The sequence below is a fragment of the Lycium barbarum genome, chromosome 4 (genome assembly GCF_019175385.1).
Source record: "Lycium barbarum isolate Lr01 chromosome 4, ASM1917538v2, whole genome shotgun sequence".
NCBI lineage: Eukaryota > Viridiplantae > Streptophyta > Magnoliopsida > Solanales > Solanaceae > Lycium > Lycium barbarum.
In genome coordinates, this window is record NC_083340.1 from 11,349,146 (window position 1) to 11,421,234 (window position 72,089).

General features: G+C 36.3%; 1 protein-coding gene and 1 long non-coding RNA gene across 2 annotated transcripts; both read right to left on the minus strand.

Moving 5' to 3' along the window:
* Nucleotides 1-13,767: 13,767 nt before the first annotated feature.
* On the minus strand, nucleotides 13,768-54,875 carry LOC132637149 (uncharacterized). The gene is made up of 7 exons (XM_060354286.1): nucleotides 54,594-54,875; nucleotides 51,513-51,596; nucleotides 51,306-51,425; nucleotides 24,254-24,508; nucleotides 20,614-21,849; nucleotides 17,091-20,565; nucleotides 13,768-13,910 (listed from the first exon to the last, which is right to left on the minus strand). The coding sequence occupies exons 1-7, from the start codon at nucleotides 54,873-54,875 to the stop codon at nucleotides 13,768-13,770; spliced, it is 5,595 nt and encodes a 1,864-aa protein (XP_060210269.1).
* A 13,043-nt stretch (nucleotides 54,876-67,918) lies between these two features.
* On the minus strand, nucleotides 67,919-69,657 carry LOC132638193 (uncharacterized). Its single transcript, XR_009581622.1, has 3 exons — nucleotides 69,536-69,657; nucleotides 69,125-69,187; nucleotides 67,919-68,314 (listed from the first exon to the last, which is right to left on the minus strand). It is a non-coding gene; the product is annotated as an uncharacterized LOC132638193 (long non-coding RNA).
* Nucleotides 69,658-72,089: the final 2,432 nt, after the last annotated feature.

Below are 72,089 nucleotides of genomic sequence, written 5' to 3' on the forward strand. Positions count from 1 at the left end.
GGTGGACAAACCCAAGTATCCTATTTTAGGGTGGACGAACCCAAGTATCCTATTTTAGGGTGGAAGAACCCGATATGTCCTATTTTAGGGTGGACGAACCCAAGCATGTCTCCGGTTGTTTTCGAGGACATGATGCATAAGCCGTGTGAGGCATTTAAAGAAAATGATATCCTATTAAAGGCGGACGAGCCTAAAATGTCCTATTAAAGGCGGACAATCCTAGAGTGTCCTATTAAAGGCGGACGAGCCTAAAGTGTCCTATTAAAGGCGGACGAGCCTAAAGTGTCCTATTAAAGGCGGACGAGCCTAAAGTGTGCGTTTGTGAATAATGATACTGTCCCTTTGCAGGGCATTTGAAAATAATAATGCAATGTGATGCGGTGCCTTTGCAGTACGGGCATTAGAAAGCAGTAGTGCATATGCAGTGCGGTGCCTTTGAAGAAATGACGTCCTATTAAAGGCGGACGAGCCTAAAATGTCCTATTAAAGGCGGACAAGCCTAAAGTGTGTAGTTATCCTCGGAGTGTGATATTGATGCCTCCAGCTGTCTTCGGAGACTTAACAATGATTCCTGCAAAGTTCAGAGCAAAATGGTTAAAGCTGGTAAAGTATATGATAAAGTAATTGATAAAGTGTGGAGTAAAGTGGTGGAATAGCCGTTTGGCTTATGATGTTGATGGCATCGTGACAGGCCAAATTCAGGACACGTAATCTTGATTTAATTCGCCTTCAATCTCGTCAACCTACAAAAACAGGTATATAAAGTCATAAAATTATTTTGATAAAAATAATTTAAAAGATAAGGTTGGAAGTAAAGCCGTATGGCTTTTTGAGGCGAGGCCACAATGGGCCAAAGGATGCTTTTCTGCCATGATTGATAGACTTGACTGTTGATCTCGCGCTTTTAGGTTCCTGCACTCAAAGAAAAATTCTTAATTTGGGAGGGGGAAGTTGATTCGTGTTGACTCGAAGCTTGACGTTGTTGGCTGCTCCATTCGTCTTGTTTGTTTGGATCTTGTGACCTCCGTTCAAATCTCGGTAGATGAACAATAGTGAAAATGATTGAAAGAAAGTGTTTCATTTAAAAAGTGTATATGTAAGTGTATATATAAGGAAAGATATATATGTAAGTATATGTATATAAGGAAATATATATGTGTAAATATATGTATGTAGTTGTTGGCTGCTCCATTCGTCTTGTTTGTTTGGATCTTGTGACCTCCGTTCAAATCTCGGTAGATGAACAATAGTGAAAATGATTGAAAGAAAGTGTTTCATTTAAAAAGTGTATATATAAGGAAAGATATATATGTAAGTATATGTATATAAGGAAATATATATGTGTAAATATATGTATGTAAGTTGTAAAATATTTCTGCCAACTTCAGATTGTGACACTTCTAAGGTAATTGGTCTATAATACTTCCTATCTGGTAGCCTCAATCTTGTCGATGTCCAACCGTTCTTTTGTCTATATATTTTCAAAATATGCCCCAGTTTTGGGTTCAGAAGGGTTTGTTAAATTTATGTTGTGGTGTGACCGAACCTTGTATAGGTTGCCTACGTATCCCTCCAAGGGAATCAGGTCGGAACGTAGTTCGTAAGGTATATAAAAAAATGGTTTGAAATTTTCTCATAAAGGGACCGAACCCGATGTGGATTGCCTACGTATCCCACCAAAGGAATCAGGTCAGCGTAGTTCTGTTATGTAAATGGCTAAAGGTTTGTAGGGATTCTATCTAAATATGATTGACCTGTATGTTGATAGTCTACGAATCCCGTCGAGGGAATCAGGCTAAGCATAGTTCTCCTTGTATAAGGATATTTTTTGGATTTTCTGTTATAATGCAACTGAACCCCGTAAATGGCTAAACGGTAAAAGGTTTGTTGGATCTGTATGTTGATAGTATACGAATCCCGCCGAGGGAATCAGGCCCTGTGTGGTTCTTTGTGTAATGATTTTTTTTAGATTTTCTGTTATAGCGCAACCGAACCCTATGTAGGCTGCCTACGTATCCCGCCCCGGGAATCAGGTCGGAACGTAGTTTGTAACGCATGCAAAATGGGAAAAATTCTAACCTAGTATGACCGAGTTCCTATGTGGGTTGCCTACGTATCCACCAAGGAATCAGGTCAAGCGTAGTTCGTAGGGTACATAAGAAATTTTTGAATTTTTTGTTGTAAAGCAACCGAACCCTATGTGGGCTGCCTACGTATCCCCCATGGGAATCAGGTCAGCGTAGTTCGCACTGTTGTTAAAGGAAGGGTTGCAAACTAGGCTGTCTAACCTAATATTGTCTTTCAATGTCTTCTTGACTTGCTAGCTTTCAGGCTTATGTCATCACCTATCAGCTATTTCAATTTCTTTCGAATGGAATCTTGTCTTGTCCCCTAGTTTTTTTTTGTTACTCTCTCAGGATGTATGTTGTCTTCATCTCATGTCATAATCCTAGAGTTGGCAGATTTGATAAATAAAGTACAAATAGCAATAGATGATTAAGGAAAATCATAAATGCATTTATAGATTTTGCAATTAAGTTTCAAAAGATGAGGCAAAGCAACAAAAGTCTTGAGCATGATTCAAACCTCAATTTTAAAATCGTGTTATTTCAAAAGTTTTCTATATGTTCAAACTACCAAGACTCCTGGAGTAAGAATCCAATTCTTCAAAGTCTCTCCTGGTTTGGCATCCCGGATGGTCAGTGTCTTGGTGTCGACACAAATCAACTCTTTTTGGGGATATAAGAACATAAAAATGCAAAATGATGTCAGTCCCATAACATAGAGTCAAGTAGGTAAAGTCATGATCACATAGAGTCAAGTAAGTCATGTAGCAAATAATTTGTCAAATAAAGTCAAACAAATTGTCAAACAAATGTAAACGATTATATAATAACGCGTCCTAATATGCATGTGACCTCTTTGTGCCAGAGGTAGGCCTAACGTTTGTTTGAAGGGTAAAGTGTGCCATAATACGTCATCCCATTGCTTTGATTGATTAAACAAATTCTATTTCCCCAAAATAAAGTACAAAAGTAGTGTAATATTTATTACATGTCAAATGAGTACAACATAAAGTGTTTCCTAATCTAAGTAAAGTAAATACAATTTCCTATGTCTAAATTTAAGCTCTGTTTTGTGATGTCATTGATCTTCGTCATTCATTGTACTCCAATGTAAATCCATACCTGTCATAGAAACGTTAGTCATTCCCTCCCTCCTAAAGTTTAATTAATTAGAGCAAATAGTCAATATTTAGGCACAGTTATCCTTCAAACGTGCATATAAAGTATGATTATTGTCGCTTGGGGTCGTGAACCCGCTTGGACGTTTGGGTAAAGTCATCTAATGTGCTTAATACACCAAGGGTATTAAACCTCCTAGGTCATGAAAAGTATGCTCCTAATAAAGGTGTTGGTATAGCTCTATCTTAGGCTGACTAAGAGTTGTTTTCCTATGACACAAGGTTCCCCCAAGCGGACAACTTGGGAGTGGAAAGTCTGTGGCCGTCGACTGCACCGCCGATCGACTAAATCCACAAGATCGATCCAACTAAAAGGTAATTTGATAGTGAACGGGCGCGAACCGCGAAACCGTTTTAAGTGTGTGAATATGTGTGAGTTTTCCAGAAGTGGAGGAAATATGAACGGAATGACAGTTTTATCAAAGCAATAACACATAAACAGTTTATATCAAACAAACAGTTTATATCAAGCAAACAATTAATAGCATGTAAAAACAGTTAACAAATGATACAGTAATTTCAAATAAGCACACAAAGCCTATTTAAACTAAGTCCGTTATGGTTAGAACCTAAGTAGTCCCCAGCGGAGTCGCCAAGCTGTCACACCCCATTTTAACCCGGAGGTTAAAATAGAAGTACGACATATTGGAGATTCCTGTTTTTGTTTGTTTCAAGGAGTCGCCACCTAATTATTTATGGTGAATTAGGACACCTAAAGTTTATTAAAGTTATTAGGTTTAAAGTTAACTGTGTTTAAGGTCTGCGAAACTTAAGATTCTAGGTAAGAGTTCAACTAATCTAGAGGGAAGGTATTAGGCATCCTCTAAATTCCATTAATAATGGTTAACCGACCGGACTCAAATTTTATTGGGCTAAGAATGTAGATGTAATATTTTATAATATTTTAAGAAAATATTTTTTTATAAGTATTGCCAAGGTTATAATAGAAATATAAACGTGCTATTTTAAATAAAACTTGTAGAATTAGTTCAAAAGGCTGAGTATGAGTGTAAAGATGCTTAAAATCAAAGTATCGAGAGAAAATGATTGCCTAAAATAAACTAGAAGAGAAGTGTTAATTTATACTGTTTAAATTAATTAAAGTAACTGATACTAAAAAACTTCTATTGATGGGTTGAAAAGTGGAAAAATTTCAGATTTGGGTGAATTAAAGAATTCAAATACATTTTCGTATGAAGAAACGGCTAGTGTTTAAAACAAGCTAAGCCACAATTTTTTATTTTTTTATTTTAAACAGAAGGACGGAGTCGTCAATTATTCTTGTAATCTTTGAAGGAAAATATTAACGATTCTTGGCTGGAAGTCAAGATACTATCTACAGTGGCATGAATTATAAGAATTCTTTATCCTAAAGAAAACTAATAAGAAGTGAGAGATTGCTGAGATAGCTCCTAAAATAGATGTCATAAAACAAAGACTCTACATGGCTAATTACGGATCTTAAATCATTAACTAGAGACGAACACCTATTAAATAACTGGTTTATCTTTACTAAACACCATGTTCGGGAATGCTAACTAAAATATCAAAGAGATAAAACAGGTAAGAGAATAAATTAAGATGCAAAGGATAAAGTGATGCAGCAACTTTTGCTACTCTCTTTTGCGCTACTGCCCGGATGATTTGAAAGAGAGGGCGAGAAAACATAAGAGCATATGACAGTCCGACGTTAATCCTCAAAATAAATTCTTCACAACTCTCGTAAGCGGTGTCGTTGAGTCTCGAAGCGAAACTCTTCGGCTCCGGTGTTCATGCAAAACAAAGAAAAGAAAATGAAGGAATTAGTAAAGGGACCAAGTCATTAGTAGGTATGGAGATAGGACTAAAGGTGAAAGTTGTTACAAATGATTCTGGATAACACATCGACTATAAATTTTAAGGCTAAAATATACTCACTACGAGTTAGAAACTTGGAGACATTGTTTATTAACAAACTAATCCAAATCTTAGCAGAAACATAATGACCACCGGAGAACAAAAGAGAGGGAAAGAAACCAGAGAACTAAATCGTGCTTCTTAATTAGCGTTTCGGGGCAGAAAACCAAAAGTCAGGTACACACGTGCTTTATAATTCCATTGCAACTTAAGCAGAAAATAGACACAAAAAAAAAAGCCACAAACAACCTAAGTCCTACGTAACTAAAGCAAGATAAGAATCTTCAGCATGAATCCATAAACTATCTAACATATGCAGAGTAAGCCAATTATTTAATTTCAAACAAGATTAAAACTAAACTCTATACTGATGACAGAACTAGAAAAATGGGTAGAATAAATCAAGACATGGATGAACATCATTCCCTGTGGACAGTAATTGAAGAAGAATTTCTAATGAAGTAGCAATCATGAAATGTCCACTCTTACTCACAACACCAAAGATCTGGAATAACATATCATGTATCTCTTTTCTTCACAATGCAAAATAAACGACATTCGAAAGAAACTAAGGGCAAGCCACAGAATCATAAATGTATCGGAAACTACAATGGAAGAAGAAGGGACGGTTGACTTACTTAATCAAACACATACTAAATCACAAATAAAAAAAAATGAACAGGTTCAGGATTGTGCAACACCTAATCAAACAAGTTCCGTTACACATAGCATAAACAACCTCAGTTAAAACAAATACAGCAGAATTTATTTTTTTAAGAGAATAACCCCTGTAAACAAAGTTGCAGGCAGGTTTTAGTAGCATACTCATTAATGCAAAACATCATTCTTTGGGCTAGATTTCATCCATTTTTAGACAGCATTCAAGTAGACACCTGTTTAATCTGTCAATTGTTCGAAATAGCAAAGCAACTAAAACAAGACCAAACCTCACGATTAACCAGGCACACTCCTCGGGTTAGGCCATTTAAGCTTATAGCATGTTCAAACATATGTCCGGATAATGGGCAGTAGCACATAAGTGATGACTAAGCTTACAGCGGAGGCATTACACAGCATAAGTTTAACTTTTAAAGGGCAACCCGTGAACTAGCCTTAACCAAATCAACATTGTGGGATTCCAGATTACCATGGGTATGTCTAGCAAACTGCTTCAGGAACAATTGAAGTAAATTCATAGAGACACCCCTCTAACTCAACTGAACCACTGATCGAGTTTAAATCAAAGAGTTCTACAGGTTTTCCAACTTTAAACTAGACAATGTTAACCTGAATAACTTATACGATAATCAAGTTTTAGATTTAAACTAACACTCATGTACATACTGATTCTGTTTAGCTACATAATTGTACAACATAGAGGTAGACAGCAGTAACATGACACAAGTTATATGGACACCAGCTATGTTAACTAGACAGCATGAACACATGAAAGTATCGACTGAAAATAGACACTATCAACATAGTCATCCAACATAAGCATACAGATACTCCAGGGCTAGCATTACTTTATACTAAGGCATGATCACTAAACTAAACAAAAGCCTAAATACTATGCACGGGACTGAACTAATCTACTAATAAAATGGCCATGATAAAACAAAGTCCAGCAAGCAGAGCCCAAGAGCACATAGAGGAAAGTGAGAAAAACAAATACAGAAAACATAAAAGGGAGTAGAGTATTAGGCGACACAAAGCATATGAACACTCCCAAACATTTGTCGAACACTCATACTTTAGACGATATACAGCCTGAAAAGATGGCCTTAAATTTAAACAAATAAATATGATTCTACAGCATTCGAGAATACAAATCCCATAAGCAGAATTTCCTCGTAACACTCCGACAACATGGTTCAAACATAATGAGAAACCAGATTCTGAATTAACCAAACTAAAACAAAATAGCAATCGTGTTTCAACTATTATTTATTTCATTTTGCCACAACTCAAACGGAAGACAGAATTAATTATCATTTCAAACTAAGGTTAACTAGACTAGACTCATACAAATTGGAATGAAAACTGGGAGAAGAACTTCACATTCAGAAACTCGACAAAACAGAGCTAGACATAATCTGGTTTATTAAAGCCTTCATAAAATATATCTAAATATTAACAAATGGTAAAAACTAAAACGCGAACCTTAATGTCTACTTATCATTCGTCAACTACAGCTACTACGCGAAAAGAAATGCAAACAAATTTCGAATCACAAATGGCAACAGAAAGATATTAAACATGATTTTTTCATACTAACACAATTTTAACAGAACGATGAGTCGAAATGGCATCAAATTTTACCTGTTGGTGGTGCAGTGAAATGGGGCGTCGGGTCTCCGATCTACACTCGATCTTAAAGTAACAAGCCGAAAGAGTAAAACGACTTAATTTTCAAATGGGTGTTCCCAAGTATAGTGATTGAAAAAATGTAAAATAATTAGGAATGGTTAAAGTGGCTGCCAAAGAACTGAAACAGAACAGAATTCGAACAAAGTCCAGATTTAGAGTAGGAAAAAAAGATATGAACATGTTGAGCCCCCCTTTCAAGATTCAATTCGCCCCAGATTTATAGGGCTTCGTTTGGTTTAAGAAAAGAGAGGGAGGAGCGTATGAGAGAGAGGAGCGTATGAGGTGAGGAGCGGTGTGGGGAACAAGGAGACAGGTGTGGGGGACAAGAGTAAGTGGAAGGCAGAGAACGTGGGGAGCAGAGGCGAGTGGGAGAGAGCATGAGGAGGCGAAGTGGGAGAGAAAGGAAGGGAAAGGGAAGGCGGCGGGTGAAGAGAAAGGGAGAAAAAGAGGGCGAAAGAGATGAAGGGAAAGGGAAAAGAAATAAGGGCAGGGGCGGCTGCTGAAGGGTTGTTTAGGTTTAGGAAAAAATTGGACCGGGTCGGGTAAATGGTTGGGCCGGACCGGGTAGTTTAGGATGTGGGCTGGTCTGTTGGATAGGGGATAAATGTGGGCTGATTATTTGTTTTGGGGTAGGGAAATAATGTGGGTTGGTTGAATTAATTAGAGTATGGGCTGATAATTTGGCTGAAAAATATTGGTCCTTCCTCCGTTATTTTAATTATTTTCGGGCTTCTAATTTAGTAACCAGTACAATATTTATTATGTGAAGATAAATAGTAATTAGTATATAGAAAGTAAGGATTTTACAAAGTGTTGTCTTGTAATTAATTTAACGATTCCAAACCCGAAAACGAAACGATGACTAACCGTTTAAAATCTCTGATAAAGTAATGCTCATAATGTTGAAAAATAAAAGTAGTGATATTAATAGTAGTGGCAATAAAATATTGTGAAAAATGAAGTATTTAGCTCGTCAGTAAATTTAGAAACCCGAGTAAATTAAATAAAAGAGGGACAAAATTGGGTGTCAACAAACTATTTTGCAGAGAATTATTTATTTAACACATGTTATTCTACAATTTTAAAACATCTGTTATTTTGCAGGGAATCAGTGTTCTCTAAAAAGGCCAATAAGATTGTGAATGCTTTTAATATGGGAGTTGATACAATCGACAAAATGGAGTGGTTCCACACTATACTGACTACTGGAAAGTGTTGGCAAGACTCGGTACGTTGTCTTGAACCTATAAATTGTCTGACTATGATTTTTGACTTCCACAGTGTATGAAATATGTATTGAAACTAGTCTGAATATATGATTTTTTGTCTGACTTTATGATTTTTAAGTGTCATTCTGCTTTAGGTCGTTTATGTGTATATTTTGTTGGTCCTACGAGCTTTGTATTGTGGTTCGTCTCTTATGTGTGGGCTGACACTGTTTGAATAATTTAAATGTGATTCAGGTCTCATAGTTGATTGCTGTTTGTTAAAGATTGGTTTCTTCTTATTATGTGTCTTGTGTATGGAATATGGTTTTTACTTTTATGTCATCTAAGACAATAGACAAACATATGTATGGGATATGTATGTAATATGTATGGAATGTGGTTTTTACTTTTATGTCATTTTAGATAGTAGACAAACATATGTATGGAATATGTATGTAATATGTATGGAATGTGATTTTTTCTTTTATGTCGTCTAAGATAGTAGACAGACATATGTATGGAATGTGTATGAAATGTGGTATCCTAAAATCTGATTCATAGTTTAATTGACATGTTTTCAGCAAGTTGATGTGATTATGTATTACCTGAGGAAAAAGGCCAAGTATGGGCCAAATAATCCAGTCAGATACGTAACGACTGATTTTTTTTCAAGTCGTGGGTTGAGTTAATTTACAATCAGTTCAAGGATAACCATAATGATCCTAGTCTGATCACTCCAGAACATGATGTCGCGCAAGTTATCCGTGGGTATAAGTTGCTTGCAAATATCGCTTAGGATAAAGTCGACTATGTGCTCATACCGATTAATGTAGGCCAAAAACATCATTGGGTGCTGGCTGTTTTATCTATACAAAGCAAGTGTCTTTTTGTCTATGATTCACTCCCGGGAGATGCAGCGCACACTCGTGCGGTTAGAGAAATTGTTCAAAAACTGGCAAAAATGATACCACTCTTCTTTAACAGTACTGGATTTTATGGCAAAAGGGATGACGTAGACTGGAAGAATAACATAGAATACATTGAGAAGGGTGTTTCTGATCCTTTGGATTATGTCTTCGTGGAGAATTTGCCAGAACAAGATCCGGAATCAAAGTACGTATATTTATTCTATGAAATATGGTCTTTTGCAATTTTTAACATCTGTTGATAGTTTTCATACATAAAAAATTCTTTTCTCATACATTTCATCATCATTTTCTTTTCAGTGATTGTGGAGTCTATGTATGTGCATTTGCTGAATATATCAGCCAAGACATCGTGGAAATCCCAAAGGACGAGTTCGATCATCATCTTCACCGTAGTAGGTATGGTGCCCTACTGTGGGATTATGCAAGGCAAAAGCAGGATGCTGGAGCTATTAGTGAGTGTGAAGCCACTGGATTGGTTACCGGTAAATTAGGTGGGCCAAGAATTCGCAAGGAACCTGTCCCCCAGTGAGAAAAATTACCGAGACCTAAACGAAAAGTGAAAAATTAGTTTTTAGGGTTACTAGTTTGTAGTGTTTGATGTAAAAACATAGTTTGTTGGTGACTGGGTATGATACATTTTGTCAGGATCTATCTTAAGTTTTTGCTTGTTTTGTTATGCAAATATTGTAACTCATCTTGCTATGAATCTTTGAGTGGTTATGATACACTTTGTTGGGATCCATCTTAAGTTTTTGCCTGTTTTGTTATGGAAATATTGTAACGCATCTTGCTATGAATCTTTGAGTTTATTAATCATATTTGATACGTCTTTCATACAATTTGGTTTGAGAGGCGTTTTGAATCGTGTAACTGCTCTTGCTTCAAGTTCTGCAGATTGTAAGAAATGCCAAATTGAAAATAATGTAATGTGAGCTCTGACATATTTAGGTGTCAAGCTTTGCGTGGGATCTCACAGCAAGACACCTTGTCTAAAAGTTATTTTACTTTAACTTATATAGACAGTAGTTTGACTAAAAGAAACCTGATGCATGACCACCCAACCAAAACAGATTATTTGGTTTAAATGATTAGAAGGAAAGAAAAGAAATTTAGAAAACCAGAGTGCAGTTTATCCTAAATCAGAACAACCCAAAACCTTCACCAGAACTGCCTGCATCTATTATAGATAAATGCGAAGGAACAACTTGAAATAAAAAAGAAGACATAAAACACCAACCTGACCCTACCCTCCCGTCCAACAGTATCCTAAAATGTAGAAGCAATTATGGGAACAGAGAAAGCATTCTGTATCTTGAAGCACAATTAGCATCAAATTTCATTTAACCCGTACAACAGAATTGAAATTAGCCCAATTCTATCCCAACATGAATACAAGGTAAAGCAACTGGCCTGTTGGTGCTTATTAGATACAAGTGAAAGCCAGTGAGTCCACCAACAAACCACAGGTAATGTGAGCTCTGACATATTTACCACAATACATTAGCTTGTTAAATACATTATTCATACAGTAACCATACATATTGCAGACAAACTATAAGATTTTATTATAGCCAACCAAAACCAAACACGTAATGTTGATAACCAAATTCATATCAACTTTTCAACATTATTATTATTAAAATTGTACTCAGTTTCTACTCTTACTAAAAAAAAAACAGAGTTTCTACTGTCATTAAAAAAAATATCACCGCCATAACATTGTCGACTATTTAATTTCCCTTTGGAATATTGCTACAGGTCTTCTTATTGTGGCCTTCTGTACCACATCTGCTGCATGTCATTGTTGATTTCTCAAATTTCCCCTCGTGGAATGGTTTCATTCGTTTGGTAGCTGGTCTTCCTGGTGGTCTTTTATCATCTGGTGGCAACACAATCTCTTCCTTTACATGCCTCGGTATATCCCATGTACTTTCACATGGAAGAGTCACAACTGGTATTGCATATGTATCGAGGAAATTCTTATTGCTATAGTAGGCAGAGGTATATTCCGCTCCATGTTGGTGCCTATACACTATAGCAGCCATAGCATGCCCGCAAGGTATCTCATCCAGTTGAAATCTTCCACAAGTACACGTCCTAGCTCGAAGACACACTGTGAACCTCCTAACACCATCAATCACTGTATGTAGAAATTTAGTGGAAGCTCGTACCTGCAATCAAAATTACATTTGTACAAGTAATTCAGAAATTATACACTAAACGTACAACATATATACACATATTATAGAGTTTTCATACATATGACAGTAAAAAAAAAAGGATATAAGTTAACAGAAGGATTATCTTACAGTCATACGGTGTGATAATACCCCATTCTTGTTGATAATTTCTTGATACTTTTTAGTAAGATCTGTGAATGTATTCTTTGCTTCTTCATTGTGCATCGCATTCCATCTTTCAACCAATTCCCTCATGAAATCCAATAATTTTGCCACCGGCAATTCCCTAGCATTCACTGTAGCATTGTTTATAGATTCAGCTATGTTTGAAGTCTGTGTCCTTGTTCTTTTTACTATTGCATGTATCCGTGTCCATTTATGATAACCAATCTCAAAAAAGTATCTCCTCAGCTTCCTATCTATTTTGGTCACCCTTCCCATGCATGTTCGTTAAACTCTTGGAGGGTGTATGCCTTAGCCATTGCATAGTATAATTTCCTCATCTGCTCTTTGTTTCCGTGGCATTGCTTAATTAAATTGTTCCACAAATGCTAAATACAGGCATAATGAGGCAGCCCAGGGTACACTGCTGCACTCACATTCCATATACTTTCATGCCTGTCCGACACAAAGCACATGTTCTCCCTCTCACCAAAAGCATCCCTGAACCGCTCAAAGAACCATGTCCAAGATGAATCATTTTCAGAATCAACTATACCATATGCAAGCGGCAGTATACTACCTGTTTCCATACACAAATAATACAATCAGTTATAAACTTTTTTTTTTTTTAAAAAAAAAAAGATAAAAAACAAACCTCCTGGATCCAATGTACAAGCAATTAGCATAGTCCCCTTGTAAGTTGATTTAAGATGGGTTCCGTCAACCACCACTATAGGTCTGCAATACTCCCATCCTCTAATACAAGCTTCCAGTGCTACAAAGGTATACAAGAAGCGGTCTTCCTCTGTTTTTTCCAATCTTACAACCGATCTCGGATATGTCTTCTATAAAATGTATAAGTAGGCTGGAATTTTACTGTACGAGTCGGTGGGATCACCTCGTAACATAATCATTGCCTTTTTCTTTGCTCTATAAGCTTGCATGTAGGTCAATGTTACACCATGTTGTTTCCTCATGTCCGTAGATATATCCTTGGGTGTGTATATTGTTTTTGGATCTTCATACTTATCCATTATAATAATGCTGACGACATTGGAAGTTGTTTGACGTTGTTCATAAATTCTATCCTTTAACAAGCATGTGTGCACATCACAGAAATTCCTAATCTTGAAAAGCCTTGACTCATTTAGACTTGAGGCCTTTAAACACCATGAACAATTGTCACCAGGGCATACGAGATGATAGCTATTGATGAAGAAGTACACATCAGAAACATTGAAAATATACATTTTTATACATACATCATACAATATTCATACACCCACCTATATTATATATGTGATTTACATACATACATGCTTCATACATTTTTTATTTATCTACAATAAACAATAATATTTGTTCGTACCTTTTTGTACCAGACCTTTTCACCTGAAATTGAAACTGCTTCATAAAGGCATATTGCCTCATAACTGCATTGAGTGTTTCTTTATCCTTGTAAATCTGTTTTTCCACAACAAATTCATGTCGAGGGTCGCTTATTATTTCAGTTTCACAACTATCCAACAACTCACTATGTTCACTTGAAGCCATATCAATCTGTTCAATAATATTTCTCATGTATGAAGATTGAATTTCTCGACCCCTATTTATTGAACTGGAACTACTTTCACCATCATGATGGAATTCAATTCCCTCCATTTCACTATCCTCCAATGTGATACATAAAGGAAACCTACTGAAGAAATCTTTGTACTTTTTTTTTAATCTAAATATACCCAAACACCCATGTTGTTGTGTGTGATCATTGGTGGGCATCAGTCACTAGCAATGTATTTAATCATTATGGTTTGGACTGTGGTATCTATCCCCAGTTGAGCAGCAATTGTAGAAATCAATCCATTATAGTTCGAATTTGAATCGTACTGGATTCCTTCAATTTTGAATTCTACATATCGACCTGTTACACAAAGTTCATACAACTTTAAACCAAAATTCATACATACTAAAATAGACAAATTTTGTCTGAACCAAATCAGTTCCACACTACAGACTCTACCTAGTATACAGAGTTCATACAACTTTCAACCAAAATCCATACATACTCCAATGGACAAATTTTTCCTGAACAAAATCAGTTCCACATACAGAATCTACCTAGTATACGGAGTTCATACAACTTTCAACCAAAATCCATACATACTCCAATAGACAAATTTTTCCTGAACAAAATCAGTTCCACACTACAGGATCTACCTATTATATGAAGTTCATACAACTTTCAACCAAAATTCATACATACTCCAATAGACAAATTTTTCCTGAACAAAATCAACTCCATACTACAGAATCTACTTATTCTATGAAGTTCATACAGCTTTTCATACAACTTCTTTCATGCACGAGATTACATGCTTTTAATTGACTTCAAAACATAATGTATTTGGAGTTCAAATATATTCACCTGATGCGTCCCATCTTCCACTGTGTTGTATCATTATTGACTGCATTGTGCTATCCGCCATTGTTACACTAATAAAGCTTTGATCTGTATGATTTTGATTATGACTTCTGAAATTTCAATCGCCTATAATTGATAATTTGTTTAGGTAATTGATGCATCAATCGACTTCTATTAAATCAGATTGTATTCTTCCACAAAATATCAACAACAAAAAAAAGGAAAATACCTGCTCCTTTTTTTTTTTGGAACTCGAATATGTATTACTTTTGATACTTCAATGGTTTTTGATTGAGGAATTGATTGTTTATCAACGTTGCAGTTGTTTCTTCAATCACATTCGAATCCTCAATGAAAACTGAAGAGATAGGGCGAAAACATTGAGCGAAATTGGGGGAGAAAAATCGCAGGGAGATATTATGGGAAGAGTAGAAATCAACGGTATTATGGGAAAATCGCAGGGAGATTCCGTGGGTTTGGCCTCTAATTGGGTTTTGTATAGGTTTGTAAGTATTCTACTGTTATATCTTGTAAACTGAATACTATCGTCGCGTTTTGTAAATATTTACTTTAAAGATGTATATATATGTATTTTGCCCAATAAGTGTCACGACCCAATTTGCAGTCGTGGTGGCACCTACACTATCCCTCCGAGTAGGCGAACCACATTACTAATAACAAGTTGAATAAGCGGAAAATTAAATAAAAAATAAATTATCAGGTCTTAAATACTTATCATAACTAGAGATGTCATGACGACCCCAAAATCTGGTCAAAAGGTACAAGAGCGCTAACATAGTACGTAATATAAGTCTGAAAATACCCGAAGGCTACATATTGTCTGTCGAATAGAAAAACAGAAATAAATAGAGGAGGTCCTTCAGGGGCCACGGATGACCAAGTAGCTCACCCTGAATGACTGAAAGATGTCACCCTCGCGTATCAGCCACGGGGTGTAGAACTGGAAACTGGATCGTACTCTGCACTCAACAAAAGTGCAGCAAGAGTAGTATCAGTACAACACTTGTACCGGTAAGCATCATAGGCCGACAATGATTAGATAACGCATGAAGAAGTTGAAACAACAAGTAGCACATAGAGCAAACAGGTATGGTCACGTATCATATACAAGTAAAGTGTAAAGGAATCATAAAATCAACCAAGACAGATATAATTCACCAAATGATCAGTCAAATATATGAGTGGATGAATGTGCAATGCAATAAGTTATCAAATATATAACTTACGTTAATTACGAATCTAAATCCTAACTTAGGATTTAATTCTCACTTTCCATAACTCAAATACCATGGATTTGAAGGTTTTCATATAATCCAATACACTCAATATTCCATTACATCTACACAATATATATAAATTAACAAAAAGAATAAAACTTCAAATTGCAAAGTCAACCACCTCTAATGCATTATATATATATATATATAATATTTCTCTAAACTTCGTGTTGGTACCTTTCAGCAACCCAAACATCTTTTTTTTTTTTTCAAACACAAATCTCAACCTTACTTAGTCCATGGATGAGATAACAATAAGTAAATTATAAATTTGGCAGAGGAATATGCATTTTTAAACTCAAAATTGTTCTCGCCTTGAAAGTAATCTACTTTCAATGTTTAATAATTATGGATAAACTACTACGAATTCCTATATTATAATACTAATAAACCACTAATAACTTATCAATTTAAGACAAACGTTAACATTCCATAGAACAATTATGACTTAAATAAAATAATATATATTTTATCATATTTTAATTTTCTTTCCAATCCCATGTCAAAAGAACATTTTTTTGTACCAATAATTCTCAAAGAGTTTGCGGTGATGGAAATCTGCAGCAGTTGTACGATAATTGTACACCATATCAAAAGAAAATATCAAAATGGTCCTTAATGAGAATAAAAAGACACACAAACAAAAAGAGCTGTTTGTGTGAACTTAAAGAGAAGAAATCATAGGAATGTTGGACCCACTGCTTTTCACCAAAGAAGAAACGTACAGTTTTCATTATCCAACAACCATTCTATAAACGTTTCTCATAACATATAATAATCAATAATATATTATAACCAAAACATAACTTATTTGTACACAACATTCGTAAAGTTATTTAACCCAATGAATTAAAGCCCTTACCTGTGTCAGGCAAGTTGCCCCCTCCTTTTTGCTGGAAACGCACGAAACTCTTTTTTTCTACTGTTATGATTTAAAAGTGCAAACCCTATTAACTTTAATCCATTTTATATGGCCAGGTAACATGGGTATTAAATAAATTATGGGCTTGGCCCATTAATCACCAATTAAAATAATTGTCCAAAGTAACCCTTTTTTACTCGATCAATATGTATAAGGTAAAAATTGACCCATTTAGTAAATTACATTACTCACCAACTTATACCTTATATAAGTGCAATTAAAATTCCTATGAATAAGCTATTCACACACATTAAATAAATATGTTCCAAAAATTACCCATCAATTATATAACCGTGCCCCTATCCCCACAAGTTAAGAATACCATTTAAGGTTACGGAAAGGTGTTTTAACGAAAAAGAGTTCAAATGTGCTAAACGACCAAACGGGTCGTTACATCAGATACCAATCAAATAATCGCTCGTCCTCGAGCGACACGGGAAAGATGTAGAAAAGGCGTACCTGAACTATTGAACAACTGCGGATATCTACTCCGCATATCCGCCTCGGTTTCCCAAGTGGCCTCCTCAACCGGACGGTGCTTCCATTGTACCTTAACTGATGCAATATCCTTAGACCTCAGTTTCCTCACTTGCCGATCCAAGATTGCTACTGGCTCTTCCTCGAAGGAAATATTCTGGTCAAATAATACCGAATCCCATTGAATGATATAAGAACCGTCTGAATGGTACTTCTTCAGCATGGAAACATGGAATACCGGATGAACACCTGCCAAACCTGGTGGCAAAGCTAACTCGTATGCCACCTCACCAACACGACGAAGAATCTCAAAAGGGCCAATAAACCTCGGGCTCAACTTGCCCTTCTTCCCAAATCGCATCACACCCTTCATTGGTGAAACCTTCAATAGGACCTGCTCACCAACCATGAACTCCATATCACGAACCTTCCGGTCAGCATACTCCTTTTGCCTACTCTGACCTGCCCGAAGCTTTTCCTGAATAAGCTTCACCTTGTCCAAAGACTCCCTCAGCAAATCTGTACCCCAAGGTCGAACCTCAAAAGCATCAAACCACCCAATAGGAGAACGACACCTCTTACCATATAAAGCCTCGAATGGCGCCATATCAATACTGGAATGGTAGCTATTGTTGTACGCGAACTCTGCCAAGGGTAAGAATTTGTCCCAATGACCACCAAAATCAAGAACACAAGCCCTCAACATGTCCTCAAGCACCTGAATAGTCCTCTCTGACTGACCATCTGTCTGCGGGTGGAACGCGGTGCTAAGATCTAACTGAGTTCCCAATTCCTTCTGCAAAGTCCTCCAGAAATGGGAAGTAAACTGAGTGCCTCTGTCGGAAATGATGGAAATAGGAACCCCATGCAATCGCACTATCTCTCGGATGTAGATTCTGGCCAACTTCTCCGCGTTATACGTAGTCTGAACCGGAATGAAGTGTGCAGATTTAGTCAACCTATCCACAATAACCCAAATCGAATCAAACTTGCCCAAAGTCTTCGGAAGACCAACCACGAAATCCATAGCAATCCTTTCCCATTTCCATTCCGGAATGGGCATCCTCTGAAGCACACCACCTGGTCTCTGGTGCTCATACTTAACCTGCTGGCAATTCGAACACCGAGCAACAAACTCCACAATGTCTCTCTTCATTTGACCCCACCAATAGTGTTGCCTCAAGTCACGATACATTTTTGTTGCTCCTGGATGAATGGAGTATCTGGAACTATGAGCCTCTTTCAAGATCAACGGAATCAAATCACCAACCCTAGGAACGCAAATGCGCCCTTTAATCCTCAAAACACCTTCATTATCAAGAATAGCCTCTTTGGCTTCTCCACTTAGCATTTTATCCCGAATCTTGCACAATTTCACATCCTCAAACTGCTGGGCCCTAATCTGCTCCAAAAGAGATGACCTCACCTCCACATAAGCTAGAACCTTACCAGGTTCTGAATTATCGAGTCTCACCATACTATTAGCCAAACTCTGCATCTCCATGGCTAAAGGACGCTCTCCCACAATCAAGCGCGCCAAGCTACCCATACTCACTGCCTTTCGGCTCAACGCATCAGCTACCACATTTGCCTTTCCCGGATGATAAAGAATGGTGATATCATAGTCCTTAAGCAACTCCATCCATCTACGCTGCCTCGAATTTAGGTCCCGCTGATTAAACACGTGCTGAAGACTACGGTGATCCGTGAACACCTCACAATGGACTCCATACAAGTAATGTCTCCAAATCTTCAAAGCGAAGACTACTGCAGCCAACTCTAAGTCATGAGTGAGGTAGTTTTTCTCGTGAACCTTCAACTGTCTCGAAGCATACGCGATCACCCTACCCTCTTGCATCAGCACACAACCCAAGCCAATCCGAGAAGCATCACAATAAACAGTAAAGTCCTTTCCCTCCACAGGTAAAGCCAAAATCGGGGGTGAAGGCAATAAAGCCTTGAGCTTTTGAAAGCTCTCTTCACACTCCTCGGACCACTGGAAAGGCACATTCTTTTGAGTCAACCTAGTCAAATGGGAAGCAATAGATGAAAACCCCTTCACAAATCGACGATAATAACTCGCAAGGCCAACGAAGCTCCGAATCTCAGTCACCAAAGTAGGCCTGGCCCAATCTCTAACCGCCTCGATCTTCTTGGGATCAACCATAATCCCATTCTTGGACACAACATGTCCCAAAAATGCTACGGAACTGAGCCAGAACTCACACTTGGAAAACTTAGCATACAATTTCTTCTCCTGCAATAGGCCAAGCACGATCCTTAGATGTTTCTCATGATCTTCCTTACTCCGAGAGTACACCAAGATGTCATCAATAAACACGATGACGAACGAATCCAAGTAAGGCTTGAAGATCCCATTCATCAAATCCATGAACGCTGCGGGGGCATTAGTAAGCCCGAAAGACATCACCAAGAACTCATAATGACCATAACGGGTCCTAAAAGCGGTCTTCGGAATATCCTCCGCTCGAATCTTCAACTGATGATAGCCTGACCTCAAATCAATCTTAGAAAAAATCGATGCGCCCTGAAGCTGGTCAAATAAGTCATCAATGCGGGGTATTGGATACTTATTTCTGATTGTAACCTTATTCAATTGCCGGTAATCGATACACATCCGCATGGTACCATCTTTCTTCTTCACGAACAGAACGGGAGCTCCCCAGGGAGAAACACTAGGTCTAATAAATCCTTTGCTCAACAAGTCTTGCAACTGCTCCTTTAACTCTCTCAACTCTGCCGGAGCCATCCGATAAGGTGAAATCGAAATAGGTCGGGTGCCTGGCTCCAAGTCAATACAAAAGTCAATATCTCGATCAGGCGGCATACCGGGCAAGTCTGTGGGGAAAACCTCTGAGAATTCACAAACAACTGGCACCGACTCCAGGGAAGGGGTATCCACACTAGTATCCCGAACATGAGCCAAATATGCTAAACATCCCTTATCCACTAACTTCCTTGCCCGAAGAAATGATATGATCTTCTTAGGTGCTGGACTAGGAGTACCCTTCCACTCTAACCGCGGAATACCTGGCATGGCCAACGTGACTGTCTTGGCGTGACAGTCTAAAATAGCATGATAGGGAGATAACCAGTCCATGCCCAAAATAATATCAAAGTCCACCATATCCAAAATAACCAAGTCTACCCAAGTATCATACCCCATAAATGTGACCACACAAGACCTATAGACCCGATCTACTATCACAGAATCTCCGACAGGAGTAGAGACGCGAATAGGTACATCAAGCATATCACAAAGCATATCCAGACCCGTAGAGAAATAAGTGGACACATAAGAGAAAGTAGAACCCGGATCAAATAAGACAGAAGCTGATCGGTCACAAACCGAAATAATACCTGTGATAACCGCATCAGAGGCCTCGGCCTCAGGTCTACCCGGAAAAGCATAGAAATGAGCACGTCCACCCTCGGACTGTGTGCCTCCACGATTACCATGGCCTGCCTGAGATCCTCCTCTCACTGACTGAGCGCTGCCCCTACCTGACTGATGACCACCTCTGCTAGGCTGATGGCCACCCCTGCCAGACTGCGAACCCCCTCTACCAGAATATCCTCCTCCTCTAGCTTGCGGTGCTGGAGGCCTAGATGTCTGAACTCTGGAACCCTGCCTGGATCTAGGACACTCTATCGCGTAATGCCCTGTCCCACCACACTCAAAACATGCTCCTCTGGCTATAGGCTGCTGAACTGTCATAGAAGAACCAGAATACCCTCCGCGGTCTGAAGGTCGAGAGTAAGAACCTCGGGAAGTCTGCTCAGAACTGTGCCCGCTATAACCTGAAGGACCACCTGCTAAAGCCTGTAGTGATGACTGGATGGGGCGGCTGTGGGGATGATGACGAACCCTGTCATGGTGTCCCCCACCTCTAACAGGACCTCTGAAACTGTCAAATCTACGAGCTTTCTTGTCACCAACCCCACTATGTGCCCGACCCATCTCTGACTCAACCCTCCTGGCATGCTCTACTACTAACTGAAATGAGGCCCCAGAAGCCTCCAACTGTAAGGTCGCCAACCGAAGCGGAAGGTCCAAACCTTTCACAAATCTCCTCACTCTCTCAGCTTCCGTGAAAAGTAATGCCGTCGCATAACGGGACAAAGCGAGAAATCTGGTCTCATACTCTGCAACCGACCTACCCCGCTGCTCCAATGTCGAAAACTCATCCTTCCTGTTGTCTCTCAGAGTACGAGGGACATACTTTTCTAGGAATACCTGGTAGAACTGGGTCCAGGTCAAAGGTGGCGACCCAACTGGTCGACACTCCATGTACGATCTCCACCACTGTTTGGCATCCCCAACTAACTGGAAAGAAACATAATCGACCCCGTGAGACTCCACTACACCCAACTTATGAAGCATCTCATGGCAGCTAACAATAAACTCATACGCATCCTCCCCGAGAGTACCATAGAACCAAGGAGGAGACATTTTGGTAAACCCCTCGAACAATTTTCGCTCCTCACTGGTCAACACTGGCCCATCCATAGGCCTTAGAGCAAAATCAGGCGCTGGAGTAGTATCAATACGGGGAGCCACTGCTGCTGCCGGCAATACCCTCGATGTCCGAAATCCTGGAGCAACCGTAGCATCGGGAGTATGACCTCCCACTCTAGTCTGCGAGCTATCTGGAGCAACTGGAATCATGCCCGCTTGAGCCAAACTGTCAAAGTACCCCAACACTCGAAACACCGCCTCCTGAAAATCAGGAGTAGCCGTGATGTCACGACCCAGCTAGGGTCGCGACGGGTACCCGGAGCTAGTTACCGAGCACCGCTCACTCTACTACTTATCTTGCCCATCTAATATTCTTTTATCAATTTACATGCCAGTTGTAGGAAAATCATAATTAAACAAACATAAATACTTTATATACAATTGCCTTTCGGCCCTCAAAATAATATACATGCATATGAAAACGTCTTGTGAGACCATCTAACCCACACTGCGTATCTACGAGCCTGTACTAACATACTGTATATTCATGGACGGAACAAGACTCCGTCGTGCCCAAAAATATACATATATACCAAGAGGGTAATCCTAAGCACCTCCGGACAATGGAGTGCTTTCAACCAGCTGACTGCTACTGAGGATCTGGGCCAAGCTCTCCTCCCTGTCTACCTGTGGGCATGAACACAGTGTCCGAAGAAAGGACGTCAGTACGAATGTTGTACTGAGTATGAGAAGCATAAACAAGGAAGGAAGACATCAACAACATAGTAATAACATCAACAGGAAATATCTGGATCTGTCTGATAATCATAAAGCAAATCATGCGTGCCATCTTACTCATACTCATCCTCATAACATGTATGCACATATGCAAGCTGCCCGTCCATGTCGGAACGGTGTGATAATCAATAATATTAGCCTGCGTCCAGGCCTCCCGCGTCCGGGGTACCATCTCATGCCGCCCACTAGTGGTGTCTGCCCATGCCCGAAGGTCATGGTGTATCCGTATAGCTGCCCGCCTTGGCGGTGACTGCCCGGCCAACTAGGCACGGTGTGAAATGCTCGTGTCATGCTTATCATAAAATGCTCATAATAATAATATACTCATCATAAAATACTTATCTCATTGTAATACATGCATAAAGCTCAAGATCAACCTTACTCTATCGGGGTGACGTAAGGTCGTGATCCCCCGATTCCATTATGGAACAACTATTAATACTCTGCCTCACCTTGAAGGAACTAGTACATAAGGTGAGTGTAAGCGATAATTAACATCATCATTATACTAGCATCATCATATCGTATAACTTATCTGATATGGACATTCGTAAGTGTAGGCTTTTAACTTCTTAGAAAGTGAGAGCTCATGAAGGGAATAGGAAGTTACATCAAAGATTCATGCCATTAGAAAGAAAGACTAGCCTCACATACCTTGGTCGCTTAGCTAAGATGTCGCTCACTTATTCTTCGTCGATATCACGTCGTTACCTTCATAAGAGAATCCGTATCACCATTAATAAACTAACTACAAGAACGTATCGCAATTTCTAGGAAAAGTCGTACAACGCTTCCATCGTTCGTACCATTTTTCTCATGTTTCATATCACTCCCAACATTTATAATTCTACTGTCAAAGTCGTACTCAACATTCATCATTTACATACAATTGGCAAAATTCACCATTTTCCTCAAATTTTCCCCTGATTTCTACTTCTAGCGTATCCTTGCGTTTTCATACATTAATTGCTTGTTTCATGATATAAACATCATTCATAACGTATTTGTATTCATGACACTTCAATGTTCATAGTTCAATTCTACTATCATTCATTTATGTCACTATTCACTCAACAATGACCCATTTCTCTGTCCTTCTACATTTCAAGTGTCTATGCTTTCCAATACCTCAAACAACACGGAATAATCATGAAACTTACCTTGGATAGTGGTTGAACAACCCTTGAGTTGAAATCCTTCACTTAGCCAAAACCCTAGTTCCACCTTCTTGGGAATTCTTGACTTAGATGATGTCTTGATGTGTTCTTGCACTTGGTTTCATAGATTTTGTGTTGTTGGACTTGATATCCCCTTTGATCCTCTTGGGTTCTTGTGGATGGAGTGTTTGGAAAGTTCTGGAGGTTTCCTGAGTTGCATGAATGATGAATGAAATAAAATGAGGCCAAATGCTCCTTTTAATAACTCAAAGATAATGTTTAATGAATTTCTGTCGGGATGAACAGTGACCGTAATGTGCAGTTTACGGACCGTATTTTGATTTACGGTCCGTCCCAGTGAACGTATTTAAGCATTCTCTCAAAAGCAGAGAGTTTGGCTGGTGGACAGGGCAGTTTACGACCTGGTTTACGGTCCGTAAACCAGTTTACGGGCCGTAAATTGGGTCGTATTTAACCATATTCAACAATTTCCAGAAGGTTGAGATTTTTGGCAGGTTGAAGGACGAGTGCACTATACGGTCCGTAAACCACTATACGGTCCGTATAGTGCCATATACGACCACTGGCAGTGAATTTCTCTGCAACTTTATTATTTTTCCGAGATTTCATAATTAGCCATTCCCGACTTAGTGAAACACCATACACTCATCATACCAGTACGGGAAAAATTCCGAGGTGTAACACGTGACCCCGGGCTGTGTCTCAGCAGCCCTAATCTCCTCCTCCGGAATGTCATCAAGCTCCGAAGTCAACTCTATGTCCGGGTCCTGAGCATTTGCTGGTGCTTGGTTCCTATCTGGAATAGCTGCACGGCCTCTGCCCCTGCCACGTCCCCTACCTCGCCCACAGACAGCTGCTCGGGCCACGGGTATGGATGCGGGTGCGGGTGCAGGTGCAGGTGCAGGCTCCTGGCCCCCAGTAGCAGTCGATCGCGTCCTCACCATCTGTGGGAGAACATAGAAATGAGGTTAAGATACCAATCTAAATAATCTCGCACGAAAAGAATGAACCAGATACCAATCGGATTGAACTAGCACGAAAAGAGAAAAAGAAGTGGAGTGTTTCCTAGATGTCCTATAGCCTCTCGAGGATGGGTACGGACGTCTACGTACCAATCCGCGAGACTCTACTAGACATTGCTCTTGTACTCATTAGACCAATTAACCTAGATGCTCTGATACCAACTTTGTCACAACCCAATTTGCGAGTCGTGGTGGCACCTACACTATCCCTCCGAGTAGGCGAACCACATTACTAATAACAAGTTGAATAAGCGGAAAATTAAATAAAAAATAAAGTATCAGGTCTTAAATACTTATCATAACTAGAGATGTCATGACGACCCCAAAATCTGGTCAAAAGGTACAAGAGCGCTAACATAGTACGGAATATAAGTCTGAAAATACCCGAAGGCTACATATTGTCTGTCGAATAGAAAAACAGAAATAAATAGAGGAGGTCCTTCAGGGGCCACGGATGACCAAGTAGCTCACCCTGAATGACTGAAAGATGTCACCCTCGCGTATCATCCACGGGGTGTAGAACTGGAACCTGGATCGTACTCTGCACTCAACAAAAGTGCAGCAAGAGTAGTATCAGTACAACACTTGTACCGGTAAGCATCATAGGCCGACAATGATTAGATGACGCATGAAGAAGTTGAAACAACAAGTAGCACATAGAGCAAACAGGTATGGTCACGTATCATATACAAGTAAAGTGTAAAGGAATCATAAAATCAACCAAGACATATATAATTCACCAAATGATCAGTCAAATATATGAGTGGATGAATGTGCAATGCAATGCAATAGTCACCTCTCTCACTCCACTCTCGTACACACATGCTAAGGGCAGTGCCTCAAAGCCATGACCCATGGGGGACCCGCGAAGTCCATGTACCACTCATGCTCTCCGGCAGAAACCTCGGAGGCTATTAATCACTCTCAATCTCCGGCAAAGACCTCGGAGTCTCTCTGTCACTCTCCATCTCCGGCAAAGACCTCGGAGTCTCTCAATCACTCACCTCACCAATCATCACAACAATAATATGGAAAGCATGCCATGCATGATATCAGTCTCAATAATATCACCAATATAAATCAACAAGTACAAGTCATATTACTGTCCACTGTTCAATTATCAATATTACCATTCATTTTCATGTGATGAGTGAACTAGTATGTGACGGAGATACAAAAAGTGATAATCACATACATAACGCATTTGGCGACAAGCCCACATAACAGCTGACAAATCAACCTAATTGGAATTCATCTCCACTTCATGCCCGAAGGCCTATCATGCTATCCTCGTCACTTTCTACAACTACATACGATTCTCTAATCAGAGTCTAACTAAAGTAGACCGTAACCTACCTCAATGCCGAACAGGTGCCACGAACTCTCACACCAACGCTTTTCCCTTCTGAAGTGCTTCCAAACGGACAGTGTCTATCAAATATATAACTTACGTTAATTACGAATCTAAATCCTAACTTAGGATTTAATTCTCACTTTCCATAACTCAAATACCATGGATTTGAAGGTTTTCATATAATCCAATACACTCAATATTCCATTACATCTACACAATATATATAAATTAACAAAAAGAATAAAACTTCAAATTGCAAAGTCAACCACCTCTAATGCATTAAATATATATATATATATATATATATATATATATATATATATATATATATATATATATATAATATTTCTCTAAACTTCGTGTTGGTACCTTTCAGCAACCCAAACATCCTTTTTTTTTTCAAACACAAATCTCAACCTTACTTAGTCCATGGATGAGATAACAATAAGTAAATTATAAATTTAGCAGAGGAATATGCATTTTTAAACTCAAAATTGTTCTCGCCTTGAAAGTAATCTACTTTCAATGTTTAATAATTATGGATAAACTACTACGAATTCCTATATTATAATACTAATAAACCACTAATAACTTATCAATTTAAGACAAACGTTAACATTCCATAGAACAATTATGACTTAAATAAAATAATATATATTTTATCATATTTTAATTTTATTTCCAATCCCATGTCAAAAGAACATTTTTTTGTACCAATAATTCTCAAAGAGTTTGCGGTGATGGAAATCTGCAGCAGTTGTACGATAATTGTACACCATATCAAAAGAAAATATCAAAATGGTCCTTAATGAGAATAAAAAGACACACAAACTAAAAGAGCTGTTTGTGTGAACTTAAAGAGAAGAAATCATAGGAATGTTGGACCCACTGCTTTTCACCAAAGAAGAAACGTACAGTTTCCATTATCCAACAACCATTCTATAAACGTTTCTCATAACATATAATAATCAATAATATATTATAACCAAAACATAACTTATTTGTACACAACATTAGTAAAGTTATTTAACCCACTGAATTAAAGCCCTTACCTGTGTCAGGCAAGTTGCCCCCTCCTTTTTGCTGGAAACGCACGGAACTCTTTTTTTCTACTGTTATGATTTAAAAGTGCAAACCCTATTAACTTTAATCCATTTTATATGGCCAAGTAACATGGGGTATTAAATAAATTATGGGCTTGACCCATTAATCACCAATTAAAATAATTGTCCAAGTAACCCTTTTTTACTCGATCAATATGTATAAGGTAAAAATTGACTTATTTAGTAAATTACATTACTCATCAACTTATACCTTATATAAGTGCAATTAAAATTCCTATGAATAAGCTATTCACACACATTAAATAAATATGTTCCAAAAATTACCCATCAATTATATAACCGTGCCCCTATCCCCACAAGTTAAGAATACCATTTAAGGTTACGGAAAGGTGTTTTAACGAAAAAGAGTTCAAATGTGCTAAACGACCAAACGGGTCTTTACAATAAGTTATTATTATTTCACGTATGAAAGGGCTTCTAACTTGCATAATTTTTTATTATAGAAAACGATAGTGGGTTGTACAAACACCGCTCAAAAAAATAAAAAAGTGATTATGTATTTTTTTAGTTAATTTTTAGTTAATTTTCTATTTTTATCACAAAAGCCATCCAATTTTCTATTTTTATCACAAAAGCCATCCCATTTAGACTTGAGTTAACTAAAAAGTACATTTCACTTCAAAATAAAGAAACAAACACAATTTCGTAAACCGCGAGGGAGACCAAGAATTGAATGACAATTATAAAATCTAAGAGCTTGATATGATTCATGGCTTCAAATTACTACAAAGAAATCTAAATAACGAGATAAAACCATAAGGGAGGCCAGTGCTACGAAGATAAATTTAAGAGAACGTCCCTGAAAATAACTAGCTATTTTAGAGTGTGTCATATTTTCGGACAAAATATAAAAATTTGTGTGAAATTTAATTTTAGCTAACTTGAACAAAGTTTGATGACTTTGACAAAACATTAAAAAAAAAGCACTTTTGTTGATTTTTAAATTTTGAATGACTTTTATGCGATAAAAAATTGAAAAATGACTTTTATGTGATAAACTTTAAACTTGGATAACTTTTATGTGATTAAAAAAATAGAAAAATAATTTTGGTGTGATAAACTTTAAAGTTGAGTGACTTTTATGCAACAAAAGAATAGAAAAGTAATTGCATAGCCTATCAGAGAAGCTTACGATTAAATCAAGCTTGCAGTTTTTAGAAACTTTTCTTTTGCACAGGTCCATTGCTTAAAAACGATATATATAGAGAGTTTTTCAAAAGGACGTTTGAAGATTTGAGAAGGAGAATTTCCATGTTATTTTAGGGATTTGGTTTTGTCAATTCATCCTCCACGTAGGTTTGCCGCTTTACGGCTAATTCACACAGAAGTAATTAGATTTTCTGATACCTATTCTATAAATTCCCGTGACTTTGGCTCTTCTGTTAGCCGGGCGCTAGAAAGAAAGTAAGAATCCGTTTGGATGGGCTTATAACTTATGACTCATAAGCATGAGCAATAAGTTAGAATTCCTAACTTATAACGTTTGGCTTATTTTGTTATTTTGACTTAAAAATACTTTTTTGTCTTACCCAAAACCATATAAATGCTTAAAAGTTATTTTGACTTAAAAACACCTAAAATAAGCCAATCCAAATAGGCTTTTGATCTCGATCTATAAAGATATTTGAATTTCTTAAAACTTAGCTTTTGTACTCCTCTTAGTGTAATTATGACTAAACTAATGGTACATCAAACACCATTTCTATATGTTGATATAATGCAACGATAACTAGAATGTTATTAAAAGTTATTTACAACACTTTACTGACGAAAGACGGTAGGTACCCTAGAAAATCAAATTATTACATCGGGCTCGTGCATTGCACGGGCATTCGTTGCTAGTTATAGTAAAATTCAAAGTTGATTCATTTTTAAAGAAAGACGACCAACGACTGTGGTTCACTGATAAGTATGTATGTATTCTTAATCCGAAGTTTCTAAGCTAGAGTTTTGAAAATAAATTTACATTTAATTAATACACTACTAAAAAAGAGAATTAGAAGTATCATCAAATATTCTCATCATTAATGGAGTACTAGTAAAGGACAACTTAATCTTCATGAAAAATGGAATATAAAATGAAAATTGTAACGAATCTATTTGGTATGGCTTATTTTAGTTTAGCTTGTGCGTTTGACCAAATTACCTTAAGATCGTCGTAATATCTTTAATTATTTATCATGAAAAATTGACTACTCATGTAGCGCATTCTATCAAAATTCAAAATTATCATAAACAATCGAATTATTGAAACCAGACAGATGTGAGTATATATGGGTTTTATCCGAAATATGTTCAATAAAAAAGGATTTATGATGCTTTTTAGTTTTTTCAGAGGAGAATGATATTCTAACATAATGATAGCAATATTTTAATTAAAGTTAACGTGGCAAGAGATATACCTATGAATTTTGAACGTAAATGAAAAAAAGAGATTTTTTCGAGAATAAAAAAAAGGAAAAAAGAAAAAGAAACGAGCTCCTTAATTACGAAAGTGTTGGCCATGCTAAAGTGGGAGTGGGCCCAGATGCGGCATATATGTAAAATGTTCACAAATAGCTACCTTTTAGCTGCTTCTAACAAGTTATAACTATAAGTTCATTATTTACAATTCGTAGCTGATTTTTCCTATATTTAGGTCCTAGACGCGTCGCATAAATATAGCTAAAATATAGACTAAATACACAGAACTGTTGAGCAAATAATGCCTCTATTTAAGGAAAATAAATCTTTTTCAAACTAAACAGAAATTTGTTTTTAATGTTCCATAAATCACGCAAATCTCATTCTCTTCCATATCTAATCACATATCTCATTCAACATCTAATCATTCACATAAAATTTGAATTCAAAAACTCTCTTCATATTTTTTCCCAAAATATCACTTAAAAAAAATCTCTTTTTAATGTTCCATAAATCATGCAAAGCTTGATTTGTTCATCAACTGAATTGCATAGTGACAAGTTGAGATTGTCTCCTGATGCTATGACCATCGGTTTTGTGTTCGTTATTAAAAATATTCAATAAAATTACATTATTAAAAATAAAAAATATTAGTTATTGAGTGCAATAAGCTGATATTGAATATTATTTAGTAACTTTAATAAGATGGGAAAACTTGACTCCATAAAAAAACTTTAATCCCTAAGGGTGGCTTTTGATTCACTGTATTTTATCCGTATTATGATTGTATTTTTGAGTGTATTCTAATTGATCCATAAGATTTGAATCGTAATGAATATATTTACAATATATTTCACTTGTATTTTGTATGTATTTTAGAAGTATTAAAATTGTTCTTTAATTTTTGAAGTACATTGTACAGAAAAATGGATTTTATGGTTCAATAATGAATTCAAGTGTACCATGAATATATAGAGAAAATGCATAGAACTCTTCCTGGTTCATCAATAAAATATAGTGAAAACATGTAGGAAATACAAACTTAATATTGAAATACACTTTGTAATTTTTTAGCAGTAACTATACAAGAAAAATATAAATGTAATAAAACAGAATTCAAATCTACGATTAGACTATACAACAAGCGGGATCATTACCAAAATACATAAAACTTCTTCTAAAATCTTCATAAAAATAATGTCGGAACAGTGATGTTATACATCAAAAAAAAGTTGGAGGAAAAAAAAAACAATTTAAAACATAAACTGTTTTGTCTATAAATCTACTCCTGAACATATACTAAAATCACTGCATCATAATCAACAGTAGCTTTGACAGGTATGGGTGGTTGCTCGTTATCAATAAATGCATCCAGGGTTGCCTTGTCGATTTGCGTCGTATCTCATACGGAGAAACTTTGCATCAATTTCAGCTGGAATGCGTCAAGATATACTGAAAGTTTACATTAACAAAACATGAAAAAATAACAAAATAACAAATTAACCACAAAAAATAACAACACATTCAAGATATACTGAAAATATACTATAACTACAATGCAAATATATCAATGTCAAATGCACTGTGGTTGTCACTACAACAGTGTGTGACTGTGCTGTAAAAATACACTTCAAATACACTGAATATATACTACAAAATATACTTTGATAAAAATTAAACACAAATTCAAAATCACATAAATTTACAAGTAACAAATTAGGTAGAAAAAATATATCACACACAATTAAAATCACAAACTAATTGAAATGATAAAAAATACAACAAAAATATACTTAAAATGTTCGCAAAATACAGATCTGGTGAATTGAAAAAACAGGAATTAACTGAAGTTCAAAACACAAGCTAATTGAAATAATAAAAAATACGACAAAAATATACTTAAAATGTATGCAAAATATAGATCTGGTGAATTGAAAAAAAATGGGAATTAACTGAAGTTCATAAAAAAATACGATAAAAATATACTTAAAATACAAGTAAAATACATATCTGGTGAAGTGAATGATTAATAAGAAAAAATACCTCTTATAGAACATGAATATTTTTACTCTTGTCCAATAACAAAAACTTCAGATCTGTATTCAAAAATTCCTGTGGTCGGCGGCGGAGGGCATCTAGGAACAGACATGGCGGTTAAATTATTTAGTCTATAATATTTTCTGTTCAAATAGGCTGATCTTTTTAATTGCTACAGATCTGACCGTGTCAAATAGGCTGGTCTTTGTAATTGCTACAGATCTGACCATGCAATTGCTACAGATCTGACCGGAAAAGAGAAGACGACTGACGCCGGTCAGATCACGCCGGAGAAGACGGTGGTCTAAAACGACATGAGGATGAATGATACATGGATCCCTCAAAACAAAAATAAAAACCTTTAAACTTCCACTGAATACAGGGAAAGATGAAAATCTGCGGCTTAGTAAAGCCCAAAAAGAAACAAAGATGATGAGGGAGAACACAAAAATAACAGAGAATCTTACATATTTTAGGAAATAGAGTTGAATTTTGGGGGTAAAAGGTTGAAATTAATGAGCAGTTAATACAGAGTAAAAAAAAGGAAGTGAAACAAATCAGAAACTGATTTGAAAAGCATGAAATTAGGGGAGATGGGGAGTTAGAAACATGTATATTTAGGTAAAGGGGAGAGAGAGAAAGTGTGCAGCTAAAAAATAGGGGTGTGGGGAGTGGTAAGTTAATTGGTAGAAAAGTGGGTAGCTATAAGTTGTAAAAATATAATATTATAGCTGCTAAGCTTAATTATTAAAAAGTATAGTTATGTTCCATAAATATGTAACATAGTAAGCTATGTCAAGTAAAATTTACGACATATATTTGGATCAGTTAGAACCATTAATTTGGGCTGGGAATTATAGTAATTAAATGGGCTTTCTATCTTCATCGTTTTTTTTTTTTGCGCGGATTGGCCTTCTTTTGGGGGGGGGGGGGGGGGGGGTCTTTAATTTTTGTCCCTCAAATTAGTGGTCTTTAATATTTGCCCTTCGCTTAACATCCAGAGGTCTTGAGTTCGAACCCAGGCTCAGTAAAAAAAAAAAAGAAATCGTAAGGCATAAGTTGGGATTCGCAAGGTAGAAGTTGAGATTCGCAACGCATAAGTTGGACCCCAACTTATGCCTAAAGGCTGAAGTTTGCCTTAGGCAAACTTCTACCTTAAGGCCTAACTTTTGCCCAAAGTTAGGCCTTAAGGCAGATGTTTGCTATATATATATATATATATATATATATATATATATATATATATAGAGAGAGAGAGAGAGAGAGAGAGAGAGAGAGAGAGACAGAGAGAGAGAGAGCTTTAAGGCAGAGTTTGAAACCCAACTTATGCCCTGCGAATCCCAACTTATGCCTTGTGATTTCTTTTTAATTTTTGACTGAGCGGGGGTTCGAATCCGGAATCAAGGGGCATTTAGCGAAGGACAAAAATTAAAGACCACTGATTTGAGGGGTTAAAATTAAAGACCACCCCAAAATAGTGCAAGTGTTTGGAGTGCTGCGGAACCCTGGCGAGTGACCAGCCTTAACGATTTGCATAGGAATCGGGCCGAAATCGCTTTTAAGGCAGTGGCTTGCCACGACGCAGTATTCATCTGATAAGTTGATTCTATCCTTTTGTTCATTTTACTGATTAATACTGTTAATATTTCCAACAAGAACCTCCGCTCAGTAAAAAAAAAATGGCAAGGCAAGGCTTCGCGAAATTTTGCCTTAAGGCAGAGTAGAAGTTTGCCATGCGAAATTTTACAATTCAGAATTTTCTTTTTGTACTCTGATGAAATTCTACAAAAGTGCCTAAATTTGTTACGAAACTCTGTCTTGCGATTGTTTTTACTCTGATGGACTTTTTATTTAGTTGGGTCGGGTTTAATGGAGCGGGTTAAAAAATGAAATCAAGATATTTTGAAAATTTCCGTTAAGACAGGGATATATTTTGAAAACTTTAATGATAGGTGGGGTATTTTTGATCCAAATTTGTAACATAAGATATTTTAAGCTCTTTTTTCAAAATAGAGAGGTATTTTTGACCCTTATCATTTTTTAAAATAAATAAAGACAAAGGATCGAGTCACATCAAAAGAAGGAAAATACCAATACCATCCTTTTGTTTTTCAACCAAAAAAAAAAAAAAATGGGGAAGCAAACAGTGATTATTTTTTTCTTGTATAGAAGTGATAAAACATGAATCTCGAAACACATATCCCTTAAAGGCCATTTGAAGACGATAGAATGAGAAAGGGGTGACAAGGACAATATGTGAGTCACGGGGCTCCAGAACCAAAATGCCCCCAAAAAAAATATTTTGAACTAAAATATCCCAACAAAAAAAATGTTACCAAAATGCCTTTAGCGCAGTAATTTACTGCGCTAAAGCAGTTAACGGGGACAACTCCGTTAACTACTATAGCGCAGTAAATTACTGCGCTATAGTGTGCCTCCCATTTTTTTTTTTGACCCTTTTGGTTAACCCTTCTTCCATTACACTTTTTAACGTACTTTGACCATAGATTAATCATGCTTCGGGAGCCCGAAACTTCAATATTTTCTATAGAGCCCTACTTATTTTTGTGCGATTAATAAGGTAAGATCAATACATCAAGGATACACAAAAGTTCGGATGACCGTTGTAGCGGTTGAAAAGTGCTCGAACGCCATTTTCGTTTGAAGGCTCGGTGACATTAGCTTGAAGTTCTTTACGAATACTTAAACTTGTTCATTAATAATTAATTCAAAGTTAGTCAAAATGGCAGCATTCATACAAAAAAAATAACTTAATTAAATTGCATCATTCATAACCTTGAGTAGATGAAAATACTTAACATACTAATATTCTTCAAAATAACAGCATAATCATAAATTAAACTTAAAACTAAAATCACAACATTCTTAATCATCATCAGAGTACAAGTCCTCAATATCATCCTCAGAAAAATATTGGCGGTTTCTTAAGACACATCTTTTTTCAGTAGCAGTTAGTGCTCTATCGGTTGATGATGCTTGTTCTTCGGCCAACTTTAGCATGTAAAATCTACATCGTCTTGCCAGCATTCTGTTATTTTCTTTTCTAATCCTTTGCACGGCAAGCTCGCAAGTTTCTGGACCTACTTGAGGCATGGTTAAGGAGTACCTTGTTGGGATTGGAGCGTTGAGATTTTCCAAGTCACGAAAAGACGTTCTGATTCGGCAAGCCGATGTGACCATTCTCGGCGAAAACCGCAATAATATTCCCGTGGATTTGAATATTTCACACTGTAGAAATCATTATTACGCTCTATAAGAAGGTGGGGATTTAGCTCATCTAGTTTGAAATCACTGGTATCGCTCGAAAAACTGCTATGATTTGAACTCTCATCATCACTGCTATTTGGTTCTTTTGGAAGGAGTAAAGACCAAGCTGAGTTTCTACTACTCGACATTGAATATGGTGTAGTCTAATAACAAAAGAAAGGGCTACTTATATAGTTGCAAACCCCCAAGTACCTTCGAGGGGTGGGGGGGGGGGGGGGGGGGGGGGGGCGAGGGGGAGGGTCTTTATGACCCTACCTACTTACCTTATTGTAAGAAAAATATTAATCTTCATCGGACGTTTCACAGTGCGAATCCCACTTGGATCTAAATCTTGTGCTACCATGTATACCATATTCTACCCTATGATAACGTATTTGCATCCGATTGTTCTCTTCGCGAAAACGATTAAGAGCCAAACTAAACTCTTGTGGAGTTCCGCGAGGCATTAACATAGCACGCTTTTTTGGGCGTTTAAGCCCTACTGACGCTAACTTGTGCTCCAGTGCTGCAGCCTCCCTAACACGCCAATCCCACTCCTCTCTCATTTTATTATTGTATTCTCGATTGAATCTGTCGTTAGGGTTATTTGAGTAATGAAAATCATCATCACCTAGTTCCCAGGTCCTACCTATTACTTCAAAGATGTTTGCTGAAGTGAATGATATAACACGATTAATATCTCTAAATTGCCTCAAGTAGGTCCAGAAACTTGCGAGTTTGCCGTGCAAAGGATTAGAAAAGAAAATAACAGAATGCTGGCAAGACGATGTAGATTTTTCATGCTAAAGTTGGCCGAAGAACAAGCATCATCAACCGATAGAGAACTAACTGCTACTGAAAAAAGATGTGTCTTAAGAAACCGCCAATATTTTTCTGAGGACGATATTGAGGACTTGTACTCTGATGATGATTAAGAATGTTGTGATTTTAGTTTTAAGTTTAATTTATGATTATGCTGTTATTTTGAAGGATATTAGTATGTTAAGTATTTTCATCTGCTCAAGGTTATGAATGATGCAATTTAATTAAGTTTATTTTTTTTTGTATGAATGCTGCCATTTTGACTAATTTTGGATTAATTATTAATGAACAAGTTTAAGTATTCGTAAAGAACTTCAAGCTAATGTCACCAAGCCTTCAAACGAAAATGGCGTTCGAGCACTTTTCAACCGCTAAAACGGCCATCCGAACTTTTGTGTATCCTTGATGTATTGATCCTACCTTATTAATCGCACAAAAATAAGTAGGGCTCTATAAAAAATATTGAAGTTTCGGGGTCCCGAAGCATGATTAATCTATGGTCAAAGTACGTTAAAAAGTGTAATGGAAGAAGGGTTAACCAAAAGGGCCGAAAAAAAAATGGGAGGCACACTATAGCGCAGTAATTTACTGTGCTATTTACTGCGCTATAGTAGTTAACGGAGCCGTCCCCGTTAACTGATTTAGCGCAGTAAATTACTGCGCTAAAGGCATTATGATAACATTTTTTTTTGTTAGGGTATTTTGGTTCAAAATGTTTTTTTAGGGCATTTTGGTTCCGGAGCCCGAGTCACGGCCCCACGGGAAAGTGAGCTCTTGAAAGGGAAGAATGTAGAGCTGATGAATGATCAACAATTTTAATCAAACCCTATCTGATTTGCACAATCATACAAGATGGGAAACTCCATCTTTGGATATTTCAATGTGGTATAATATCTAAATGTGTGTGTGGATTTTAAATTCTTATATATCCATTTTTGGGGTTCAAAAATTATCTCTCTAGTAAAGCAAAAGAAGACCAAAAAAAAAAAAAAGGAAAAAAAAAAGAGGAAACAAGTACCAATATATTAGGGTCAATTCAGTGATTTTGAATTTTTTTTACGCCCAAGAATTATGATCGGATGAATAAGATCTCTTTATCGGTTTCAGGTTCGAGTGCTGGGTATTAAAAAAATTTAACAGAGAATGTTTCTACCTTCAATAAACTTTACTTGATGTGAGTCCGAATTAATTAGAATCTTAATACAGATACCAAAAACCAAATAAGAAATCAACTAAAAATTTCAACCTTCTTTGCTTAAATTTGGGTATGGATCATTGTGCATGTAGGAGGATTAAACTTACTTTTCAGCATTCAGAGTTTGCGAAAGCATCAACTTCAATAGGACCACAACTTAATTACTTTTGGTTGTTTGTGAATTTGAATCTTGGGTTACCAGTAGTTCGTGAGGAACTGATAAGATCGACTTTTTTTGGGGGTTAAATCTGACCCCTCATCTATTTATTCGCTTGCTTAGCCGTTGATATGGTTTATGATGGCATGTTATTGTTAAAATTTGAAGAGTCCCACATCGTTTGGACTTAGGGTTTTATAATTTAGGGGTTCTATTTTATAGAACCCCAACTTTGCAAACAAGAGGAGGACTTTTTTCGGAGATATACATATATTCACAAAAAAAAAAAAGGACTTGATTCTCTAGTTTTGGAAACTTTTCTTTGCAACTGTGATTTTGAGTCCTAAGTTAATAATTTGAGTCTTTTCTTTGTTCTGTGGCTGAGTTGTGAGGTGAAAGGGAGATAAAAAAAAAAAAAAAAGCTTCCAATTCCAAACACTCGACTAGGGCCGCGCATCAAAGAGGTAATCTTCTTTTTAATTTCCCTTTTTCAGTTTAGTCATTTACATTCTAGTTGTTTGTATGATTTGATGTTTGATGTTTGTGGTTGTTTAGGATGTCTTTCGCCTTATAATGTTAGTTTTGTTTTAGCTTAATACTGTTTCACTTAGTTCTATAGTTATTTAGCCTTGTGTGCACCAACTTATTGATTATGTAGGCCTTAGGAGCTCCTTAATAAGTTGTTGATTATGTTATGAATCAGAAATCTCTTAATTCATGAAGACAACGTGTTTTAATAATCAGTATCTTGAAGTCACCTTGTTAAGCTGTGGTCTTTCTTGGTTTGAGATGTGATTTGCGTTGTCCAAAAACTGTTTGGTCATGAGTCTATTGAGTCTAAAAATTCCTAACTTGATTGTGTTCATTAATTCTAAATCAGCCATGTGTGATAAAGTTCAAGACTCGTTTAATCATGTCCTATTTTTCTTTGTCTCCTGTTAATGAACTGTTGATGTGGCGTGATTTTACGTCACTATCGATGCTTTTTAACTATAAGTTTTACTTGTTTTTAAGCAAGTCTATGTCATTTTACGAAGTTTTTGTCATGTTTCAGGTAATACAAGGTCCCTAGAGCCTAAGTATGGAAAACAAGCAAAAAAGTTGCAAAAACTGGAAATAACTGGAGGTTCTGGAAATTATTGGCGAAATATTGCTCTGCGCGATCGCGCAGTAAGTTCACGCGTTCGCGGTCACGCGCGTTCGTGACTCTGCGCGATCGCGATACTTCTTCACGCGTTCGCGATACATAAACGAAGCAATTGCACGCGATCGCGCAGTGACGTGGCGCGATCGCACTGAAGGTTTTTCGGGAATTTTCAACCAGAACCTAGGATTTGACGATTTCTTCCATTCCAGTTCATATAAATAGAAAATTAGGGCAAAACATCAGATATCTTTTGGCAGCTCCCACAAGTTGGAAGCTAGGGTTCCTACAAAAATTGTTCTTTCTTCTTTTTAATCCTTGTTGATGGAAATCTCTTGGTGATAATTAAGATTGACACTCTTGTTGTGCTTATTTATTCATTTGCATTGTTCTTAATCAAGTAAGTTTTTGCTATTTTAATTATTCTTGTTCTTGAATGTTTTCAAGGGATTAGCTAACCTTTGAACTCGCCCATTTACTTTGTTTGAAACTCGGAAGAGGAAAAACGGAGTTGGGATAGGATAATTAACATGAATTTGGAGCGTTAAACCTAATCTAATGGAAATTGACCTAGGAATAGGCAATACCAATTGTAGTCATATTCGGGTGTTCTTAATGCTCCTAATTGCTTGAGGGATCTTCAATTGGGTAGTCTAGTTAATCTTCGGAAGAAGTTAATTTAGAGTCATTATCCGAGGCTAAATAACATAAACTTGCTATTATTTACAATTCGTGAAATAGATTGGATCGTTACTTGAGAAGTAGTTTCCCTCCTTCTATTCTTGTTGCCATTGATCAATTTACTTGCTTTCTAGATTAGAATTTATATTTTCATATTTTATAAAAACCTTATCAAAAACCACCATTGATGCGTTCGGGCATAGCTATTGTTAGTGATAATTCCTAATCTGCTTAAATCACCTACATATTGTTCTCTGTGGGATTCGACCCCAACCTTGTTGGGTTACTATATTTGACAACGTCCGCGTTATACCATTAATAGGTGTAATTTGAGCTTATCAAATTTTGGCGCCGTTACCGGGAAACAATTGGTGTATTTTGGATAATCTAGGAAATAAGCTAACTTGCTTTGATCCGAACCTGTGAATATTTGTGTAGTTGTTATCTGTGTTTTTATTTTTCTTTTAAAAAAAAAATGGCATCTCGGAATGAAAATGGGTTTGATGGTTGTAATCCATATTTTGATGACCCATGTCCATATTGTGGAGGACCCCACTTTTGGCAAGATTGTGAATATGCTCCCGGGAGAGAGATGTGTGCACCGTCTCAATCCTATGATGAGAGTGTTTGTAATATATGTGGTGGTCAAGGTGGACATTGGGGTGATTGTCCCAATTATTTTGTTTCCCCTCCCCCTAGTTGTTCTAACGAAAATGCTAGGTATGCTTTTGAGTTTGACAGGGACAACAACATGACAAATGAAGGACAAAGTGCCGGATATGAAGGCATTATGGCAATGCTCCAAACATACTTAGATCGAGAAGCTAAAATGGAGGAAGAGCGAAAGCTCCTCCAACAATCCATTTTAAAAAATGGAGAAGCCATAAAAAGAATGAATGATTCATTTGAGGATGCCAGTTCCTCAATTGTCATGGAAGTGTCGACTCCTCAAAAAGAAATGGTTGAAGAAGAGATTTCAAGTTTACAGGATGAACCCGAAAATTCTTGTGACCACGACGAGAGTTGTGAAATTGAAGAAATGGTTCAACTTGAAGAAAATGAGCTAAGTCATGAAGAAGAAATCTCCAATTCTCGAAAAGAGGAAATTGAGGAAATGTTGAATGACATTATGGCGAGAAATGAAAAATATGGGGAAATTGTGGCTAATTGGTGGGAAGTAGTTCAACATGGAGATGATGAAACTATCCAAAACATGGATTTCATCATGTTAGGATTTTTACAAGCTTTGGACGATTCTCACCATGAAGAAAAACTTGACAAAGAGGAAATTTTGAGCCAAGATTGGCTAATGAATCAAGCTCAACAACTTGAAGCCTATGGAAATCACCGTGAAGGCTTTTCACGGATGATGGAAGAATATCTAAAAATACATGTTGAGAAAAGTCAAGAAATGGAGTCACTTGAAATTGCTATCCAAAAATTGGAGGCCGAATTGAATGCAAAGATTGAGGAATGTAACGCTCAATATCAAAAGGCCATGGATAGTAGTTTTAAGTTGGTTTCCAATGAAGAAGTGGTCACTATTGATTTTCAAGAGCTAATGATAAATTACCAACCAACAAATCCTAAAATAGTGAATGATGCCGAGATTGAAGAAATGATACTAGAGTTGCATAAAAAAGTTCATGAAATCGTTTTTGAAGACTCTAGTTCATTTATGGGTAAGAATGTCAAAATTCATGCAAATTTGAAATTTGAGCGCGTTGGACCACATTCGAACCATTTTTCAACGTTGTGCTTGAGTGATGATATGGAAGTTGAACCAAACAAGCCAATGGAGAATTGTGGATACGACGAAGAAAGCGTTTTTATTTTGAAGTTTGCTATGCCAAGAAGACAAAATGGCATTCCTCACTCAAAGGCCAAAAAGTGCAAAATGCGACATCCGAGAGTTGGCCTCTTTATTTTTTTTCCACCGCCTCATGAGCATCACCGGAATCTTGATTCAAAGTTGGGGCGCAAATTCATATGATCTAAATGGCGAGAAAAGCGGTAAAGTTGGTATCCGTCGTGCCGCGACGTTAACTTAAGCGCTTGGTGGGAGGCAACCCATCGTTTTTAAATTTTTAAATCATTTTTAAAATTTGATTTTTTAGAATTGTTTAGCTTATGATTTGTGACTAATCTGCAAAATTTCAAAATTTTTGGAATTGTTTTGAGGAGGTTGGGTTTTCAGAACAGCCACAAATCAGTAGCTGCTGGTTTCTGTAATTTGTTAGACTGGTTTCTGTGCTTATTTTCTGAATCTGGAAAAATAGGGGCAAATTTTACTCTTCGCTATCGCGCAAAGAACCCACGCGATCGCGTTAAAAAAAAAAACACTAACTCTGCGCGATCGCGCGGTAAGGACACGCGAACGTGCAGAGGCGCGTTTCCAGTTATCAAAACAGAGTAAAGAAAGGCAAAACGGCAGAAACCCCTCATTTCCTTCACTTTTTCTCAAAAATTCTCTCAATTTTCTCTCAAATTCAACTTCAATTTTTAAGAAGAATTCTTCAACTTGCAACCACAAGGTATGTGATTCTTTCATTGTCTTGTTCCTAGGGTTGTTTTTATCATCTTTCCATGTTAGAAATTGTAAAAAAAAAAAAAAAAAAATTTTTTTACTTGTCTAAGCATGAAAATATGATGAAATTGTTGAATTGGTTGTTATATAAAGTGTTGTTTGTTGATTGAGTGATGTGAGTTGAGAGTTGGGTGCTGATATATGAAAAAAATGGGGCAAAATACAAGCTTAAAATCGTTGAATCGAAGCCCCAAAAATCATGCACACCACCTGTTTGTGAAAATGTTTTGAGAAATCTGAAACGAGTCAGCGCGATCGCGCCTATACAAGACGCGATCGCGCTGAATAAATGGCTCAAAGTGCGCGAACGCGCATATACTAGACGCGATCGCGGTTAATAAAGTGCTCAAATTTGCGCGGTCGCGCCAGTTCCTTGCGCGATCGCGCTGAAGGAATGTCTAAAATTTTCGCGATTGCGTCTGGTTGTCACGCGACCGCGCTGAAGGGAAATTCCCAGTGCGCAAACAGATTGCTCGCACAAGAGCTGCTCAAAACTTGGGTGGCTAATTTCCTTAACCCAACTCCTCATTATACATCATTGTAGGTGTTCATATGCATTGTGTTTGTTTTGTAGGTACTTAAACTCAAAAAATGGCTTCATCATCCAGTGCTGCCCAAGTACCCTTGATTGAATACTATGACACCACCACCTTCCAGTCAGCAAAATGTTCGAAGCTATACGATAGACTGCTGGGAAAGAGATTCATTGAAGAGAGGGGCTTTGTAACAGAAAATTTGGAAGAAAAGATGCCCGAGTTCTATGGAAGGTTGGTAACAAGCGGCTGGATACGCTTTGCAGATGAACCAATCAGGGCAAATCATACCCTGGTGCGGGAATTCTACGCAAATGCTGCAGAGGCAGACATTACACATAGAGCAATTGTCAAAGTCAGAGGTGTGGATGTCCTGTGCAATGCCTCAAGAATAAATGCCTATTACAATCTGCAGGATGGTGACAACAGCGAGATGGCACAGACGTACGAAAACCTGCGGCAACAATGGTTTGTGACCCACCTTCACGGTGGGGAACAACCAAAGTGGCTAAACACAATGCAGAAAAGGATTGACTCTGCAGAGTTCACTGCTGAAGCCAAAACTTGGCTTGATATTGTCACATCCAGGGTGTTGCCTTCAAAACATGATTCAGAGGTGCCCCTTGAGAGGGCTAAAGTAATTTGTGCTGTGATGGAAGGATTGCCTGTTGACGTGGGGAGGCTCATTATGCAGGAAATCCGGGAGGTGGTGCTTGAACGGACTAAGAGCTTATTCTTCCCATCATTGATCACTTACTTGTGCTCCACTGATGGAGTGCCCACAAGACCAGGCGACAAAGAAAAAGGGCCTGGTGGACCGATTTATCCGTTGAAAAAGAGAGGGCCTGGTAATGTACATAAGAAAAGGAAGATTGATATAGCAGCCTCATCATTTGAGCAGTTCACATCTACTGCATCAGATTCTATTGGTGGGGCATCTGCCCCTCCCATAGCTATACCAATCTTGCCACCACTGCAAGAAGCCGCCAGGCCTTTCCAATATATCTCCACCCAGGTCCATGGGATAGACAATCGGATTCAGCAGCTAGTGGCTAGTCTCCCTGCGGGCCCACATAAAGAAGGCACGTCTACAACTCCCTCTGTTCCTATTTGTCCGACATTAGCAGGTGTGGTGGAGGACATGAAGCATATCAAAGAAAAGCAGGGAAAAATAGAGAGGAGGCAGAAAAAGGCAAGGGAGCATGCCAAGAAGCAAAGCAAATTTCTGAACAAAATGATGAGCATTCTGAGGAGTGTATGCGGAGCACAGCACGAAGAGGAGGAAAATGAGGACGATTTTGTCCTGCCAGAGCCCAGCAGCTCCAGTTCATAGGGCGAGCAGAGATGACCATAGCACGCAGTGCTAGGAGGTAAAAAAAAAATCTGTGTTGATGTACTGCAGTGAGGACACTGCAAGTTTTTTGGTTAGGGGTAGGAACCTCCTCGGCTTTTCTTTGCCAGAGTTCTTTTCCTGAGGGGGGTTTTTATTTTGTTGAAACTGGCATGTTTAGGATATTACTTAGGTTGAATAGAGTAATTTTGTTTTATTTGGTACTACTTGGCAACTAATGGCATGTATTGTGTTTTGTTGAAATTTTTGGACCCCTCGAAATTTTGAAAAATGCATACTTAGAACAGTTATTGTCTGACATGATTGATTCTTTATATGACATTGTGATTATTGGGGTGTTGTGTGTGATGAATTACTACTTAGGAGGTCACAAGTGTAAAAATTATTGTCCTTATGCCGATGTGTGTGTGAAGTGTTAGTTTGATTCTGTTTATGCATGTATAATCTAGAACTTGCCCGGTTGGTCTTGTTTGAAATGCGAAAGTTTGTTTGGTTGTGAAATGATCTTAGGCTTTCTTTGTGTAAATAAGTCACTATGCCTAAATAAGCTTCTCCAAAAGCTGAAAATACCTCTAGTTTCCCCTTTTGAGCCTTTTTGACCTTTTTCTTGGCTAGCCAATTATGAAACCTTACCCTTTGTGAAATTAATCCATCTTCACACCCGTTCCCTCCTTGATGCTATTAATTAGATGAGGCAAAATGCCTAAGTTGGGGGTGAATTAAATGTGGAGTATATGTTCAAAACATAAGTTGGGGGTGGTGGAGTTTGCTAGTGAAGATTCGATGTGGTAGTTGCGTATATATATATACAAAAAAAAAAATCAGAAAATTGTAACGCAAAAAGAATTGTAAGTTGGTTAGAAGTAAAACCACATCGAGGTCGAAAACTGAAAGAAAATAAAGGGGTGGAAAGAAAAGAGGCGAATTAAGGTGACAAGATGTTGTAGTGTTCAAGGAGGGTGAGTCACTATTATCCAAAAAGTCTCCGACCCGTCCCTAAACCTACATTACAAGCCGAAACAAGTCCTAATGAGATCACAACCGAACGATCCTAGGATGAGAACATAGAAAATAAGGGCAAGCCTATGGTATTTGCATGTGTAAATATGAATTGCCTTTGTGAGTGTGAGTGTTTTTCTCTTCTCTTTCGTCTTCGTCCCATTCTTGTCGTATATATGTGTGTTGGGACATTCTTTGGTCTATGTGAGGGCATATGGATGAAAATTGAACAAAAGAAAGTGACAGCCTAAAGTAGCGTTTGTGTGCACCATAATATGTTCGATAATATGATGTCATTCATTGAAGCTTCATGGTTAGTCGTAGTGTTCTTGAGTTGTGTATGTTGCTTTAAAACAGAAATTGGGGTGGTCCTTGGAAGAAAAACATGCATGCCGGTAGTTCAGAGTCATAACCAATGTAGACATTGTTATTCTATAATATCTAGGTGTTAGATTGAGTCGTGGTTTGTATGGCTTGCTTGAGGACAAGCAAATACTTTAAGTTGGGGGTGTTGATGTGGCGTGATTTTACGCCACTATCGATGCTTTTTAACTATAAGTTTTACTTGTTTTTAAGCAAGTCTATGTCATTTTACGAAGTTTTTGTCATGTTTCAGGTAATACGAGGTCCCTAGAGCCTAAGTATGGAAAACAAGCAAAAAAGTTGCAAAAACTGGAAATAACTGGAGGTTCTGGAAATTATTGGCGAAATATTCCTCTGCGCGATCGCGCAGTAAGTTCACGCGTTCGCGGTTACGCGCGTTCGTGACTCTGCGCGATCGCGATACTTCTTCACGCGTTCGCGATACATAAACGAAGCAATTGCACGCGATCGCACAGTGACGTGGCGCGATCGCACTGAAGGTTTTTCGGGAATTTTCAACCAGAACCTGGGATTTGATGATTTCTTCCATTCTAGTTCATATAAATAGAAAATTAGGGCAAAACATCAGATATCTTTTGGCAGCTCCCACAAGTTGGAAGCTAGGGTTCCTACAAAAATTGTTCTTTCTTCTTTTTAATCCTTGTTGATGGAAATCTCTTGGTGATAATTAAGATTGACACTCTTGTTGTGCTTATTTATTCATTTGCATTGTTCTTAATCAAGTAAGTTTTTGCTATTTTAATTATTCTTGTTCTTGAATGTTTTCAAGGGATTAGCTAACCTTTGAACTCGCCCATTTACTTTCTTTGAAACTCGGAAGAGGAAAAACGGAGTTGGGATAGGATAATTAACCTGAATTTGGGGCGTTAACCCTAATCTAATGGAAATTGACCTAGGAATAGGCAATACCAATTGTAGCCATATTCGGGTGTTCTTAATGCTCCTAATTGCTTGAGGGATCTTCAATTGGGTAGTCTAGTTAATCTTCGGAAGAAGTTAATTTAGAGTCATTATCCGAGGCTAAATAACATAAACTTGCTATTATTTACAATTCGTGAAATAGATTGGATCGTTACTTGAGAAGTAGTTTCCCTCCTTCTATTCTTGTTGCCATTGATCAATTTACTTGCTTTCTAGATTAGAATTTATATTTCCATATTTTATAAAAACCTTATCAAAAACCACCATTGATGCGTTCGGGCATAGCTATTGTTAGTGATAATTCCTAATCTGCTTAAATCACCTACATATTGTTCTCTGTGGGATTCGACCCCAACCTTGTTGAGATATATGTGTTGGGATTTAGATCACACTAATTAGTTAATATGCCCTGTGATTAAGAAGTGATGACTTGAGTTATAATTTTCTTGTCCTTTTTTTACGGAATAAATCTGTTTTGGATAAAAGTCACCCATGAAAATTATAGTACTTAACTAAGTCTAAGTCACCTGCTGTTGAATGAAGCAACATGCCTTGATTAATCTGTTAAACATCTTAGCTTGTGGATTCTGTTGGCTTTAAATATAACTAAGTATGCCATGCCATTGTTGTAGTGTTGAACCTGAATTACTTTTTAGTTTATGAGCTTGAGAAGTGCATACTCATTTGAGTCTAAAAAGGGGAAAAGGTTTGGTACTGTCACATGTTGTTAAGTGAAGGTAAGGTTTATTACCTAACTAAGTGATTAAAAAAGGGTAGTAGATAAATTTAAATACCTGATGGATTCAAAGTTATTGTCCATAACATGTTTAAAGTCCATCATCCTTACTTGATTGTTTATGAGTCTCAGTTAATTGGTTGGAGTCTTTTATCATGTTTAAAAATTAGTCCTGTCTGATGTTTGATTCAACTTAGCTCCTGAATATCTACTATGTTTTTTTTTTCTTGTCTGAGTCCAATTTTGTGCTCTTTGTCTGATTCACTCAACAATTTAAGGACAAATGAATATGCAATACTTTTCAGATTAAGTCCTATTTTTTCAAAAAAGGGTTTGAAGACTAATAAATAACCTTGTTTAAAACTAAAACCATGTTATTCTTCCTTTTGAAACACTGCTTAAGTGTGAGGTATTTAATCTTAGCTTATTTAGTCATTTTTTCTTTGCTTGGCCTTGTGCTTGTTTGCTTTCTTCTTTTTTTGTTACAAGAGTTTTAAAAAAGTGGTCTTGGATGGAAGTTGATCTGTTTGGATTTCAATATGCCCTCAGATTCTGGTCTGCTTCTTTGTGTTAAGAATTTTTGTTTAGGCACAAGTGTTCAATTTGTAGTTGGAACTAGTGGATTCAAAAACTGGAACATCTTTGACTGCTGTTAAACCTCTTATTTGGCGATTTTAGGGTTGACTAATTTAAGTAATTAATAACTTGCTACGTGGCATGCTTGATCACTTTGTTTGGCTTAAGTGGTTTCACCTATTCACTAATGAGTGTTTGTCTTTCATATAATACTGGTCCAAGAACTGTGTTTTGCTAGTTCATTACAAAAGATAATTAAATGGATATTTGGGCAGTCCACTTGAGTACATGAAGGTTTACTAAGTGAATATAACAGTCCCACTTTCTCATGTTGACAAGGAAAAATTGATTTTAAAAACTTGAACTGTGTTGGAAATGTACTAGTTCTGGGAATTGCTACTTATTTGATGACCTGTGTGTGACACCTCATAGCTGTTAATTGTTTGTCTTTGGAGATTAATCATTCACCACTTAAATTCACTTGTATGTTTTATGGTGCTTGTTTGGAGAATGTCACTTTGAATTGGTTAAATATTGATACTATTGGACATACTGGTTCTGTATTCATAATTGTGGTTTATCTTTGCTTTTGACATGACTGAGTAATAGAAATACTTAAACTTTTCATACGTACTGTTTGAACTTAATAGGATATAAATGATGAATAATATAGTTAAGTTTGTTAACATACATGCCTAGACATATGGATTAGGAGGCTGTTTCATTGATGCCATTTACACACTTAATTTCTCATAGCATTGTGAGCCTAACACATAAGTGGAGAGGCAAAACAACACTTGGGGATGAAGCTCAAACCCTCCCTGGTGTCTACCATGCCTAGGTTCCTGGAAACCCCTTGGATCTTGTGTGGCATCAGGAACAAGAGGGTAAGAGCTTTCCCTTTTGGGCTGTTCTAATCTCTCCATGGGTGTGCAAACCCATGGTACGTTGGCTGGTGATGGTGTAGGATCATTAGTTTAGTATTGCCCATTTATTTTTGCTTAAGAGAGTCACCTTATGAACTTATTTGCTTGCTCTTTGGTTCTGGGCTTTGATTTTATTACTGATTGGTTCACATGAGTTAAAAAGAGTCTTTAATAATTTGTTTTCCCTCATCTCTTCTTAATGCATTAAGTTTCTTCCATGTATACTGGGTAATATACCAAAGTATACAGCATATATTCACTCTATACCCTCACAGGTGTATAGGATCGAATATATTCATGTATACTTAAAGTATACCACTTGTATAAGGTTTTAATATTAGTTGTTGCAAGTTTATTTGACTTTGGGCCTGTTTTCTCTCTCTATTTACTGTTGGGCCGCCTCTTATGTGCTAAGTGTAATCTATACTTGGCCCGATGTATTTTAGTTTTGCGGAAGTAGCTCATCCAGGCCTCGAATTTTTCCTTATTCATCTGAGTTGGGCCTGGAGTAGTTTTCTTTTCAAATCATTTCTATTTTCCTAGTTATATATACCTGCTTGTTGTGTGCCTTTAATGTATTTGAACACTAATTGTCTATATTCTAATTCTAAAATGCTTAAACATTTACTAATCTTTATCCCTTTTGTGTGCTATGTGATTCAACCTGGGCCATTTGGGCCACCTTTGCATTAAACTTGTTGGGCCAGAGGCCCAACCACTCTTTCGATCGAGTCCGTTGAAGAATTAGAAATACAAGCTAAATTATTTGAAGGCCCAAGTATTGGTGAAGATAGTTTATTGGTGGGCTTGGTAGGCCCACAAGCCTGAATTTCTTCCTTTATTTTTCATATCTATTCATGTATTTGTATTGTAAAAACTCTTGCAAAATATTGGAACCCTATGCATGTGTAGAACCTAGGAAATCAACGTTTAGTGCCTTTGGAAAGTCGTCAAATCTTTTCTAAAACTAGGATAACGAGCAGTTTTTTTTACGTGGTAAATCAAACTTAGATAAATTTTTCAGATTAAATAACACTGTTTGTGGCAAAGAGTGTAAAAAATGGAATTTTTCTATTAAGATCAAGGAAAAGGAGTAATGGCCAAATGTTTTTTCTTCAAAGATGGTAAAGTAGTAAAGCTTTTGGTACATCATTTTTTACTCTAAAAGGAAGCTGTTTGACATTTTTTTTTAAAATTAAAATAGTGTTGAAATAAATTCTTGGCAAAACTCAAAGAATTGCTTTTGGTTTGGATGTTTTGAAATGAATTGGTATGTTTCAAAAACTGGAAATGGGCTGTAACAAAAAAATTCTAATAAGGAAGATAAAGGTTGATTTGGGCCTGGAAGCCCAAAACCAAATGGATTAAAAATAAAGAGAATTACACTTGGACCAAATGGAGGTATGATGGACTTTGGACTGTGGAAATGGTTAGACTTTATGGGCTTCAAAAGATAATTTGGACCTAAAGAGATTTTCTTTTTATACCTACCTATACATATGTATAAATATAGGAGAATACTCCATATTTTCTTTAAAAAATAAAAAGTCGTAAGAACTAAACTCATCTTATTAAAACTATAATAATAGTAAATCTACTCAGGAGAAATCGCGAGTGTGTCCTAGTCCGGCAATAAAGTGAGTTGAACACTTACGAGGATTTTCAAAACCCAAAAACCCCTTTTCTAAGGGGAATTTTTGCCATATTTTTTCTTGAAATTATGATATGGACATAAATGAAATTTTTGCAGAAAAACAAAACACTTTTTAAAAAATAAGTACATTAATCACACATTGAAGCTAGGGTGCGTAAAACCTTCCCTACGGAATCACCAGTACCCTTACCTCGAACTTTGGTCCAAAAGCTTTTTACTCATTTTTCAGAAAAATCTATAAATCATGTTTTCCTAGTTTTCCATAATAAATTAGGCGGCGATTCTAAAAACACTAAAATATAATTAGAGCACCAACAACCTCGTAGTAACTTTTATGCCTTACCCGCTTAAAAGCGAACCGTAACAAGGTATATTGGAAGGTGGGGAGGACACAATGAATGTGAAAGCTGTGGAACTTGATTTTCCTACTTCTACTAGGGAAGTTTTTTTCCTCATTTTAAGCAACTTATTTTTCTAGAGAAAATATTTTTCAAAATTTTTGACCAAATAGACATGCAAAACTGAAAAATATTTCCCTTCAATACCAAACATACCCTTTATTTGTTTTAAACCTCAAAAGTTTTGCTTCTTTAGTGAATATCGAATCTTGTATCTCTTTGTATTTGCTAATTGTCCTTCCAAATTTCGTTCCTCATAAATAATTTAATCTTTAAAAATTATTCAATTATGTGACAAAAAAAACTTTAATAATTATGAAGACTTACCAACAAGACATGATTAACGTGTTGCTACATTAAATTAATCATGAAATCGAAAAATATTACATAAATTAGGGTATTTTAAAATTAAATTTTATACATTTGTATCATGAGTTTGGGCTAGGACTTAGCACGGACCACCTGCAACTAGTAGTCTTAGGTATAACAATGCATTTCTTACAACATTTCTGCTGGATATTTCCTAGCAATTGTGAAGAAAGTAAAGTTGTTAATAGCTCAAACATTGACGGACGACTACAGTAGGAAGATTTATGTCATGGATGCGCACAATTATTCATGTTAACTCGTGTATCATGAGAAGTTTCAAAAGATAAATGAACTAGCAAAACTTAGTCAAAGTAGGAACTTACTTCAAAACTAGCATTAAAATGCTCCAAATCAATTCTAAAAGAGCTACAACACATAAAATCACCCTAAGTAATAATAAAACACATCAAACACTATCTGAACACATCAAATACGATCTAAATAGACCTTCAAAGTTCAAAAATATTTAAATGTCCAACCAAAAGTACCATTAACTAGTTTTAATATAAGTCCATAAAACATAAGTCCATTATTAAATCCAAACTACTACAACTGATCATCCGGTATCCGGGATACGTAATCACCGTCATCATCATCTGCATCATCATCTTTTGGGTCAGAGGGGGGGGGGGGGGGGGGGGGTGGGAGAAGGGGGCACACCAAATTGTTCACATGCAATGTGGCTTTTAACATGTGCCATGAGCGATTCAAGGTTCGCTTTCATGGAGTTACTTTCCTCAGTCTCAGCTAATTTCCTATTAAGTTCAGCGATCTGCTGCGCCATAGCTGCGACCTGAACACCATTAAATCCCTTGGCTTGTCAAGAATACCCTTCACCTCGCAATCCTGACCGAAGGCGACTTAACTTGATCCTTGGGCCTAGACCGTACGCTCTACCCTTTTGTACTCCCCCAACTACTCTACACCAAAAATCTATCTCTAATGTGGAGGACTGCTTGGCTGCTCAGGCTGAGTTTAGTTGTACTGGTTCACATAATCCATAAATTGTGTCTGTTTATTAAAAAATGAAACTTAGTAGATAACGAATATATTATAATTAAACTTATATATAATTACTTAAATAATAAAATTATCACTTACATAGGATTCACATGCCCTATCCTCAACCCATACGATCGGATCCGACTCCTGTTTCTTCTTTTTTGTGTGGGTCTTTAGGAATAACTGATCCTGAGTCGGCATCTGTCCCGTAGCCTTTTTCTGAAGAAAAAAAAATTATAGATAAAATTAATAACTCAATAATGATATATTGATCATAGGTAACTTTAAAAATATAAAACTACCTACCATTGTCTTAGCCACGTGCCCCTGACTTCTTGCACTTGCAGTGTGCAAGGAGTCACCTTTCTGAGAAGCACAAGCAGCCTTTGCCTGCTCAGACTTGGCGATAAACTCAGGAGTTCACCAATATGCCTTAAGTTTCTCCCACTGTTCGGCGTTTAGCCATTAGGGCTTCCTCATATACCTTCTAGCCCTCGAAAACCAATCAGACAACCTTGCACTCCCCTTCCTCTCAAAGTTCGCAGCAACCCTATCATTGTCCATTGGATCCCATGTACAATACATCTGCAAATCAAAGTAACTCTAGTTCCCCCATAAGCTTAATCATTGAGTCCATAGCAGCTTCAGCAATAGTCCAATCTGATTTGATATTAATCATTCTAACCGCAACAGACAACTTAGAATGCTAACGCCCTACCCAAAGTGGACGACTAGCCTCTAGTATTCTTCATAGAAGCGTATTGCTTCTTCATTAGGAGGTTCCTCAAAAATTTTCTCAGGTTCAAACCCAGACTGTACGCCAAAAGCATCATTAACCATATCATTAACTCTATCATATTGGACATGACTATATTCCTGCGACACACTACTTTCACCAACAACCATATTATAAAATATACTATTGACCCCATCAGTCTCTCCATGATCAGTCCAAACATAATGTTTCTGCTTAAACCCATCAACACCTTCAACAAATTCATCATGTACACCCACACAATTACTATTATTCATATTATACATCCACATACGATCCATCTACAAAAATATACCCACAAATTATTGAGGTTATAGAAATATATTATAACTTAAGAATTATAACTTAAAATATAACTTAAGAAAACACAATCCCAACCAATTCTAACTTTGAATTCTCAATAACGATTCTAACTTTAATAACTTATGAATTCTAACTTTAATATAACTTTTAAAAGCACAATCCCAACCAATTTTAACTTTAATAACTTATGGATTCTAACTTTAATTCTAAAAATTGAAAAGTAAATCTAATCAAATAGAGTACATTTTAGTTTAGAGGTTATAGAAATATTATAACTTAACAATTCTAACCTTGAAAAGCACAATCCCAACCACTTCTAACTTTGAATTCTCAATAACAATTCTAACTTTAATAATTTATGGATTCTAACTTTAATATAACTTGAAAAAGCACAATCCCAACCAATTCTAACTAAGTTAACACAAATACATTGACAATGAACATAAAAAATAGCACAATCGCCAGCAAATATATATATATATATATATATATATGTGTGTGTGTGTGTGTGTGTGTGTGTGTGTGTGTGTGTGTGTGTGTGTGAAAAGTAAACTTGTCAAATACATTTTTTCACAAATTGAACATCAATAATTTAAGAAAGCACAATACCTACCAATTCTAACTTTGGATTCTCAATAACAATTCTAACTTTAATAACTTATGGATTCTAACTTTAATATAACTTTGAAAAGCACAATCCCAACCAATTCTAACTTTAATAACTTATGGATTCTAACTTTAATTCTAAAAATTGAAAAGTAAATCTAGTCAAATAAAGTCTACATTTTAGATTTGAGGTTATAGAAATATTATAACTTAATAATTCTGACATAACTTAATAATTCTAACATAACTTAATAATTCTAATCTTGAAAACCACAATCCCAATTAATTTTAAAAATTGAAAAGTAAATCTAGTGAAATAAAGTCTACATTTTAGTTTTAAGGTTATACAAAATACTATAACTTAACAATTCTGACTTTGAAAAGCACAATCTCAACCAATTCTAATTTTGAATGATCAATAACAACTTTAATAACTTATGAATTCTAACAAAAAGCACAATCCAACCAAAAAAAAAAAATTATTCAAATAATTAAAGTATAAATTTTTGCAAATATTCAACATCAATAATATTACAAACAATGATAACTAAGCTAACACAAATACATTGACAATGAACATAAAATATAGCACAATCTCAAGCAAAAAAAAAAAAAAGTAAACTAGTCAAATAAAGTTTATATTTTTTCACAAATTCAACATTAATAACATTGCAAATGATGTTTAACAAAGCTAAATAGACTAACATTAGGCCTAAAATCTACAAATAAAACTAAAATTGAAATAATTTTAAAAGCCCTAATTTAAAAGAAATTAACCTCAATTTATTAAGTTAAAAACGGGTCTGGGCGGCGGGGAGGGTTTTAGTGGAATGGGGAGTTTTGTTTGGGAAGAGAAGGAGAAATGAGAAATAAGGTTTTAGTGGAATGGGGAGTTTTGTTTGGGAAGAGGAGGAGAAATGAGAAATAAACTCGTCTGGCCATTTTGTTAAAAAAAAACCGAGGGACAAAACCGACCCTGTCTGTCGGTTTTTTTAAAATGTTGACCAGTATTTGACCCAAAAAAACCGGCCCTGTCTGTCGGTTTTTTTAAAATGTTGACCAGTATTTGACCCAAAAAAACCGGCCCAAAAAAATTATTAATTTTTTAAAAAACAAAATGAATTGCAAATTCGTCGGTTTTATATTAATTTTTTTTTTAATAAAACCGACTTGGGACGTCGTTTTTTTGGCTAAAATATATTTTCAAAATTCTGCCAAAAAGCCGACGACGTCCGTCAATTTTCTAATTAAAAAATTAAAAAAAATTACAAATGCAAAAAACCGACGCAGTCGGTTGATTTTTGGCAGTTTTTTAGTAGTGTATCAATCACATTTCAACTCCATAATTTTGTTGTTCAATGCGATTTTGCGCCCTAGGCCATGCGCGTGCCGGGTTATTCATGAGAGCTCTAGAGACTAGGCCAACATCTCATAGGAGCTGCCCCACTCCACTCTCATATATGTGAATTCATCAAGTGTATGCAGCTTTAAATATACCATCCATAAGGATTATGAATTTATTAAGAGTTAATTACTCATCCTCACAATTAGTGGCAGTTCAAGCACTCTCTTTAAGTGCGCAGCATCAATATGAACCTACTTCATGGATCTCCAATCACATAGGTTGGGTTCCATCTCTATTGACAATCATATGGCCTTAACCCCATCTCTCTTGAGGTTTAAAGAATTAATTTTCTTCCCACAGGTTTAGTCAGTGAAACGGCCAAATTCATTTCTGACTTCACATAATCAGTGGAAATTATTCCATCTCTCAGCAGCTGCTTAACGACAGCATGTCTTAATTTCATGTGTCTGCTCTTAAAATTATAAGATTTATTCTTTGCAATAGCTATTGCCGCTTGACAATCACAATGTAAAAATACAGGAGGCAATTCATCCTTTAATAAAGGGATATTCGCTAAGAAATCTCTTAGCCACTCAGCCTCAAAACAAGCTAACTCAAGAGCCAGCAAATCTGACTCCATAGTTGATCTAGCAATGATCGCCTACTTAGCTGATTTCCACGATATTGCACCCTCACCAAGGGTGAACACATAGCCACTAGTGGATTTTGTCTCATATGAATTACAGATCCAGGTTGCATCACAATACCCTTCTAAAGTAGAAGGAAATCCACTGTACAAGATAACATAATTCATGGTTCCTCTCAAATATTTCATCAGTCTAATTAATGCAGATCAATGCTCTTGATTGGGATTATGAGTATATCTACTCAGTCTACACACAGCATAGGCTATATCAGGTCTTGTAAAATTCATTAAATGCAACAAACTCCCAATAATCTGAGCATATTTAGACTGAGCAACTGGGTCCCCATTATTCTTTTTCAATTAATAGTTAGCATTATAAGGAGTGGTCACACGTGTCACTTCAAAACATTCAAACTTCTTAAAAAAAAATTCCACATAATGTTCTTGTGACAACAGTATACTATCATCACTCCTTATAACTTAACTCCCAATATCATATTTACTTCACCCATATCTTTCATACCAAAATTAGTAGACAAAAAGTGTTTGGTACTTTCCACAATATTTAAACTTACACCAAATATGAGTATGTCATCAACATATAAGCATATTATCACATAATCATTGTCGACCACTTTAGTATAAACATATTTATCTACTTCGACAGAAGAAATTCGTCTCTTATAAAGACTTGATCAACTTTCCCATGCCCCTATTTAGAAGCTTGCTTAAGGCCATAAAGTGATTTCATTAATTTACAAACTTTATTTTCTTGTCTAGAAATTGTACATCCCTCAAGTTGAACCATATAAATTTCTTTTTCTAAATCACAATTTTAAAAGGCTTGTGAATTGATTGATGTGTCGTGAAATTACGGGATATTCGATGCTGATTTCTTAAGCTTTTGTGACTCTTCAAACACTTTTGGTGTTACTTTTTATGTATTTATGTCGTTTTGTAGGATAAGATGTCCGGAGAGCATAACGGAGCAAAATGGAGCAAAAATAGCTGAAATGTAGCACATGCTAGCAGCACATGCGAACAACACTTGCTGCAGCATGTGCTGACAGAGATGTTTGCACAACATGCTATAGTTTGGTGCAACATGCGACACCAGATGCGAGTAGCATGTTGTGCACGCAGGGTATTTTTGTCCACAATTTATTCCCGTTTTGTAATGTTATAAATACTCTTTTAGGGTTTTGTAAAGCTCATCTTTGGTATAAAACACAAGTTCTTGGAGCCTAGGGTTTACACCACACTTTGAAGTTGAAGATTTGAAGATTTGGTTGAGCACTTTCTTGAACCTTTACTTCATTTCTTTAATTTCTTGATTTGTAATGAATATCTAAGTGTGTAGTATTTTATTTCTATACTTGAACATTATTTATAGAAGTATACATTGTTAAAGTTTGGATTGACACTCTTGTTTTGCTTATGTATTGAATGGTTTTTATTTCTAATGAAGTGGGTCTTTGTTTCTTTAATTAATCTCATTTTGAATGATTCTTAAGGGAGTAGCTAACCCTAAGACTCGCACATTTACTTTGATTGAGCTCGGAAGAGGAAATCTAGGTTGGGAAAGATTAATTAACAAGAATTTGGGTCATTAAATTCATCTAATAACTTGAGCTCGGAAGAGGATAGTTACTTGAGGTTAAATTGATTGTGGCTAATATCACACTCTAAGGCTTGGAAAAGCTTAGAGTGAAATTCATTGATTTGGTTGGAAGACTTTCAATGAGATTTTAGAAATCATTATCTATTAACATAAACCTGCTCTTAGTTGTAAAATCGTGAAATACATTGGATCGTTACTTGAGCGTAATTTCCTTTGTATCCAAACTTGTGGCCATTGATCATTTTGCCCGCTTTCTAGTTAGTTTTATCTTTGTTAGTTTTCACATCAAAAACCAAATATTGAAAAAGTGTTTGGCTTAACTTAGTTGGTGATAATTTCTTACTTGTTTAAATCGCCTAGTATATTGTTCCCTATGGGATTGACCCCGACTCGTAGTTGGGTGAATTATATTGCAACGACTGCATACACTTTCTCTTTGAGGAGTGAATTTGGACGTCAGCAATTTTGGCGCCGTTGTCGGGAAACAATTTGGTGTATTTGGGTTAGTTTGGGATTTTAGATTACTTGCTTTGGTCCAAACTTGTGAGAATGTGTTTGTGATTTTTTTTTTTTTTTTTTTTGTATTTTGTTTTTAGTTTTTATTTTATTTTTACAGTTGTCTCTATGGCATTTTGGAATGAAAATGGGTTTGATGGTTGCAATCCATATTTTGATGACCCATGTCCATATTGTGGAGGATCACACTTTTAGCAAGATTATGAAAAATGCTCTCGAGAGAGAGATGTGTGCATTGTCTCAATTCTATGATGGGAATATTTGTAATATATGTGGTGGTGAAGGTGGACATTGGAGTGATTGTCCCAATTATTTTACTCCCCCTCCCCCCAAGTTGTTCTAACAAAAATTCTAGTTGTGCTTGTGAATTTGACAGGGACAATAACATGACAAGTGAAGGACAACGTGCCGGATTCGAAGGTATCATGACAATGCTCTAAACATACTTAGATCGGGAAGCTAAGATGGAGGAAGAGCGAAAACTCATCCAACAATCCATTTTAGAAAATGGAGAAGCTATGAAAAGAATGAATGATTCATTAGAGGATGCAAATTCCTCAATTGTCATGGAAGTGCCGACTCCTCAAAATGAAATAGTTGAAGAAGAGATTTCAAATTTAAAAGATGAGCCCGAGAATTCTTGTGACTACAACGAAAGTTGTGAAAGTGAAGAAGTGGTTCAACTTGAAGAAAAGCAAAACCTGGAAGAAGAAATCTCCAATTCTCAAAAAGAACAAGTTGAGGAAATTTTGAAAAGCATAATGGGGAGGAATGAAAAATATGGGCAAGTCATGACCAAATTGTGGGAAAAAGTTCAACATGGAGATGATGAAACTATCCAAAAGGTGTATCTCACCATGAATGGACTTTTACAAGAGTTGGACGACTCTCACAATGAAAAAAAACTTGACAAAATGGAAATTTTGAGCCAAGATTGGCTAATGAATCAAGCTCAACAACTTGAAGCCTATGGGGATCACCGTGAAGGCATTTCACGGATGATGGAAGAATTTCTAAAAATGAATGTTGAGCAAAGTTAAGGAGTGGAGCTACTTGAAATTACTATCCGAAAATTGGTGGCCGAATTGAATGCAAAGATTGAGGCATGTGATGCTCACTATCAAAGGGCCATGGATTGTAGTTTTGAGTTGGTTTCCAATGAAAAAGAGGTCAAGATTGATTTTCATGAGCCAATAGTGAATTGCCAACCGACCAACCCAAAAATAGTGAATGATGCCGAAGTTGAAGAAATGATACTAGAGTTGCATAAAAAAGTTCATAAAATAAGTTTTGAAGACTCTAGTTCATTTTTGGGTGAGGATGTCAAAGATGAGGTAAATTTGGAATTGGGGCGCGCTGGATCACATTCCAACCATTTTTTCACATTGTGCTTGGTTGATGATATAGAAGTTGAACTAACCGAGCCTATGGAGGATTGTGGAGATGAAGAAAGAAGCATCTTGATTTTGAAATTTGCAACACCAAGAAGACAAAATGACATTCCTCACTTAAAGGCCAAGAAGTGCAAAATGCAACATTCGAGAGTTGGCCTCTTTGCTTTCCTATCACCGCCTCATGAGCATCACTGGAACCTTGATTCAAAGTTAGGGCGAAAATCCATATCCTCCAAGTGGAGGGAAAAGTGATAAAGGTAACCGTCATGCTACAACATTAAATTAAGCGCTTGGTGGGAGGTAACCCATCGTTTTAAAATTTTTAAGTCGTTTCAAAATTTTAAATGTAGGTGCTCCTTTGAGGAAAAATGTGAAAACTCTTGGCCTGTTTGATACTAATAGAGTTAGTCTTTTGCAAGTAAAATGTTGAAATGCGAATACCCCTCCAAATTGTTTGTGAAAGTTAAAAAGCAAGTGCATAGGAAAGGATAATCTTTGTAACAACTTTTTGGCTTATTTGGTGACTCTTTACCTTCTAGTTGGGTTTACTTTGGATTATGAGATATTGTTTTATTTTTTCTTGCTTAGGAAAGTGAAATTGATCCATCTTGACTAGTTCATATGCCATATGTGATGAGTGTTTGTTGAATAATTCTTGTGCTTACTTTTATCATCTAGAACTAACCCGGTTAGTCTTTCAATACTAATTTTGATTATGTTGGTTAGAGAGATGACCTTGGGCTATCTTAGTGATTTTTGAAAAAGCCTCTTTAGCCTTTCTAGCCTACTATAGCATAAATAGTATCATTGGTAACTCCATTCGAGCCTATGACCTTTTCTTTAATTGCCACATTACAAGTCTTTACCCTTTTTGATGAAAAGTCTCTCTTTTGAACATTTCTCTCCTTGAACATGAAATTGTGAATTTGAGGCCAAAAGCCTAAGTTGGGGGTGTTAGTGTTGATTGAGAAGTGGTGAAGGTTGGTGTTGTGGAAAAATAAAAAGAAATGAAGAAAATTTGGAAAAATACAAAAAGGTTACACACTTTTTGTGCAAAAAAAAAATGTATCTTTGTGAAAAAGGAATTGGAAAAGAACAAAAACATTAGAAATCCAGAAAATGATTGCACAAAAAGAAGTTGGAATAATTGGGGAATCTAGTATGCAAAGGGAGGAGTGATGTTTTGAAACAAAGAAGAAAGTAGACAAAAATTATTGTGTAGTATTCAAGGAGGGCGTAATCACTTGTATCCCAAATACTTATCCTACCCTTCCTTAAGCCTACATTATCAGCTTAAAAAGTCCCTATGTGATCTCCAACCAAGTGTTCTTGAGTTAGTGATGATTGAAAATAAGGGCAAGTTTATGGTGTGATATTTGTTAGCACTAGAATTTCTTGGTTGAGTGTGAGTGACTTTGTGTATATGTTCCTTGTGTTGTTGTTATGAATATAGTTATTTTGGAACTTTGTTTCTTGTGAGGGCATGTGGATTACGATAGATTGGCGATGTTGAAAAAAAAATTCCAAGTTAAGTCAAATGAGCATATCTAGTAAGCTAGTGGTTTTAAGTCACTTATTGAGGTTTGAGTGTTGTTGCTTGATTGTTTTGAATCTCTATTGCATTCTTGAAAATATATTTTGAAATGAGGGAGTTATTTGGTTAAAGGTCACATGCTTGTAGCCTAATTGTTCGTACCAACCAAAGTCATAAGAGTTGTGCTTAGATGAAAAAATGTTCTTTGAAAATGATAGTAGCACTACCTAAGCTTGTATCGATGGATCCTTATTGAAATTTTGGTTTTGATTTGCTTGAGGACAAGTAAAGACTTTAAGTTGGGGGTGTTGATGTACCGTGAAATTACGGGATATTCGATGCTAATTCCTTAAGCTTTTGTGACACTTCTAGCACTTTTGGTGTTACTTTTTGTGTATTTATGTCGTTATGTAAGATAAGATGTCCGGAGAGCATGATGGAGCAAAATGGAGCAAAAATAGCTTAAATGCGGCACATGCTAGCTGCACATGCGAGTAGCATGTTGTGCATGCGAGCAGCACTTGCTGCAGCATGTGCTGACAGAGATGTTTGCACAACATGCTATAGTTTGATGCAACATGCGACTGGCATGTTGCACATGCGACACCAGATGCGAGTAGCATGTTGTGCACGCAGGGTATTTTTGTCTACAATTTGTTCCCGTTTTGGAATGTTATAAATACTCTTTTAGGGTTTTGTAAAACTCATCTTTGGCATAAAACAAAAGTTCTTGGAGGCTAGGGTTTACACCACACATTGAAGTTGAAGATTTGAAGATTTGGTTTAGCACTTTCTTGAACCTTTACTTCATTTCTTTAGTTTCTTGCTTTATAATGAATATCTAAGTGTGTAGTATTTCATTTCTACACTTGAACCTTGTTTATGGAAGTATACATTGTTAAAGTTTGGATTGAAACTCTTGGTTTGCTTATGTATTGAATGATTTTTATTTCTAATGAAGTGGGTCTTTGTTTTGTTAATTAATCTCATTTTGAATGATTCTTAAGGGAGTAGCTAACCCTAAGACTCGCCCATTTACTTTGATTGAGCTCGGAAGAGGAAATCTAAGTTGGGAAAGATTAATTAAAAAGAATTTGAGTCATTAAACTCATCTAATAACTTGAGCTCGGAAGAGGATAGTTACTTGAAGTTAAATTGATTGTGACTAATACCACACTCTAAGGGTTGGAAAAGCTTAGAATGAAATTCATTGATTTGATTTGAAGAGTTTCAATGGAATTTTAGAAACCATTATCTATTAACTTAAACCCCCTCTTAGTTGTAAAATCGTGAAATACATTGGATTGTTACTTGAGCGTAATTTCCTTTGTATCCAAACTTGTGGCTATTGATCATTTTACCCGCTTTCTAGTTAGTTTTATCTTTGTTAGTTTTTAAATCAAAAATCCAATATTGAAAAAGTGTTTAGCTTAGCTTAGTTGGTGATAATTCCTTACTTATTTAAATCGCCTAGTAAATTGTTCCCTGTGAGATCGACCCCGACTCATAGTTGGGTAAATTATATTGCGACCGTGTACACTTTCTCTTTGAGGAGTGGATTTGGACGTTATCATTGATTCTAAGGCAATTAAAATTGAATAGAGGAAATTCTAGTCACTGGTGCAAATGTATCAAAATAATCAATATTTTGGTTTTGAGAAAATCTTTTTGCTACTAAAGAGCTTTATATTTATCTATAGAGCCATCAGGATAATACTTTCTTTTGAAAATCCATTTACAACCAATAGATTTTTCACCAGGAAGTAAATCAGTTAAAACCCATGTATTATTTTTCATGATCGAATCAATCCATTTTTATTGCCTCTTTCCAAAATTTAGCATCAGAAGAAGATATAGCTTTAAAATAATTTGATGGTTCATTACTGACAAGAAAAGTCTGAAAATCATTTCCATAAGAAAAATATTCCTTTCCAGGCCTTTTGCTCCTTCTCAGTTCCTTATTAGAGGTACTCTCATTATTTCTTTCAAGAGGCGCATGAGAAATTTTATCAGGCAATGAAAAAATATGTTCAAAAGATTTAACTTTCTTTGTCTCAATTATAGTATTACAATCAAGCACATCGCTTTTCAAAATAAGAAATCTGTATGCAGCACCATGTTCAGCGTATCCAATAAGCATACAGTCAGCAGTTTAAGAACCTATTCTTCTCTTTTTAGGTTCAGGGAAGAGAACTTTAGCAAGGCATCCCCACACTTTAAATACTTCAAATTAGGTTTATAACATTTCCACAATTCATAAGGAGTTTTGCTAGTTCTTTTATGAGGAATTCTATTTTGCAAGTGACATGCAGATAATATAACCGTTCATGTCCAGAATTGGGATCTTAATTTTGAATTTAACCTTAGCTGTTTAATAAACATACCCCTTTGGGTGACATTCCCAGGACTCCCAGTTGGGTACTGGTCTATTGAGGCTTTGAGCAAGATAGCCAGCACTGTGGGGCAATCTATGTATACAGATAAGTACACTGCTGAGATGGAATGAATTTCATATGCTCGAGTCTTGGTTAATGCTGATGTTTCACAACCCCTAGTTGAGTCCATTGAAATCACTACTTCTAAAGGTGTTTTTCAGTCAACCATTTGACTATAATTGGCGACCTAAATTTTACACTTGTTGTATGAGATTTGGGCATACCTTAAAAGACTGCTGGATGGGTGAGAGAAAAGTGACAAGGGTGGATGATTTTCAAGAGGTTCTAAGAAGGAGAAGAAGGAGAAATAGAAGAAGGAACAGACCTCCTAGCCAAGATTGGAAAGCTAAGGATGATGAGCATTTGAGTGCTACTGAATCAGTAAAAACTACTAATGCTCCACCACCACTAGAGGCTAAGGTCACAATTATAGAACCTCCTCCATAAGTAGTCACTCAGGCAATTAGTAGGAGTCAAGGTAACCAGCCGCAGACTGCTACCACATCTCAAATGACTGCTGTTAGTGATAATAGATTTGCTTGTCTCCAGGATAAGACCATCACTGCTGCTATTTGAAAACCTGGAGACAATAGGGATACTCTCAATCCCCCATGATCATAGCAACATGGAAATGTTAGAGGGCTCAATCAGCCCCTAAAACAGAAGGAGGTGTCCCTCTTTCTGAATAAGCATAGAGTTGATGTGTTCGGTTGTTTAGAGACAAGAGTGCAAGAGTATAAGTCTCAAGGAATTCTTAGAAAAATTGCATAAGGACAGAGCACTTGTTGTAATTATCCTATGGCACCAAATGGTAAAATGTTGTTGTTTTGGAAATCTCATGTACAGGTACAAGTTCTACAGGTTGAGGAGCAGTTCATCCATTGTCAAATACAAGATCCTGCTACTAACTTTGCCACTGACTTTACTATTGTGTATGCCAAAAATGAAGCTCAACTTTTATGGTTACTTATAGGGGACTTCAACAATGTCCTCTCTGCTGAGGATAGAATTGACACCCCAGTTACATTGGCCGAGACCCAAGAGTTCAAGGATTTCATAGACACACTTCAACTCACTCCTCTCAGGTCTAAGGGTTGGCATTTTACCTTTTGCAACAAACAACAGCATGATGATAAAGTTTATACTAAAATTGATTGGGTTTTTAGGAACTTGAACTGGATTCAGTAATTTGGGCATGTAGAAGATGATTTTCTAAATCCAGGAGCGTTAGATCTCTCCCCCGTTTTTATTCAGTACAAACCCAATTCAACTTGCATCCTAAACCATTTAAGTTGTTCAAGACAGTCATGCTTCATCCTGAGTTTAAGGATATCTTCAGAGCTTCATAGATACAACTTTATAAAGGCACTAATATGTTCAGGCTTAACAAAAAACTCAAGAGCTTGAAGGAGAATTTGAAGGGCTTAAACTTATCTGGCTTATTATGCTAAGAAACTCCAATAGATTAGACAACACTTGGAGATTACTTAAGCACACCTATTCAATTCTCCTTTGGACCAGGTACTTATAGAGGAAGAGAAACACCTTCTGATGGAAAACAGAAATAGAGTAGTGTTGAGGAACAACCGCTGAGGCAAAAATCCAGTGCAAGCTGGATCTCATGTGAGGATGCTAACTCAAGATATTTTCATGCCCAGTGTAAAATCAGAAATAGCAGAAACAACATTACTTCCATCTATGAGCTCATAGGAACAAGATTACTGACCCTGTACTTGTTGAGGAAGAATTCATAAAGTTCTTTACTGGCTTGATGGGATCAGCTGCACTAGTTATGCCTTGTCCAAACTCTGAGGTTATCAAGAAGGGTCCATGCCTATCATATCAACAAAAGTGCACTCTTATACAACCTGTTACAGATGGTGAAATCCTCATTGCTATTAAAGACATGCCTCATGACAAAGCTCTGGGGGTAGATGGGTACTCTATTGAATTTTTTACTCAGAATTGGATACTGTGAAAGAAGATGTTCTTATAGTTGTAAAGGAGTTCTTCTCCCCTGGTAAGCTCCTCAAAACATTTAGCTACACTGTTGTCACTCTTGTGCCTAAAATTGTGTCTCCTACTTTGGTAAAGGACTTTAGACCTATAGCATGTTGTACTACACTGTATAAGATTATTGCAAAAGTCCTAACCAATAAAATTAAGAGTGTCATTGATACTATTGTCAGTCCTTCCCAATCAGCTTTTATTGAGGGAAGAAGTATAATTGATAATACATTGTTTAGTCATGAGTTATTCAAATAGTATACTAGGAAAGAATTGTCCCCTAGATGTGTCATGAAAGTGGACTTGAGAAAGGCATATGACTCAATTGAATGGTGCTTTCTTAGGAGCATGTTAGCTGAGCTTGGTTTCCTTTTAGATTCATCCAGTGGTTCATGGAGTGTGTCACATCTGTGTCATACTCTTTAGTCTTAAATGGTGGCCTTACCAAACCATTCCAGGGCAAAAGAGGGATGAGGCAAGATGACCCTATGTCCCTTTACTAGTTTGTCATAGCCATGGAATACTGACAAAGAGAATTAAATGTAGTGGCCTCTGATAAGAAGTTCTTGTTTCACCTCAGATGTAAAAAACTAAGGGTGATGCATATTTTTGCTGATGACTTACTGATGTTCTGTAAGGCTGACCTTCTTTATTCTATAAAGAGGCTTCAAAATGCATTTAACAGGTTTTCTGCTGCTTCTGGCCTACAAGCCAATACTGATAAGAATTTTATTTATATGTCTGGAGTTGGTGATGCCTTGAAACTGGAAATACTTTCCACTTTGGGATATTGTGAAGGATCTCTGCCCTTATAATACCTCGGTGTGCCATTATCTTCCAAGAAACTGACAATTCTTGAATGCTTACCACTTGTGGAGAAGATTACTGCAATAATTAACTGTTGGTCTGCCAAGTTGCTCTCCTATGCAGGGAGATTGCAACTTATAAAATCAGTGATCTTTGGCATAAAAACTTACTGGGCACATATATTCTTGCTCCCAAAGAGAATTATGAAACTTATCAACATCATTTGTAGATCCTTTCTCTGGACTGGAGATGCAATTATATTTAAGTGGACTTTGGTTTCATGGGACAAGACATGCCTAGCAAGAGCTGCTGGAATGCACCTGGAAAATTAGAACAAAGCTGCCATTGTTAAACAGCTTTGGGCCATATCTGAGAGGAAAGATTGCTTATGGTTGAAGTGGGTCCATATCTATTACATGAAGGGTTGTACTGTGGAGACTTGCACTATCCCAAATTCAGCTACATGGGTTGTTAAAAAGATATTGGAAGCAAGGAAGTTTTTGCTTCAGGCACCAACTCTTCAGGGTGATATACAGGCTAGATTTGCTGCAGTTGTGGTTCATTCAAAGCTATCTATCAAGAAGATGTACACTTCTTTGATCCCACATCACATAAAGGTAACCTGGAAGAGTGTCCTTCTGCATCATAGCATCCACCCATGGCACAAATTTATTCTTTAGTTAGCCATATTAAAGAGACTACCTACTGTGGAAAGACTACTTAAATTTGGCATAAGGGTGGATCCAACATGTATTTTCTGTGGTAATGCTAATGAAACCTTTGATCACTTATTCTTTGGCTGCTCCATTGTCAAAACTTTATGGTAGAGGCTTCTGGATTGGCTTGGATTTCATAGAGGTGTTGGAACTTGGCAAGATGGGTTGCAATCGGTCACAGTATGGGTAAGGAAACAGTCTGGACAAGGTGCAATTCTCCGTTGTACTTATGCAATGCTAGTTGCAGTGGTGTGGAGGTAAAGAAATCAGCTGAGGTTTCAGAGAGGCCACTATAATGTAGATAGAATATGTAGAGAGTTTGGCTATACACATTCACACCAGAGGAAGAGATATGAAGAAATGGTAGCCATGGCTTAATCAGATCAACTCCATCCCATAAAGATGCAATTGTTGCTGCTGTGTCTGTTATGAGTTCGTAGGCAGTGTAGTTTCATTGTTATTAGCTTTCATTTGTGCTTGTATTGTTTACTTTGTTTAGTGACTCCTTAGCTTAGTTGAGTCCTAGGTTGTTTCCTTTATTTCTGAGAAACAGAGATCTGGCCCTGTTTGGTCTTGTAATGATCACTTTTGGTATTAATAAAATTGTTTATTTACCAAAAAAAATATATATATAGCTTCACCCCACAAATTATCAGGTGCATTAGAACTAACTAACATGGAGTTTATCATTTCTTTCAATGTTCCATTTTTTCTTTCAACTACTCCATTAGACTCAGGTGAATAAGGCGGAGTTATTTCATGAATAATACCTTCTTTTTCACAAAAAGCATTTGAAGATAAATATTGTTCACCTCTGTCAGGTATAATTCTCTCAATTTTTCTACCTAGTTGATTTTCAACCTCAGTTTTAGAAGAAATAAAAGCATTAAAAGCATCATCTTTATTTCTAAGCAAGTACAACTTAGTAAATCTAGAAAAATCATTAATAAAAGTCACATAATATCTTTTACCACCTAGTTATTGTCTGCTTTAAATCATCTAAATCAGTGGGAATCAAAGATAATAATTCAGTTTCTCTATTTACTGAAAAATATGACTTTTTAGTAATTTTAGCTTCAGCATATATTTCACACTTGTCGAAATTATTTGAGTCTAAACTAGATATTAAACCTAGTGACTGCATTTTCTTTATCTAAGCGATATTAACATGTCCTAATCTAGCATGCCACAAAGAAATAGACTCAACCATATAAGCAGAAGTAGATGCATTTTCACTAATATCATTAGAAACATTAAGCACAAATAGGCCATGGTTACAAGATCATTTGCCCACCAAAGTATTATTTTTGGTCAACACAACATCATTTTTTGCTCAAAAGAAACCTTCACCCCAACTTTTCCTAATAATTCCACAGAAATCAAAATGGTTAGAATATTAAAAACATGCAACACAGCACTCAGTGCCAGAGTTTTACCAGATGTGAGTTTGAGAAGAACTTTTCCTTTCCCAAGAACTTGAGTTGTCCTTGAGTCACTGAGATAAATAGTTTCTTCTTCTTCCTCAACTTGGGTATATCCTACAAAATCATTTTTATTTATACAAATGTGCCTAATAGCACCAGAGTCTATCACTCATTTTCTCACATTGGCCTCAACAATAATTATATCATCCACTTCAGCCAAATTTATTTTTGGCTTAACGAGGTTGTCATTTCTCGCAAATATTCTCTTGCATTGATGTGTATTTTTCATGAAGGTTTTATTATTGGTTTTGGGCTTGTAACCATGTCTATTTACATACCTGTATTTTGGCATCATTTTTTGGCTAAATTGTGGATATATTAATGCATCTCCAACACCATGGACATCTGGCAAGATGACGGGAACAGGAGCAGCCAGAACAACACTAACATCGGTATTATCAATAATTCACAAGTGATATTATTTTCCAAACTTTCTTAGATTGTTGGGGAAATCTGTCACGACCCAATTTAGGACCATGACCGGCGCTATGGGTAGGATTCCCAAAGCAAGCCTTAACGGGAATTTTACAGAAAATCGGTCAGAGTTTCCCCTGTTTTTATGACTATCCAAAACTTTCCTGCCTCAAAATCAACAAACAAAATATCCAATCTCAACCAAACTAAATGCAATCATCCTCAATCAACCCGTTTTCAACGTAATAATACTAAAACATCTCTGAAATACGGGAAAAACGCCTAATTTTAGTCACCAGTCTATAATGAATAAAGAATACTCATGGAATAAATCAAATGACTATGAAATAAATCAAATGACTATGGAGCAACTCTAAGAATTCAAAAGAAAAGACCATCATAGATAATAGAATCTTGGCCCACGCGGACAAGTGCAGGGCTCACCAGGAACTTTCAACTCGTGCTCTCTAGTTACCGTAATCCTCACCAACGTCACCTGCGGTCTCTGAAAAAAAAATAGCGAGGAGTGAGACGCTTGCTCAGTGAGTAATAACACTTAACCACAATCGTTTTTATTGGGGACAAGTCAGAAAACATGCTTATATAATATCCATAAATTATCACGAATGAATGCCCTTTTTGCAAAAACAGTAGCAATAACCAATCTTCTCTATTTTCATGTAAGCAGAAATAATTTAACAATTCAATAATAAATTCGGTAAACACTGTCATAATAATAAATTCGGTAAACACTGTCATATCAACTTTTATATCTGGGAGGTTTCCAAGAAAGGATCATGTAATCTATATCATGTGGACCCCTTCGTAAAAGGAGTCAAATATAATTATAGGTCTCTACTCGAGGGAAAAACTGTGCATGTATGCTAGTTCTACCTTCCCACTAGCGAGGACTATAACTGTAATCTGTAAATACAAGGTGCACCAGGTCTAACGAACCCGCCGTTAGCTACGGGATCCTTCAAAGTCTCCTCCCATTAATACTTTTCTTTGAAAAAAATAAATACTCATATGAAAGCATTTTCAAACAACACAGGGCATTTCAATTCTTATCAAATCATGTAATTTCATTTCAAAAACGGTAATCATATCTCAAGTAACGGTAAAACATATCTAGTAACGGTGAAAACAACTAGAATAACCGGTAACCATCTCAAGTAACCTGTTCGGTACTATATCAAGTAAAGGACTTGTCCCACATGCAATTTCAAAGCATCAGTAACACATTTTATTTTCAAAATCATGTATAAACCATGAAGGTTATGGAAATACAAATTGTGGTAAAATTACTACTCACAGTACTCGTGTCGAAATACCAGACTCGTCACCACACAAATCCGTACCACTTCCTTCGATCAATCTATAATCACATCATATCAATCTCGTGTTAATTCCCTTATTTTGGCTAACTAGTAACTAAATTAGAATACCCCACCCTCAGGATTCCTGTTAAAATTTCAATCAATCTAATTATTTATATTTGCTCACGCTTTGAGTAATTCAATTAAGCCACGATCTACCAATTTTGGATTAACAACTAGAACAACCTTACTGTCCAACTTACTTTTCCTATGGTATATACTGAAATTCACTCAATTCTTGAAAATTAATAAATTTCTCTGTTTCTTCTACCTCTGTCTCTTCAACTCTCAATCCCACTTCTTAAAAAAAATATGAATTAAATCTATAACTAAGGTGAGAAATTTACCTTTCTCTTCTCCTCCTATCCTTATCATTTATCTATGCTTGAATTCCTTTTGTGCTTCTTCACTTGAAAGTGGCTGAACCCACGTTTTTGTTTTGATTTTCTTTTCTTTCAAAGTGGCTGGCAGAACATATGTTCAACCTTTGCCCTTGTTGTTCACGTTATAATGGGCTGAGGCCCACTCTTTTTTTTTTTTGAAATTTCATTAAGGGCTGCGGCCCACATGCCCTTTATTCCTTTTTTTTTTTTTTTTATAAGTTTAACTAACTAATTACCTACACTTAAATATGGGATATTACAAAATCACACTATAAAACCAGTATAATAGTAAAATAAATATTATTTACTTAGCAAACTAATAGTACTGAAAATATAATGTTGCTATAATAGCATTAAATAACAGTACTGAAAAACATAAATATTAATACGATAATATATTTGGTAAATACACAAATTGACTTGAGTCGTGCTAGGCACTAGGGGTGTTCATGGTTCGATTTGGGTCGGTTATTGACTAAAACCATAACTCAACCAATTTAGTCGGTTTTTAAATGTCTAAAGCCATAACCAAACCAAATAAAATAATAACCACCGGTTTGGTTATTGTCGGTTTGGTTCGATTTTTCGGTTTATGACTAGCAGCCATGAGACTTATCAATAAAACATTAAAAAATTGAAAAAGACATGTCTTTTTTTTTTTGTCCAAACGATAACTTTTATTTATAGTTTAAGGTGGAACATACATCATAGAAACATTTTCACTATTAGTGATAGTGTAGTACTCAAGTTACCCAAAGTTGCTAAACTATTACATACAGAGCTAAAAACTAACTTAGTAGTGGCTGCACCATTTTTGTCATCTTAATACACATACCTGGAAATAAAGTAGAGCATAGGAGATTTTAGTTGTTGTTACAAACATACATATTAATTAAACATAAAGACAACCTAAAATTAAAATGAAAATATATGAAATAAAAAAACTTTGTGTAATGATCCCAAACTTGGGAGCAGTACTTGTATTTTGCCCTCAATTCTTCCATTTTATTAAAATAAACTTTGTGTAATGATCCCAAACATTAGATTTTTTCTATCATTATCACCAAGGCTAGGGTCTTAACTACAAGGAGTTGTTTTTTTCTGCTTTTTAGGAGGATTACCCACGGAAGAAGTATTAGGGCATTACCATGTGCTTGAGTTGCAGCAAATGCTGATGTTACTGAAGTATCTTCTATAGGAACCTCCAAATCTAAAACCTCTGTCCTTTTCATATGAAAAATATTAGAAGTTTAGGACCCATTCAGACAAGAAAAAAGAAAGGTATAAATTCGAAAAAAAGAAGAAGAAACAACCTAAAATCAAATGGCTGACAAAGAAAGGCTAAAAATTTAAGTTAAAGACATTAGACTCTAATGTAAGCTTCTGTTAGTAGGTTTACACTTAACACTTAAAGAGTTAAAAGACTTAAAGACATGGGCTTGAACATATTCTTAAAAACATAGGCCTTAAACAATCATGTGACATAAGTAGACCAAAAATCAAATTAATGATTGAAAGGTATAAATTATTTATAATTATTTATGAAAAACTAATATTATACATATAAATAATTATAAAATTTATGTATATAATTTATCGGTTTGGTTCGGTTATTTTTTAATAGAACCATAAACAAACCAAATATTATCGGTTTTTAAAATTTAAAACTAAATCAAATCAAACCAAACCAAATGTCGATTTTTTTATTCGGCTTAGTTAAATTTTCGGTTTGATTTTGGTTTTAACCAAAACCGTGAACAGCCCTACTAGGCACTGTCCTAAGAAACTATTTCAGCAATGTGAAATGTTTTCCTTGGATTAAACAAGCCCTTCTCTAATTTTAAATTAAAGGATACAAGAATCAACAAAATTCAATTAATATTACCGGCAAGTCTTTTAGAAGAAAACTAAGAGACCCTGAAAAGACAATAAAAGAGAACCAATTTAGAAGAGAGGGAGAGAACGTGTAGAAATGAAAATGGATAAGAAAACTTTCTAATGTTAAAAGATGCTCTTGAATAACTTTGCTGAAGGATCAATACTTATTTATAGGCATAAAGATTGATTTTGCACAAGCCATTAAATGCCTCCATTTATATGTTCAAGATACTTGGCCAATTTGCCATGTGTCAACATATTAATTATAATATCATTAATTTTTTTAAATATCACTACACGAAGTTCTCCATCAGCTCAAGTAAGACATAGGAGTATTACTTATACTAACTACGCCCGTAGAATATATGCATGGATGTCAACAGGGCACCAAAAATATTCATGCTCAAATGATTGATCTACTACGAGTTTCGTAGGTGATTAAATTATTTTCAATTCAAACTTTATACATGCATGTAAAGAAAAACTTTTAGCTATACCTATATAATGTGATCACACTTGATGAAAGAAATTAATTCTTGGGATAATGGTGAATATGTGTAGGGGTGGTAAAAGTTAGGCTTATATGTGACTAAAATTGATTCATGATTTTTTTTGTTAAAATACTTCTAAAAAGATACTT

What these genes read in the sequence shown, in the direction of transcription:
- LOC132637149 (XM_060354286.1), bottom strand. Translation starts at nt 54,875, where the DNA reads ATGGAGTCAGATTTGCTGGCTCTTGAGTTAGCTTGTTTTGAGGCTGAG. An exon ending in GGCACGTGGCTAAGACAATG is followed by an intron (nt 51,426 to 51,512) that starts GTAGGTAGTTTT and finishes TTTTTTCTTCAG; the next exon opens with AAAAAGGCTACGGGACAGAT. An exon ending in GTAGGGGCAGCGCTCAGTCA is followed by an intron (nt 20,566 to 20,613) that starts GTGAGAGGAGGA and finishes GGAGGCACACAG; the next exon opens with TCCGAGGGTGGACGTGCTCA.